This window comes from Tachysurus fulvidraco, chromosome 11 (assembly GCF_022655615.1).
Source record: "Tachysurus fulvidraco isolate hzauxx_2018 chromosome 11, HZAU_PFXX_2.0, whole genome shotgun sequence".
Classification (NCBI taxonomy): Eukaryota; Metazoa; Chordata; class Actinopteri; order Siluriformes; family Bagridae; genus Tachysurus; species Tachysurus fulvidraco.
Genome location: NC_062528.1, coordinates 7,945,017 through 8,017,105, shown reverse-complemented (window position 1 = coordinate 8,017,105; position 72,089 = coordinate 7,945,017). Strand labels below are relative to the sequence as shown.

General features: G+C 37.5%; 3 protein-coding genes and 1 long non-coding RNA gene across 11 annotated transcripts in view; all 4 read right to left on the bottom strand.

Moving 5' to 3' along the window:
- Nucleotides 1-4,638, bottom strand: part of ankk1 (ankyrin repeat and kinase domain containing 1) — a 7,392-nt gene extending 2,754 nt beyond the window's left edge. Inside the window, exons 1-8 of the mRNA XM_027174050.2 lie at nt 4,264-4,638; nt 3,731-4,010; nt 2,362-2,513; nt 2,200-2,249; nt 1,954-2,109; nt 751-872; nt 527-557; nt 1-446 (exon numbers count right to left, since the gene is read on the bottom strand). The exon at nt 1-446 is cut by the window's left edge and continues 2,754 nt beyond it. Coding sequence (XP_027029851.2) covers nt 1-446; nt 527-557; nt 751-872; nt 1,954-2,109; nt 2,200-2,249; nt 2,362-2,513; nt 3,731-4,010; nt 4,264-4,460 — 1,434 coding nt within the window. The 5' untranslated portion in view covers nt 4,461-4,638. The remainder of the gene's footprint in view (nt 447-526; nt 558-750; nt 873-1,953; nt 2,110-2,199; nt 2,250-2,361; nt 2,514-3,730; nt 4,011-4,263) is intronic.
- Nucleotides 4,639-5,422: 784 nt separating this feature from the next.
- On the bottom strand, nt 5,423-13,616 carry LOC125145926. The gene is made up of 4 exons (XR_007144406.1): nt 13,334-13,616; nt 12,382-12,445; nt 9,740-9,887; nt 5,423-5,922 (listed from the first exon to the last, which is right to left on the bottom strand). It is a non-coding gene; the product is annotated as an uncharacterized LOC125145926 (long non-coding RNA).
- Nucleotides 13,617-19,309: 5,693 nt separating this feature from the next.
- On the bottom strand, nt 19,310-37,531 carry ttc12 (tetratricopeptide repeat domain 12). 2 transcript variants are annotated; one of them, XM_047821021.1, is made up of 22 exons: nt 37,233-37,531; nt 36,840-37,003; nt 36,282-36,312; nt 36,017-36,094; nt 35,734-35,855; nt 35,550-35,609; nt 34,547-34,618; nt 34,374-34,434; nt 32,924-33,112; nt 31,937-32,006; nt 31,523-31,611; nt 30,480-30,648; nt 28,345-28,437; nt 27,265-27,328; nt 27,050-27,184; nt 26,712-26,804; nt 26,462-26,530; nt 25,282-25,383; nt 24,108-24,207; nt 23,679-23,904; nt 20,980-21,129; nt 19,310-19,921 (listed from the first exon to the last, which is right to left on the bottom strand). In XM_047821021.1, exons 1-21 carry the CDS (start codon nt 37,288-37,290, stop codon nt 21,006-21,008), a joined length of 2,169 nt encoding a protein of 722 aa, XP_047676977.1. In that variant the 5' UTR covers nt 37,291-37,531; the 3' UTR covers nt 19,310-19,921; nt 20,980-21,005. The 2 variants fall into 2 exon arrangements, with proteins under 2 accessions (XP_047676977.1, XP_027029839.2); XM_027174038.2 differs by lacking the exon at nt 19,310-19,921 and having other exon boundaries at nt 20,524-21,129; nt 37,233-37,530.
- Nucleotides 37,532-45,349: 7,818 nt separating this feature from the next.
- Nucleotides 45,350-71,781, bottom strand: si:dkey-103g5.4. Of its 7 annotated transcripts, none has more exons than XM_047820229.1 (32): nt 71,534-71,781; nt 71,134-71,357; nt 70,695-70,856; nt 69,632-69,817; nt 68,705-68,822; nt 68,508-68,621; nt 68,239-68,404; nt 67,988-68,150; nt 67,706-67,894; nt 67,401-67,575; nt 65,703-65,842; nt 64,724-65,031; nt 62,277-62,434; nt 59,663-59,890; nt 59,203-59,538; nt 58,477-58,851; nt 56,735-56,905; nt 55,142-55,299; nt 54,921-55,061; nt 54,688-54,835; nt 54,454-54,587; nt 50,696-50,821; nt 50,313-50,502; nt 50,150-50,224; nt 49,862-50,014; nt 49,730-49,786; nt 48,220-48,336; nt 47,948-48,099; nt 47,704-47,790; nt 46,487-46,600; nt 46,234-46,386; nt 45,350-46,085 (listed from the first exon to the last, which is right to left on the bottom strand). In XM_047820229.1, exons 1-32 carry the CDS (start codon nt 71,655-71,657, stop codon nt 45,933-45,935), a joined length of 5,295 nt encoding a protein of 1,764 aa, XP_047676185.1. In that variant the 5' UTR covers nt 71,658-71,781; the 3' UTR covers nt 45,350-45,932. The 7 variants fall into 7 exon arrangements, with proteins under 7 accessions (XP_047676185.1, XP_047676182.1, XP_047676184.1 ...); XM_047820226.1 differs by having other exon boundaries at nt 45,351-46,085; nt 46,487-46,633; nt 47,951-48,099; XM_047820228.1 differs by having other exon boundaries at nt 45,351-46,085; nt 46,487-46,633; nt 49,862-49,987.
- Between the last annotated feature and the right edge of the window lie 308 nt (nt 71,782-72,089).

The window sequence follows — 72,089 nt, the reverse complement described above, 5'->3', positions numbered from 1 at the left end:
AACATTTTCGTGACCATTTTGAGAAGCAAGGTGAATAGGTGTCCATCCTTCTTTGTCTTTCACGTCAGCCGTGGCTTTTGCATCCAGTAAGAGACGAACAGCCCGGTCGTCTCCGCTCTGTGACGCGAAATGCAGAGCTGTCCACAGGTCCTGTTCGGCGAGGTTGACATCGGCACCGCTTTCCACAAGCAGGCCGCAGATCTCGTGAAACTTCTTCAGCACCGCAACGAGAAGTGGCGTGTATCCGTTGGCACTCTTGCAGTTCACTGATGCCCCATTATTCAACACCAGCCTAACAATTTCAATGTTGCCGCTGGCGACAGCATAGTGAAGGAGTGAGTTGTCGTCTTTGAAGAGCATCGAGACATGCTCTTTCTTTAAGACGTTCTTGAAGGTTTCAAAGTCTTTGTTTTTCAAGTATGACACGATGTCTTTATCTGTCAGTACTGTAAGTTGGATACAAAAGAGTATTTTAATCCGTGAAGCAAATTTTAAATACATGATACATTTAATTTCAAAAACCAACCTGAATTTCCTTCTTGTGTTTCTTGTGAACCCTGGAAGAGCAAAAGTGAATATTTGTTTATAACAGAGAAAAACAGCGTTTGAAAAATAGTCCTATTAGATCTATAGTGTATTAGGTCTAGGCCACAAGGGAACTTGTGTGAAAGTGGCACTGATTTAAGTTTAAGCTGAGATTTCATTTTTCTGCTGACAGTGTGCTACAATACATAGCCAAACATCACTTACTCCTCTCTGCAAGGATGGCAGAAAGTGAAAAACTTTATGTGACCTCTTCTTTATCTCCCTGCCTGGAATCTTGTCTGGGAGTTTCAGGACATCGCTTAAAGCTTCAGTCATCCTCACGGCCTCTGAAGACAAAGCAGATAGCATCATGCTGGGTGGCACAGCTCAAAACAGCTCACCAAAAGCACAGTGCAGAAAACGCAGTCTGACGTTTTATTCCAACAGAGATCCACTGGGCTTAGTTTAACTTTCTTGAAAGTCAGGTCAAAATCCTGCATTGGTGACTTTACTTGCACCTGCACTGCTTGTTATTTTAACAACTCTCAGTCCGTCCTCATTACGATAAATATGTAGTTGGCCTTTGAATGAATTGTAACCTCTGAAGTAACCAAAATAAAGTAGTGCTGAGCAAATAGTTGAACTAATCACAGTTTTAAATCTTTTATACACAGATTTAATTACTTTCAGCTCATTATTATTAATTTTACTGAAATTAGTAGAATCACATTAAAATTTTTACCAAATAATGATTGCATTGTATTAAAGGTCTATTAAGATAGATTCATTTTTTTTAACTCTTTGACCAGAGGTGAAAAAATGGAATTTATTTATTTATTTATTTATTAATTTATTTATTTATTTATTTATTTATTTATTTATTTATTTATTTGTCATGTTACAGTTTAGATTGATGCTTAATGGCTTATATGAAAGCAAATACTCAAGACTTTGAGAAGTTCTATTTATCCTAAGTATTTCTGTTTTTACCTGGGGCAATATATTCATCGAAATCTTCTAACGAAACAAAACCCATTTTTTCACACGAATGTTCACATCTTCAACGTAAATGGTGATTCTCTCTGAAATCTGAAGGCGTTATCTTAAACCACTAAGATTCTGTGTAAGGTTATCACAAACGAGGTAAAACATCTCACACTGAAAGCAACAGTGTCCTGACTTATCCGTTTTCTACATATAGTATCATCCAGGCTACACGTACAAGTAACTAATCGAAATATTCAGATTGACCTTTAACACAACGGCTAAATCAATGTCATATTTCAATACTGAATCCTATCTCAGAAAAAAAGATGACACAACCACCCACAGAAATTGTTCATGCTCATGTTTGTGGGTTTTGGTTCGCTGACTACTTCAGCTACACCCTTCAGAACATATGTATAAAGAAACACAGCCGAGTGTTACCATAAAAAGCTGGTCGTTCACTTGAGTCTTGGTGCCAGCATTGTTGCATTAAGCTGATCATCTCCTCACACTCATGAGGCTTGTCATCTGGGACCTTGTCCACACTGGGCCTTTTGCCAGATGTCACTCTGATCAATATTTCAGTCATATTCATTCCTGCCTCAGAAGAATAGAAAATTGAGGCTCTGTTTAAACTCAAACACTTTATGAGCTGGACTATGAGCTGAAATTAGGATGCAGATGTACCACAGTACGGCCTCTTCTGGTTCAGAATCTCCCACATCACTACGGCGAAGCTGTTGTTAAGGAGGAACAGACAGTACTTAATCAGGCAAAGCAAATGCATAATCATTGTGTGATTGAATGTGATTAAAAATTATAAAGTCTGCATGCTGGTTGGATTTTCACCTGTAAACATCATATTTTGAAGTAGGAGGTTCAGGGTTCTGGCTGAAAGTCTCTGGTGGGATATAGTTAACGTTTCCTCTTGCTGCCACATGCTCGATGAACGCTGTCTTGTTAGAAAAGTCGGCCCATTTAATTATCCCAAAATCTGAAATCTTACAGAAGTAAATCAGTTGATATTAGCATATGCTTTGCTACTAAAGTCCATTCTTGTTTCTGTGAATTAGATTTATTAGAATTCTGCAAAAGACATTTTTGTAGAAATGAAGCATCGACATCATATGAAATATAAGCTACATTATACGAAATAAAAATGTTTTGTCTATTAATTAACAGCACATCTGTTATCCATTCATAGTGCTGTAATATAGTATGAAATGTGGAACATCCTCAAATCAAATTATTATTGACATTACAGTAGCTCGGTCATCCCCAGTCAATCCCCAGTCATCAATCTCTTTTTTCTCTGTCTAAGATGAATTATTTCAACTTGCAATATATACATGTACATCATATACAATCTCATGCAAACTTGTAAATAGTGTACAAATAGTGTACTCTTAATTCTTTCTATTTTAACCCTAGCTCTTAATTAATGTTAATAAATGTTTTCATAACTCTTATATTGAAATGTCTTTGCTGCCTTCTGAGAGTTGCTACACTACATTTTGTCGTATTGTACTGTATACAATGACATATCTTCATATCTTCAGAGAAAAAATGCAGCTTGTCGTGTTATAGTCACATACAGTAGTCGTCGATCCACGAGACTTTTAAACTTAAAGTTACAGCTTTACCTTTGACTAAAGGACTGTGTAGTCCTACTAAATAAACTTGTCCTGACAAAAAAAAACTTCACCATATCAATAATTACACTTAAATCGCTTTTTACCACAAGCTATCTTTGTCATGTCACACTCCACAGTGGCCTTTAGTGACTTATATGAAAGGAGATATTTAGGGCTTTAAGAATTTGTAGTTCTTTATAAGTACAGTATTTCTGTTTTTTACGTAGCCTACTAGGGGTAAAATTATTGTAGAAAAGTTTGATATCAAACCCATTTCTGCTCTCTGAGATACACCAAGTTCTTATACATAAGCATTTAAAATGTGAAGCCGTTCTCTTCAACCACTAAAATTCTTTGAAAGGTTACACCAAGAGAGGTGAAAATATAGCACACTGACTCATTTTATAATCAGACTTATGGCCATAAAATAATTCATTTGTTTAGACTGATTAAAAATGTCTGATAAGTCAATAAAAAAGTAAAGGTTCTTGTCAACCTTGCAGATGACGCTACTGTTCAAGGCATGCTGTTAATCAAGCTCCTGATTGGTGAATTCACCAGCACTACTGATTATGTTCAAGCACCTTAACGTGAAGGTGATCATCAAGGAGGATGTTGGATAGCTTCAGGTTCAGATGAAGGAGAGGTGGCTTCATGCTGTGCAGGAAGTTCATGCCCATGGTCACCTCATGAATCATCTGGAACTTTTTTGGCCACATAAGAGTATGAGTTGTGAGAAGATTATCCAGGGATCCTTTGCTCATGTACTCCATCACTGATGCAGACGAGTCTTTGCACAGCCCATAAATAGTCATCAAGTATTTAAATTTGATCTTTCCTATTTTGGCTGTATGCACCATGTTCCTAGGAGATACACAACACATGCTATAACCTGATCCACATAATAGAAAAGTAGGAGTGGTGACTTGTAAGACTGGATCTAAATACTGTAGAAATCCTTTCAACATTCAAATCCTCTCAACATTCAGAATTTTAAAATTGAATATAAAAATAATCTTAAGATAAATCCCAACATCCCGACATTGTAAATTCTATACAAATCAAACTCAAATGAATGAAATCAAATGGAAATCAATCAGTGACTGTGTAGCCATACCTGTAATCACTGGAGGAAATAAAAGCCTTAACGGCACACTTTTCTCGCCACAGCTTTAGCTTGACATTGTAAACATGGCCGAACTTTCCTTCAGAAACTTTCTCCCAGTCTGCTTCAAAATCTTCTTTTTTAAAATACATAAATCTCTCACCAATGCCGGAATCGTGATGCCGACTTTTCCGTGTAAGTTTTGCCATTTTGAATTTTTCTTAACAATCCAAATTCTGTAAATCTCAACCTGAGGTATATGTTCTCTTCAAGAAACTTTACCAACTACAAACTGGTCCAGGAGTCAGCAGGAGTTTTGTGTGCTGCTGATTTGCATAAGAATGTTACTTAACCGGTTTTGAAGTTGTTTATGAGACTGCGTCGATTTCCGCCATCTGACGACTTTGTGTGGAGGCAAATATGCATTTTGAAAAGAATGAAAGTTTGAGTAAACTATGGATATCTCGCTACTCCATTGTTGCCCATATGCAAAGTTTATACAATTCTACCAGCTAATCCCGAAAATATTCAGGAATTAGCTGAATCACAGGATTCTGCACATTTAATTAAAATTGTAACTTTAATTTCAAATTTTTAACTGTTTTGTGCGTAGTGTTGAAATTTAGGGGCAGATTTTTACGAAAATGGAAGATGTATTTTACCTCTAGATTTCTGATTACTGTTACAAATCCTCAGATTACACACAGCGTGTCTCTGGTATACTAACGTACTGGTATTTGCTAACTTTCTACATAAAATCCTAAATTATATAGTATATTTTGTGCAGACACAAATATATGTCTTTTTGCTATTGAAGATATTTTTACCTTACATAATTAGTCGAATCAGTAACAGTACATTAATGTACTGTAGGTTTTCCTATTGTCAAGAAGATTGCTATTCTTATATATTATATTAACAATACATGTTCTTTCGTTTTGTTAAATGTTACAATTTTTAAATGTTAAAGCGTTAAATATTTTAGACCTAATTGTGAATGACATTTGTGGATACAGTGGATGTTTTTTTTTTTCTTTCAGGTTAATTGATATTCAGAAGTGTTCAAAATTTACAATTTAATTTCAAAACATTGCAAACGTATTTTTACAGTAGATACATAATGCATGAAAGTGTTAACTACATAGACTTTTATTACTTTTTTTGTAATAATGAAGTATCTCATGCTCTTTTGGTTTCTGTCACTGCACATCCTGCTTTTTAAACTGAGAACATTGTGGACTGTAGTTCAGTATCTACATGATGTTTGTCTGTGTGTGGTGGGGTTTTAATATTTAATTTACACACCTCAGGCTCTTGGTTTCCATTTTATAAAACTCAACACAGCGTACTAAAGAGTATAACTGATTGGGAAAAGAAAATAAAAAATCTAATTTATAGTTTGAAGACTTCGGCAGGAAGGAGTTACCTTTAGTGTTGGGTTTGTGGTGAACTCGGGTTTTTATGCTGACCAATTCATTCCCCAGGAGCTTTTATTTACACTTTTATAAACTGTTATAGAAAAGACATTATTTACTGTATTTACATTATTTACTGATCAGTTTCACCCAAATGAAGATAGGTTCAATTCAGAGTCTGGGTCCTCTCAAGGTTTCTTCCTCATGTCATCATCTCAGGGAGTTTTCCTTGCCACCTTCACCTCTGGCTTGCTCACTAGGAACAGATGTTAGAGATATATAATAACTTAATACTAAACTTTTTTTTATTATTCTGTTTCAATGTTAATTGGTAAAAGTGCAATTCAAATTTTGTGCTAAAATGTGCTCTTTTGCAACCACATGCACACATTTGCAAAATTTTAAGCATGATTTAGGTTGGCTTGTTATATAAGTATAATAACATTGTTAACATTTATATCGTTGTAGCTACATACAAAAGATTCAGAATACACTGATGTTAACTGTGACGTGGTTGTTCGTATGAGAAGAGCTGATTCACTCTGGTTGCCTCTAGATTGACAACAGTCTCTAGACCTTACACAGAATTTTGGCTAACAACAACATCCAGCAATTCTGATGGTGCAAACATCTTGTTGATGAGAGAGAACAGTGCAGACTGGCTGGAAAGCAACATGAACTCAATTAACACCTCTTTACAACCGTTCGTGAGCAGAGCCTTGAGGCATAATATCATGAATCTGAGGCTACGGTAAGCTAGAGGCTCATAAACTGTACAGCTGAAGGTTAGAAAAAAGACCTGGTTCTCTTCAACTGGGAATATTACTGTGGTTCTTTCAATTTATACCATAGAGCTGTGAATTCCTGTATTTGCTCAGAAGGACTTTAGTGTATATAACAGCAGCTAAGACACATCATGCTCATTTTAATGTTATCCTTTTTTTTTAATAGTAACAACTCATTCAGGGTCTTGTAAGGTTGATGCTTTCAATAATCAAAATCTAATAACAAACCAATTTAACGTCTTTCTGAACTGTTAACAAGCATCGGTCAGTTCTGAAGCCACTTATTGAAACTCCTCATAGAATGATTTTTTTACATAAATCACTATTTCATTATAGAATAATAATATCACCTTTTCAATGTATTGCCTGTAGTAAATGTGTAATGTTACAAGAAAATATGCTACGGACCAAAATGCTGTGATTTGCTCCCCTAATTTTTTTCTCTATATCTTTATAAAGAAAAAAGAAGATATCATTCTCCCTTGCTCTGCCACTCCGTCTTCCTTCCTCTATGTTTCCAAACAAAATCATTCTGCAACTAGACACTTTTAATACAGTAAAAAAAATTTTAAAAGACTAAAATCAAGACCCATGAATAGACTTTCAGCTGAAACTTTAATTAGTTGGGAATGATTTGTTGAGAATGATCATTGTTTCATTTGCCCATAAAAATATGGTTACCGCTGAACGGCACATTATTTGCCCTCGGTCTGTTTGAATGTGTTTTTGAAAGCAATGTGAAAGCAATTTGGAGAATGTGCTGCACATATACAGTGTTTTACAAGTGGTGGAGTAGAAATAACAAAAAAGGTTTTTGGAAAAAAGTGGTCATTGAATACATTTTGTGTGAAAGCATTGAGAAAGGATTCACTGTCTGGTCTGCATAGACTTCACTGACTGGGTGAAGTGTTTAACAGTGTCACTGTTTTAAACAATACTGTATATCATCGCACGCAAAAAAAAAATTGTAACAAAAAAAAGATTAATTGTTGATATTGTAAAGTTTCCTGTAGAAAATTTATGAAAGGAGTGTCAGCAGTTCCAGGTTTTTTGCTAACCTGACAAGTGCTGATAGATTATTGCTGTGAAGTAAGAGGAATAAAATGCTAATCAAAGTCACATTTTTAGTTTCATTTATTCACTATGATGAATAAATAACGCCTTTTATATGTAGATTGTATGTAGATGTGTTTGTAACTCTTTATCAATATACTTTAGCTGCAAACTTCTTGATTTAGTTTTGCTGTGTTTCTGACTTTCCTTTCTGTCTCTGCACTGCTCAGGTTTCCAGATGGCTGAACTTCTTACACTTTCAATTACAGGAACCTATTAAACGGTTTATAAATAATCATCTCCGTCACAGTTTTCCTCTGCCACCTGAATGTGCCTTGCCTCTGGCTTGTAACCACTATGCTGGTGATTTACACACAGAGGTTTCCTAAAGGCGCTGCTTACTTGTTATAGTTTAATTGCAGTACCTGATGTTTTTCATCCAGACGCTGGAGCAGGAAAATGAATAATGACAATCCTTGAGCAATAAAATACACCTAAAGCAAATGCTGTATGCATGTCTATGTGTGTATGCTTTGTTGAATATAATGGGATTTCCAGAGAAACATTTACATCATATCATCTGAATGTGTATTCTGCATGTGTTGTACATCTATAATGCCAAAACATGATGAAAGCAAATTGCTATTAATAAAAACTAATCTACTGCTAAAACGCCTTTATATATCTTAATTAAAATGATTATAGATGCAAAGGAGCTAATCATAGATCAACATTTAATGAATGTTGCCACTTAATCAAAAGATGAGTGGCTCAGAACAGATCTTAATCAGATGGAAAGATGATGACCTGAAACCTGTAATATTTCTACTGTTGCTTTGTTTAACCAAAATGTACAATCAGATGAATCTATTTGGAACAGGTTTGTCTGGCCTGAACATATTTAACATTTTCACACTGTGAGCTGAAGAAAGCCACAGCTAATCAGCCAGACACAGCGTGAACCTGAGAATCTGCAGAAGTCTACAGAAACAGTTTTGCCAGTTTTGCATATTTACTATTGTGGTTTGATTTACAGGTTCGATTGGTGCCCAAGTAAATCTATTTATAACCTGTAAGCTTGATAGCCAAAGTGTGATTAAAGCACGTCTCAGAGTAAATACATTTGACAGGGCTTGGATGCATTTCATCTCAAGGTAAGTCGGCATCTCTGCCACTGTTTAAAGTCACACACAGGTAGTGTTATGACCTTTACTCAAGATGTCTGCTAATCATCCAAAAACATACTGAGAAGACAATAACCTGATACTACGCCCAGATTTATGACTCACTGCCATCTAATAAGTTTCATTTGTTTGTAAGAAGGAAGCAAGCCACTTATAGAATATGATCTTTAATAAACAAATCTTAATGATGGTTGCATGCTGTGTTTGTGGAGCCAAAATGGAGCCAAAAGAAGCAAAACTTCCTGTTTTTCTGCACATTGTTGCTGATACTGAAAGCAGACACCCAATAATTATGCTGAAACCATGACACAGCATTTCAAGGCTGTGCCAAATATTGGCATTTTCTATTATATACAGTGTTGTAACACGCTCCAGTATACACTGTTTATACTCTGACAATTGTTCTGATGATACAAAACCTTTGTTCTCTTTTTGTGCTTTCTGAGTTTGTCCTTGTTTGTTTACCGAGTTGTCACCTAGCCTATTGTGCTCTGTTTCATTGTGATCTGTGTCTAATCTCTTGACCCTGGATTTCTCTTACGTTTTGGATTGTTTGCTGAATTTTCATTAAAACCACCTCAGCTGCACTCACATCTGTCTCTGTCTCCTTATTATAAAACAGATCATTTCTGCAATATTTTCCAAAGGTTTCTTAAAACCAAGGTCAAAAATATTGTTATAGGCCCAATTTTTATTTTACTAGAAATCAGCACCTTTTAATTCAGCTCCCAAACTGCTTCATCATTATGAAAATATCTTTCTTAATTAAATACACATTTAGCATAAAAGCTTCTCTCCTCAAAGCCCTTTCAAAATGCTGTATGCCTGAGGAAAATGGATTACTCAAAGCTTAAAAAAAAGATTTTTCATTTGATGGAGTAGAAAGCTAGAAAAAGGTCAACTTGATGAATCCGAGAAGAGAAAGAGGTGCAGTAAAACATGATCGAGTAATGATGGGAAGAAATCATTGGGTGAGAATTATTAAGAGGTGCTCATGAGGGCTGAATGATCTTGAGGCTCTCTCAGCGAGAGCGAGGCAGCTGATACTCACCCTCGCACACTCAGAGCAGATCCCCCTCAGATCACGGTGTAGGTAGGCAGCGGCATAGTTAATCATCTGGAAGAGACTGATGGTGAAGCTGGCTCTTTTTGACAGGGCCCTGGAAAGCAGGCGGATGCCTTATAGATCTACAGGTAACCTGGCAAATGGCATGGAGGACAAAGAGTGGGAGAAAAGAGCAACATCAGTTATACAGTATTCTGAATGTTTTCAGTGCATTTCACTCAATTTGTTTCTTGTTAGTTCCTTAATTAAAAATCTGTCTGAAAGAAATTACCTTTACTTTTCTGGTTGGTTGCTGTTTTATAATGGGGATTTTGGGGAGATTTGGCAGGTGACCAAATTGAGAAGAAACAAAATTTAAAAAAGTTTACAAATAGTACAGGCTGTACTTTCAAACCAATTATTAAAGACATCAGTCTATAGTATAAAATGTGTAAATACCCACAGTTAACATTTGGCTAGACAAAGGAATTGTACATAACATTTTCCAAAAGAGTTCCAGCAATGCAAACCTTAAAATTTCTGAACTACTCCAGAACCTGACTTCTTCCTAGAGTGGATAACTCACCCAACTCCTCTCTGTAGCATGTCAACAAATAGGACTTTATGATAGATTGGCCGGATGGAAACCAGTCCTCATTAAAAGTCACATAAGCAGATCCTGGTATGATTGTTATGATTCAGCAAAATAGTTTATTAAAATAGAGTGACATCATTATGAAAACTTGTTCGTGACAGCTCAAGGCCTCACTTGGAATGAGGAAATGCCTCATTCAGCATACCAGAAAAACACAGATTTCACTATAGGACAGTATGTAAACCCATTCATATGTAGGGTTGGGAACCGAGCGTGGAATTTTTAAGGTTCGGTTCCAAACGCGGTTCCACTTTAAATAGCCACGTCTTACCTCATGAATATTAATTGTTTACACTGTTTACAGTCACGCAACCAAATTAACGCAGTTTACCACAGAAATCAGTCACTCGCGCTGCTGTGCTGAGGGACACTTTGTGTTAAACATGTCTAAAAAAAAGTCTAAAGTGTGGATTCATTTCCAAAGCTACAACAATGAAGCAAATCTACCCCGTCTGAGAGGGTTTTCTCCACAGCTGGAGATACAATAAGCCAGGAAAGGTCTCGTCTTCTCCCAGAGAAAGCAGACATGTTGATTTTTCTTCAGAAAAATTGCTAACTGTTTTGCTAAGTTGTAATTCTGGATGTTAATTTTGATGTTGGATTTATTTACATTTAAATTGATATGAATTGCAATTCTCTGTTTCAAATATATAAAGAGTGATTAATAAACACAAATGGAATTGTTCAAGTATTGTGCATTATTTTTCACATTCCTTTTATTATGGAATCGGAACCAGAACCGGGAATCGTAAGGCAGAACTGGAACCGGAATCGGAACCGGAAAATTTCTTTTGATACACAACCCTATTCATATGTAAACCCAGTTATGAACCTAATTCATGAGCTTGCTCCCTATCCAACCTGACAAACCTTGAGAGAATTATCCCAATGCAGTGCATTGTTCCGTGTGTCTAAATTCCAGTGCAGAAAGTAGACATGGTGTACTGGCCAAAACCCCAAGGATACAGATATTTGTAACTCACTGTGTGGCTTACAATAAGGTAATAAATAAATAAATGCACTACATTGAATAAGGTGTTAAACTGTAAACCTTTACAGCTTTCAACATTCCGATTCATGGAATGGAACATTACTCAGAAGGCACTGTTTTCCTGTGATAAGGCCCACATCAGATTGCAGACTGACTATTTAACCATAAGCAGGAGTCTGGTTTACACTTTGTACCCATAAAAAAGTGAGATATGAATGCCATATTCTAGGACTATTACATACATTAGGCTGAATTTGATAGGCAGGCTATAAAACCTTCCTGAAGCAGTGGTATACCTTACTGAACAGCATCTGGTCTAATCTTATGTTGGGTGAGAAACAAGCAAGACTTAATCTCCAGATTCACTTGGGTGTCATTTGTTATCTGAAGACAACATACAGGGCAATGAGGGCAAGGACGAGATCTGCTGGTTTGATACGTCTCTAGAGGTTCATCTGAATTCCCACTGTGTCGTACCAAAGCTGTTGGAGACACTTGTCCAGGATCCAGAAGATGCTCTTTTATATTAATAGGGCTGTTCATGACTTCCCTGTTTAATTCGGACCACAGGGTTTTAACAGGATCAAATTCATATCAAATTCAACAGCACTTGTAAAAGACTGATTTGGTCCCTGCAGTCATTTCTGTATTGGTTTCAATGTTTGGAGTCATTATCCTCAATGAATGGGCCGCACTGCGAGTAGAATCTAAAGTGCCCTGTAGACTTTGTGGCACCTCCGTAAATAATAAATTATTTGTACATAAACAACAGAATAAACTTTTATATTTGTTCTAAAAAAGCATCTCAGAAATACTGTGCTAAAACTGACATCTCTATGGAATATTCTAACATAAAGGCAAACAAATTTTCATTCTTGAAAAAAAATGAAAGAAAAAGGATTTCATTTGCTTTCAGTCCCAAAGAACTCCCGAAAAAAAACTTAAAGTATTTAATGCTTCTCTATATTTACCATTTTTATTAAGCATGCCAATAATACTTACCATCCTGCTATGGGAAATGTGCACCTTCTTTCAGGCAAATTTTCAACTGCTCCAGTCTATTATTCTTATTTGAGAACAGACAAACCAATAAGGCATTATTAGTAAAAAAAAAAAAAAATCTTATTGGAAAAGAAAAATGATTGTCTTTTTTTTTATCTATTTATTTATTACCCTTTAAATGAATGTTAAAAACTTCTAAACTTCTGAAGTTGACTTTGAATTAGATTTTAAACTGAAGCACAATTTAATGACAAATTAGTTTTAAACCTAATGTACACTGTGATGCATGATTTGTAGTTTCTCTAGAGACAAAACTCATTCAAGGAGTTTGAAAATGCTAGAATTAATTATAGGAATAAACGAACGAGAAGAATGAGAGCGGATTAAAATTTTGCTCTTCATTTGAGTTTAATCAGCTGTGAAATGTGTACAAAACATACTGACTTCTTGCTATTTTGCTAGTGTAAAAATAATTTGCTTTAATAAAGATTAAGAAAACAAATCAGATCATCTGGTGAAAAATTGTGTAAATAGGAATTACATTACAGATTAATTTTTTTGTCTAAAACTAACATGACTAATCTATTCTGTACATATGTTAACTAAGTGTTCTTAAGTGAGCTATTTCAAAGTCAACAGTGTATAATGTAGCTGGCTTCCTAACTTAGCTAAATGCTATAGAAGGTTTGATTATCTTGCTTGGCTCCTTAGCTAGCTACAGTCTGTTAGCTCATTATACTGTAATTCAACTTTCTAGCATAGGTAGTTATCTAGCAAAAATGCCCCTTACACATCATACACATTCTGAGTGTTACCTAGAGGTTCTAGCAACACAATTTTAACCCAACATGCAATGACTACCAAATAGCAAAAATGACATGTTAAGCTTATTTTAATGTTGTTTATCTAACATCAACAATCTGGCTAGCTAGTTTAGCTTAAACAGGCTTACCTGTTCATGATTCCACATGATCTCCAAAATTGTTGGCTGGCATAATTTGCAGATGCTTTTCACACTTCGTTCACTTTATTTCCTTCAAAGCATTTAAAGCTGAGGATTCCTGACAAACTGGGCAAACTGTTTTCACAATTTCAAGCATAGAGTAGACTTTCATCAGCTTAATTTATTCATTCATTCATTCATTTTCTATTACATCCGAACTTCATTCATATCCGAACTAACCTCATCTCAGGCATCATCGGGCATCAAGACAGGATACACCCTGGACGGAGTGCCAACCCATCGCAGGGCACACACACACTCTCATTCACTCAGACGCTACGGACAATTTTCCAGAGATGCCAATCAATCTACCATGCATGTCTTTGGACCGGGGGAAGAAACAGGAGTACCCGGAGGAAACCCCCGAGACACAGGGAGAACATGCAAACTCCGCACACACAAGGCGAAGGCGGGAATCGAACCCCCAACCCTGGAGGTGTGAGGCAAACGTGCTAACCACTAAGCCACCATGCCCCCCAGCTTAATTTAGAATAATTTAAATAATTTGCACATATTGTCTTTTCATTGACTAAGTCCTCTGAGGTTAGATCATTTTTTTCTATGTAACTGTGATCAAAATAAATTTAACAAAGATAAAGTGATTTAATTATAAAAAATAGTATTTTAATATAAAAAATAGTATACATACAATGTATTGTACTCATGTGTTACTGTATTCGAGTTGGTTACTTTTCAGCCTTTTCACCTCAGGTGTAGGGTGACATGTGGATGTACCTTATAGCTAAAAGGTACAGCTAAGAAGTCTAATGAGGATGTTGTAAATCTTTATATGATGCCGCCTGTGAAAAAATGGTTTCAATTACTGGATTTTGTGTTGCATAATATGCTGATAGTGGGACTCTTGAAGCAGCAGTGATGATGGATGACAATGCAACGTCGAGCAAAGTTACCTGATTAATTGTCTGTCTAACCACAGCGATAGAAGGGGGCCTGACGAAAACTGTTAATGGCAGCTGATGAAATAGGTGTTTTAGCTTGTCCTTAGTTAGTTTTCAGTAGTTCAGCTTCAAAAGAATGTTCACCAACGCAGAGTTTCTAATTTGGCTGAATCTTTCTGCTTTCCTGTTAAACTTGAGGATCAGGTAGATTCTGAGCTTGCTCCTCTTGCTAGCCAGATTTCTGTGATTCTGATTAGCTGCTCACTGTGATAAAAGACATTGTCCTCTCTATTTTTACCCAGAGGATGAAAACCTGTCAAGCCATTTTTTTTATTCCGAGTGAAGACATAGATGTAGAAGTGGGTGTCATCAGTCCTAAGGCCAAAATCAATGAGTGTTCTTTAAAAGTCACAGACAGATGGAAATGGCACATGGCCAATTGAGCTTGATAGGAAAGATTTTGCAGTTGCGGTCTGGGTAGGAGACAGAGGCTGGCTGACAGAACTCTGAGTGACAGCTTGACCTTCAAACACTAGTGATATTTGAAGTTATGCATCTCCAGCAGTGTGGGCTGCAAGAGGGTTTGTGGGTGATGTATGCAACTGTTAAAGGGTGTCTGACAAATCTATGCAATGCCTATTTCGGAAGGCATGATCAGCAAACTCGGGGTCAATCTCATCAAATCCTTACACCATGCACTGTTGCCTCACTTCTGCTTTAAGAAGATACGTACAGAACTCTTCCAGCGCTCCTATCTTTCAGGGATAATCTATCATCGGTCTCATATCGTACGGGACTCAGAAAATCACTCTGGACACCTTATATCCAAGGCATCCACTTTTTTGAACTTTTACCTTCTGGCCGGCACTACAGAGCCCCAAATATCAGCACAACCTGGTACAAGAACAGTTTCTTCTCCAGGCAATCTACCTCATGAACAGTTACAGTAAATGTTCCCACCATTATGCAATAACGTGCAATAGCCTTACATTTAATTGTCACCATCTCCATCCCATCTCATTTTATTCTATTCCACTCTATAATCTATAGCACAGCTGTACATACAATTTACATATTTAGAATTTTTTACATATGTGTATTTTTTTGGTAATCTCATCTTGCTAAACTAAAACATATTCCTTGTATGCGCAAGCATACTTGGCAATAAAGCGCTTTATGATTCTGATTCTGATTCTGATATCCATGAGGACATAACGTGCTATCTTCAGTGATCAAGCTTAAGAAAAGAGTTGCTGTCAGTCGATGAAATGTTTTCAGGGCATAAAAGGAGATTGTTTTCAGACTGAGTGGAATTTTCAACTTTGATTAAAACTAAGAGTCTTCCTGTGAAGTTATTTACAAGGAGTCTTTGAAACTTAAATCCTCCTCCATCTTTTACTAGAGCAGAATCCTTGATGAGTAAGCTAACTGAGAAGGGAGTGGACAGCTGCTCCCACTTGTCTATCGCCACTCGATGTGTTACGACTTGTCAGTTTACTTTTACTTTCATCTCCTGCAGACATGATTCACTTTGACAGGTCCAGAGACCATAGTGAGGTTAGAAACAGTCTTGTTAGGTGTCTATATTTGCTTTTCTTTGCTAAAGGAAGTGTACTCGTCTGACTTGGAAGCCACTCACGTTTCCATACGATGACCCCACATGAAAAGACTAAATATACATGAGACTGGGGATGGTACCAGTTAGAAACCATAAAGATGGCTTTATTCTGCAATTGATACAAACAGTTTTGCTATGACGGTTTAGGACTACAAATGCTATGATAGCTTTAGGACTGCAAATCGCAACAGTTTTGTACTAAATTCTTTTACAGTTACCAGCTGATAAGATAAAGAAGACATAATAGACTTTTAAAATGATATTGAATTTTCTGGTTATATAAATGCACTTGAACATATAGTACAAAGTTAAGGAAGGGAAAATATTTTATAATCCCACTATCTGCTGCCACTAGTGTTGTAAATGTAACGGAGTACAAATACTTTGTTACTGTACTTAGGTAGAACTTTCACGTACTGTATCTGTACTTTACTTCGCTGTTTAAATTTTTGTCAACTTTCACTTTTACTCCACTACATTTCCTAGATAAAATGTATACTTTTACTCCGTTATATTTCCACTAAGCATCTTTGTTATTCTTACTACAAACTAAAATCAGAAGAAATGTGTGCGACTGCAATAAGGGAGGTTTGGCGAATCACTGCTCCTAGATTGCATTACGCACGTCCGCATGCACGCTCTACGGAGAAGCACAGGTACGCGCAGTGTGCACGCGCAGTCAGAGCTGGAGGCATTTATCTATGTTAATCTGCGGAAAACCGCAAAGACGGCAACCAAAAGCAGTGACATTTCACTATTCTTATTACCAGAGTTGTAGCACAAACAAAATATTAATGCAAACAATCCATTGAATACTAAATAAAAATAACATTTATTGATTTGGTCTTTGTCTTGTGAATATTTTTTTATTAATGACTGCATTCATTGGACACACAGTTTGTAGAGAATGCACACATAAATGAACTGATTTGATTCAAGACTGGCATCATTACATCATGCATAACATTTTGGTGTCCACTTTTGCCATTTTAAATAATACCATAACTTTTGGCTTACTATGTAGTCATATAATATATAATATAAAACTCTTCTTGTTTTAAATTCTCACCGAGGGCTAAAACCCCCTAAAAATGAAACCCTAGAACCTCCCCTGCTCTTACGCCTACCGAAAATCACTGAAATTTTACTTTTTACTTTTACTTCAAATACTTAAGTACATTAAATATCAGAAAATTACTTTTGATACTTAAGTACGGTAAATATGAGATACTTTAAGACTTTTACTTGAGTAATATTCTAAAAGGTAACTTTCACTTCTACCAAAGTCTTTTTCTAGTACGATACGTGTACTTTTACTCAAGTATTGCTTTCTAGTACTTTATACAGTACAACACTGGCTGTCACCCAGAAGAAGATGTGTTCCCTTTTGGGTCTGGTTCCTTTCAATGTTTTTTCCTTATATTGCTGCAGGAAGTTTTTCTCACTTCTGGATTGCTCATTTGGGATAAACTGATGCATTTATAAACTGAGAATTTATATCCTGAATTCTATAAAGTATTCTGTAACTCTGCTTTGTGACAATGTCAAAAAAGTTAACTAACTTAAATTGAACTAAATTGAATTGAATGCAGTCCTTGGGGAGGGACGATGGAAACATGGAGCTTTTCATTCAGAAAATTTGAAAACTCTTATTATACTTGTGTAATACAGATGAGATATTTTTCCTGATGTATCCTGAACTGTTTCCTGGCTGGACAAATCCAACCTTAACCGTGTGTTAATCTCTGAGATGAGCATTCGAACGGGTCACTAAGCTTTGAGCCGGTATACTTTTCTGCGCAAACTGACTGCTTTCTAATTCTTCTCAAGGCTTTCCGGGAACCAGTTCAACTACAGAGGCACTACACTTGGTGCATAACCCAGGTCTGTTTGACAGAATTGTCAAATACGTTATCGTGGGGCTGCCCTGTTCTACAAAGGTCCTTTACATTATTGAAACAGACTCGGTAGGCTTCAGGGGGTTAGAAGTTCCCAGCACATTCAAAAGTCCCATTTCATTTGTACTTGTTTCTTGTCTTGCTATTCTGTCACAATCCTCAAGGATATCACTTATTGCTGGAACATAGCCTGATACCATACGGATGATATTTAAGGATAAAAGAGCAATAGGCTCCATGACTTTTTGAATCTGTGTGGAGAGTGAAGTAGGGCAGCAGTCATTCCCCTGGTTGGATGAGCAGCTGCTGCCATGATACTGTTTATAACATATGCAGATTCAGTGTTACAATTAGGCTCCTTTTCATCAGAGATCAACAGGAGATGCGCTCCTCAGGCAAGCAGCAGAGCTAAGGTCTTATGCTTACTCACAGTGAACGAACCAGGATGCAACGAGTCCCTGACCTCTTTCGCAAATTACAGTCTAAGCAGTACCATTCAATTTATAGTTTATATTAGTTACGTAGGGCCTTCGGTGTGTTGCACGGAACAAATCTGTCCCAGGAGAAGTGATTACAAATACATTCAGATGAAGAAGGTTCTCACAGGAGCATGGACTGTTGTTGTTTTAGTCTTGTGACATCATAGCAGATTTGAAAGTTGTGCTTTTGGTTTGCAAGGACTCTTTAGTTCTTATATCTACTGTTTGATGGAAGAATAATATAACAAATCTTTGCTTTTCTAAACACAGTTATAATAACCGCAGTCAATCTATTATTCTCTTGAATGACTAATAACATCCTGAAAGCTAGGCCTTCCTCTTGGCTTATTTATACTCTGATTAAGTTACTCAAATGTGAACAAAACAAATCGGATAAGGAAAGGAATTCATCACTTTAATCGTGTGACTTCTAAGTATTTTTATTTTACATCTTTGTCAAAGCTTGCATGAGGTTGCAATGATAAGATTATTTTATGTCCAAACAATTCATTATGAAATAGATTCATTGCCTGCCAGTTTTTCCAGAGGTCTACTCATGAGCTCTTCAATTCCCAAACTGATTGAGCCTGAGGCTTGGTTAAATTTTACTACAGGCAAGGAGTTCCAAACAGTAACGCATTAATTTTCATGAATCATCTTGTCATGTCATATCATTTAAAACCGAGGAATCAATACTTTACTGCATAGGAAATTGAGAATTCAAATGAAAAATAAAGTCCTGTACAAACCCAAAAGAACATAACACTAATGTCAGGTTTATAAACTAGGTTGTGCCCTGAATAGTGATTCCTTACAAGAATGTCTTAGTGAGTGCCAAATAATATCAGATTAAATATTTCTTACCTAACTCTCCAGTGTTGTTTATTTGTTTTCAGGATGCATATGAATTTCCATACAGTGCAGATTTTCCAATTCTTCAGAACAAACATACTAGGTGATTTATTATTGAAATCCATAGAGAAAAAGTTACACTTTGAATAGTAGGAAAATAAAACTTGAATTGTCTGGGGTTCATGTAATCTGGCACACCAGTGTCAGTGTTGTTTAATTAAAATAAATACCGGAAGAACTGAATAATAAAGATAGTCCTGTGTAAATTTTTCACTTTATGTTCAGGAAGATTGTTGATTTTCCGGGAACTAATCCAACAAATTTGTACTACAAATTTGTGTACTACAAATTTGTCAGCAATGGCATGAACAATTACCTGCCTGGACACTAGAGGACATTCTGGAAGGTTTTTGTTTATCTGTTATCTTGTTTATTTATTTTGTGTTTCTGTGTTCCTAGTGTTTGTAGCCTTTGCTATTTTTCCTAATAAACTGCATTTTAATGTTATGCCTGCTTTTGGCTCTTAATCTGGTCCAGTGAAACCCCCCCGTTTCCTGACAGAAGGACTCAGCCAGACATAGACCCAGCAGGATAACCATAAACCTGGCATTTAACATTTGTGGAGCAATGTTTGATTACTCTTTCTAGCCTTTCGGGATTGTTTTTTCCTGGATTTCTTGGTTTCTTTGGTGGGCTTCGCTCCTCACTTGTTCCTGTGGGGGACAGCGCTTTACTTCCTGTTTTCCCGTGGAGGATGCGGCCTTACATCTTGCCTATTGAGAATGTGACCAGCCTGCTCTGTTTTTTTGTATTCCTCTGTGCCCTGCGATATTGTTCCACACCTATTCTGCTTCACTTCCCGTTTTCCTGTGGAGGACGCCATTTCACATTTTGCCCGAAGGGGGATGTTGTAGGCCTGTATTCTTTTGCTTCGGTGGTGGAGGTGGCTCGGTACCTTTCGGGAGGGAGGGAGGGAGGGAAAAAAACACCCTGCGCCAAAGCACTTCTGCTCGGCTGTGGACATCCCTTGGCCCTTCTGCTCAGCTGTGGACGTCGCTCAGCCCCTCTGCTTGGATGTGGACGCTCCCCCCACCTGCCTCGCCGTGTTCCTCTCTCACCCCACCTGCCTCGCCTGTTTCCTCGCTTTCCCCACTTGCTTCGCCCTGTTCCTCATTCCTGTTCCTCCACAATCATTGCCACACTGGACTTTCAAACATGGTTCTGAGTTGGTTCTTGAGGAGGGAAGACTTTCAGGAATGGCTTGGACTATTCCCTGCCTAGACACTAAGGGGACATTCTGGCAGGTTTTTGGTTATCTGTGCCATGTGTCTTTGTGTATGTTTTGCGCGTCACTGTCAGCAATGCAGGGATAAAAACAGACCCAAATGCAGGATAGCGTAAAAAATAAACAGGATTTATTAACTAAAAACACAGAACAGGAGCACAGACTAGAAACAAGACAACATAAGAAGACATAAGACGACAAGGATTTCACGCTGCTAAAGGCAACACGTTTGTTTATGTTCGGACACGTGAACACCGAACATAAACAAAAGCACGTGGCCAAAGTCCAGGCTGTATCCTGTCAATCACGTGTGATTGCCCCTCCCTATCCTTAATCTGGTCCCACCTATGCACACCTGTCCCTCATGTCTTCATAATTACATTCCCAATTTAATCCTGTGGACTTGCGTCTGGTTTCTGGAGTCCTTGTCTTCGTTTATTGTTGTTTTTGTTTTTGTAGTAATTCTGTCTCTGTTTCTGTTTTGGTTTCCATGATTTGTTTAGTGCCTGTTTTGTGATCTAAATTTTTTTTGTGTGTGTTTTGTGTTCCTAGTGTTTGCAGCCGTTGTTATTTTTCCTAATAAACCAACTTTATATGTTATCCCTACTTTGGCTCTTAATCTGCTCCTGTGAAGACACCCCCGTTTCCTGGCACAATTTCATACAAGAGTGAAGGATCTCCAGACCATTGAGTTCCCTGAGCCTCTCTGTGTGCCTGAAAAGAAGAGCAAAGCACAGAGTGAATGGGGTTGTCTGTCATATCAGCTTATTTTTTTTATTTATTTATATCTTTTTATGGCCAGTGTCCTAAACAGAGTGCTCTCTTAGCCTGATACCAGTATGTGGCCATTGAGAGACTGGTCCCATGCTACATCTTAGTCTCTGAGACCCAGATTATCATGACCTACATGGAAATATGCATTCTGTCCCCACACTTGCAATCTGTGAAAGAGGCATCGTTAATTACATCAGCAAGGTATTGAAAAGTCAAATAACTAAAAACTTTAAATATCTAAACAGATTCTACTCCTGTTTAGCTGCCCCTTTAGGAGATATAAATGCAGCAGCTGCAAGACCGATTTTACAGTAAATTAGAGCATGAAGAAGCTGAGTGCATTTCAATATGCTTCCTCACGAACAACTAATCTTGATTCTGCATCTGATTCATAAAATGTCACGTTTTGTTACTGACCCACTGAAGGGGAATTTACCCCATTAAACACTGATACATTAAATTAAATAGGCTAAACATTTTTCAATTTTAACTTTCTTAAATTCCATGGATCTGCATTTCACGCATTTTAATCATTGCATGTTTTTTTTCCACCATTGATTGTTTGAGTTCTATGTAATCACACGTGAAAGACTTGTGAAGGTGCATGAAGTTACACAATTGAACACGTGACACGTTGACATGTGAAGACCACATCAGGTTCCACTCCAATCAGCAAGAATAGCAGTCAGAGTATGAATAACCCTGAAACATAAATAGGTGATGTTTTTCCAATCTTAAGCTGTCCAGTTTTGTCCAGTTCTTCACATATTAGTTCTATTCAGGGCTGATACAAGTGGAACCACTCATGTCTTCTGCTGTTCTGCTGGCAATTTTCCACCTCTAGCCTCCCTCGTTAACAAAAGGTCCCCCCCCCCCCCCCACACACACACACACAGAACTTCCCTTCAGTAGACCTTTTCTGATTTTTACATCACTCTGATTTAAACTGTGTCTTGAGTCTGTTGTGCATGAAAATCAACCAGCCTGTCTGGTAACAACAACAATGCCATGGTCAAAGTCACAGAAATCAGATTTTTATCCAAATTCTGAAGTCTGATGTAAACATTAATGGTAGCTCTTGCTCTGTATCTACATAATTGTTTCATTTGACTATACAACTGGATTGTTGTCTCAATAAGCAGGATTACCTGTGTTCTGATTAAAGTGTAATTTATATCATTTTGCAGACCCCCTTTAAACAGAGCAACCTATGTTTATCTCATTTGTACAACTGAGTATTAAGGGCCTTGCTCAAGGGTCCAGCATTGGAAGCTTGTTGGTTCTAGGATTCAAGCTCACAACCTACTTTTATCAGAAAACAAGACGAATAATGCCACTTTTCCACCAAGGCAGTCTGAGTGCTGGTTCAGAGCTAGAGCCTAATTTAAAATCAGTTCTTTCTTTTTCGACACCCAAAGCAGCGGCTCTGAACCAGGAAAAGTGGTTTTTAAGTAGCACCAAAACATTGCTGGTCTAGACTTAAGAACTGCTTGCGTCAGGGGTTGGGGGCGGGGTTACTGTGGGGTTAATGTGACCAACAAGACAAAAGAGAATGTCGTTAACGCCATTTTTAAACCATTTTAAATCAGGATTCACCGCGTTTGGATGCCAATGTAAGTTCGCAAGCCATGAGCATTAACAGTCAAGCAACATCCGCCATTGTTGATGTTGTGTTTGTCGCTGTTGCACTAACGTTGCTGTACAGTGACGTAAGACTTGACTCTGTGATGTCTCTCTAGCCCATGGAAAGGCAAACCGGTTCTTAGAAGGCTCGCTAGCAGAACCAAATTCAAACCAGCACCAACACTAGCTCTGACCCAGCACCCGGTTCTTTCTGGTGGAAAGGTGGCATAAGTTCTCAACTCCCAATAAAATGATGATTTTATTCCACTCATAGCCTGAGAAAGCAACACCTAAGTCTCTCTCCTTTGCACTCTGCAGTTCTGCTGGGGACATAATATACATATCTTATATCTTATACATTACCAAATTGAATAATAAGCTACTCGGCATAATATGATTCAGAGACAGTAAGGAGATGCTCCCTAATTTGGGGATACTGATAATACTGTCTGTCTTTAAACTCCACCTCCTGAAAAAAATGTAGTCTCTTATTTGTTTCTAAGGTACGTCAGTTTCTCCGGAATAAAAGGTAATTTTGAAATGTAAATTAAGTTTATAGCCGAAGGAGGCTGAAGTTATGATAAAAGGAAAGAACCCAAATATTTTTACCGCCCGTGTCAACGTTGTGCATTATTAATACCTGCATGACTATGGATAAGGAGTGAACTCTGCAAATAATGAGGGTTACAACTGAAAAATAATTTACTTAGCAATTTAAGTAGTGTTGCCTTGCATTTTATTGGTCACCCACAATAAAGCAGGGATGCTAAGCTAGAGTCATGCAGAAAGTGTGTTGGCCCTAACTGGCATATGATCAGCCCTAATTGGCATATGAAAAGTCTGACAGAAAAGGAAGTTCTGCATACCTGGGCTCAACTCTGCACAGTTTTCCCAGTGTGATGGCAGCGTTCTTCTGAACGTCAACTCGCTTAGATTTTCCAGCTGCATGCCGCAGCAGGAGCATCACGCAATCTGTGCCCAAGAGACTGGTTGCGGCTCCCTGCACCGCCAGACAGTGTCCAAGACATAGAGCGGCATTCCCTACCAGTAACTCATCACTGCTGCCCAGGAGCTTCCTCATGGTCACCAGCCCTGAATAAACAGTCACGGTTATAATGCACACAAAGTTACTATATGTTCTCTAAACTTTGCTATACTTTTTCAGCATATATTTTTGTCTTCAAATAATTACAGTATTATCTTTATTTTACTTTACTTAGCTCCACCTTTGGGCTCATTTTTGTTTAATAGTTGTACCCTACTCCAATATCATTTCTATCTCCTTCAGTACTTACTCTTGTCAAGCTTCAGTAGTTCTTCACAGGCCTTCTGGCTGGAGGCAGTGCACACTGCCATAGCTTTAATTGAGTATCTCGAGCTTGTCTGCCCTTCAACCTGATAGAATGAAAAGAAGCACTTTCATCTTTTCGGGAAACTTCACCACATTTCACATTCATGGTGGTGTCCCATTGTGGCACAAAACAAGAATAGTTAATGCTGTCTAAAGTTGGCTTGTGATTATTTCATATGCACAACTGTCAAAGGTGAGAGTTAATTCTGCACCTGAGAGTCAAGTTAACACCTTTCAAAAGTCTGCTTAGAGCTGTTGATTAAGATATTAGTTAGCTGAGATTAGGAGATGCTACCATTGCCTTAATAGTATGATGGTATGAGGGCTTAAAGACAGTCCCTTTTGCAAAAAATAACACCAGGGCCTTGTGAAGTTGATTTTATTGTCTTGAACTTTCGGGGCCACCATTACCTTGAGATTAAGATGCTTCTGTAACTTCATTTTAGGATGACACCAGTACATTGATATTACAATGCACCAGTCCTTTAATCTTAATATGCCACCTCAATATTGCCTTGGGATCAATATGCTTTAAATGATTATAATGATGCTACCTGTGCCTTGAAATGATGATGCCATCAGTGCTTTTAGATTAGGTTGACATCAAGTGCCATAATCTTATAATATCACCTGGGCATTGAGATAAGTATACTGCATTTGCCTTGTACCTGCTGTTCCAAATATTTCCAGATTCAGGTTAGCTATTTTGCACGTTTCAATGTGCCCTAATGTTGCATTATGCACAGAGTATTCTGATTCTATGCAACTTACAGATCCTGGAAAGTAGGCAAATCTATTAATAGATGCTATATGCAATATTGGAATATGCTATATATAAACGTGATGTTACTGGCAGCTACAAGACCAAAATGTAATACAGTATGTAATTAGTAGAAGTGACATTCATCTTTTGGACATATTTTGGACATTTTGTACAGGGTACAGAATATCAGCGTTTTAAGTGCAATTATTCATATCATATGTATAGTCATAATAAACACAATTCTGTAACTGAGCTTTTAAGATTTGAGATTCTTTCATAACTGTCACATAACATATTGGCCTACAATGTTTTTTTTTTTTTTTTGAAAATGATGCTTCAAGTGAATTCCTGATACCTTGAGAATCTTGAGCAGTTTCTTTACTACACCTTGCTTCATAACTTCTTCAGTGGCAGCAGCTGATTTTGGTAGAATCACACTTAGCAATCCAGCTGCTCTCTAATACGTGAAAGAAGGCAAAGAAAGAATGACATGTGATAGAGAATTCCTAATTAAAAACAAGCACCATCATTCTCAAATAGTTAAGACTGTTCCACAGAAGCCTAGCATCCTTCTTGCAGGAGGATAACAGAATTCTAGTCACAGTGCTGATTTATAATCTGAGCACTGAAAGGTTGCTACTGCAGGTAAACAATCGACTCCATTATTCAACATATGGGCAAGCATGGGTTGTGTTGTTTCACCATAATTGTACATTGTGGAACAGTTGCAGGGATGTGATCTGCAAAGAAAGCAAAACCATGGAGGTTGCATGTGGAGACTGATTTCCATACATATCCACCAGAAACAAGATTTGTCCCTGAGCTTAAGCCTAGAGTTGCTACAGGCATTATAATTAATGCATGCTGACAGGATTGCCTTAAATTATCATGCTAAACAAATAGAAAACAGCAATATATTAATAAAACTCATCTTTTTCATCATGGACAGCAACATCTGAAATATACCCATTAAAATATATGAACAAAATAAACACTGCCGTTTTTTGTAATGCTTCAAAATGACAGTAGAGTTCAATTGTCTAGAATGTATATAAGGCATTGAAAGGGCATATGTGCAATATTACTATAATATTAGTGTAAGCGTTGGCTGGGGTCAGCACACATGAAGACAAGGTTACATTTTCAATCATGCCTCTGTCCAAGAGGAAACAAAATTCTTGGAACAGACCACTGACTTTATTGCTAAGAGAAGGTTTCAACATAGCAGCTGAAATTTATATCCCTGCAATAAGGTCATAATCATATAGGCACTTTTTCAGTTGTATGGTGTCAATTCAGTGACTGTATATAAAATAATGAGAGTAATGAAGTGCAGAATCTAAACAGGGAGAGTGACCTTAGTAGAGCTGGGGAAGAGCAAGAAACCGTAATTGAAAAAAAATGTGCAAAACAACAGACGACCTGAAAACAAAGAAGCCGCCGTGACACAAACAAATACACAGCTAAGAATGAGCAGTGGTGTGAGAGCTGGGGAGTCTGCCTCTGAGAAGCCTGGGGGGAAATGCATATCCTACCGTGATGATGCCACCATCAGGATCACTGAGCAGAGCCACACATCTTTTACATCCCACAACAGCATATTCCTGTGTGACAAACAGACCATCATACCTTTTTTTTTTAACTCAAAATGCACTTTTCTGGACTTGATTAAGGTAAAGTGATATTAAAGAGAAAAAAAAGCACAAACAGTACATTCTGGATTTACAGTTTATATTCTTTAATTACATTGCTCCGTTTATCAAAAAAGTTCAACCAGCCGTTTACTTGAATGACTGAAGCTTGATTAGAGGCTACGTTGATCATCAGACCGAGGAGAGGATAGAGAATACGTCTGTATTCACAGCTAGCACACTGCCCCTGAAGGAAAAAAAACAGCATTATTTCATCTTGACTTTGCTAGAAATGAAATGTGTGTCCTGTGAAGATGTGCAAACATCAAAAAGCATTTGAATGTTTTGCAGCTCATACATTGTAATATGAAAATGAGCTTAAACTCAGCTAAAATGAGCTAAAATCAAAATTCAAGCTGGGAAAACATTATACATTATTCAGTGATGTTCAAGGACAAACTAAGCTTCATCATATGAGATGATCAAATATACCATGGCAGAGAACGAGCTCTTCCAAAACTCTTCACGGCTCGCCAGCTTGTTAATAATGACTTCATCCACAGACATGGCCCCGATCACAGAAATTAAGCACGGCAGAAAGCCTTGGCTGGATGCCGCGACATTATCCTACAGATGAAATAAATGCTCAGTATATACGATTAATTTAAAGAGTAATGACTAAAAAAAAAACAGAAGAGATTTATCACCAGCAAATGCTCGAAAGGAGGTGCAAAAACCTTTGTAAAGCTCTCTCGAGACTGGATCCGAAATCTGCAAACAAAAAACACACAACAAAATATTTACGCTATATTTCCGATAACTCTAGAGTGCCTTTATGTTATGCAAATTGAGCCTCAGGCTTGGAATATAAAGAATGTATTTTCCCACTGTGATCACTGATCCAAGTCGAGCCTGTAAATCCTGAATTACTGATTAGTGTGCCTTGTTACTGCAGGGAGAAAAATGAGGCCCTGTTGCTGAGATAATAGCAAGTCTTCTGAGTCTTTGCAGCGATTAATTTATCATGGATATTTTCACACATTTGCTTGTAAAAGTGGCTCATGATGTATTTCAATTAACTGATGTCTTGAGTCTTGATGTCTTGGCCTGCATGGAATTAACAGTGCAATTACTGTATTCCTGGTGGTCACTGCCATCTAGCACACTATCAACAACAATCTTGTCGTTAAATGTGTTTGCTGGGCTTGTAGAGAAGGGCAGGCTAAACTGTGGCACTGAAAGAAAATTTACTGCACCATGTCACATACCGTATCCAATGCTTGAAATTTCTCGAGGTGGCAATCCTTATCTAAAAGCTCACAGAGGCACTCAATCATTTGTCCTTCACAGTGTGACACCAGATGACCTAAAGCTCTGGATCTGGCCATGAGTATGGAATTTGCCTGTGACAACTAATCATGGCAAAAGACAGCTAAAACCACAAGTTTGATCAATCCACCACTACTCTGATGAGACGTCAAATGCATTATGGGGGGAAAAAAAAACCTTTCAGAGAGCTGACTGGTGAAATGCTGAGCTCTGATAGATTGTGTTGTTTCATACTGGTTCATTTGGAATTCTCAAAAGACCTTAGCTAATCATTTGACTGCATTTGAATAGGTCTTGGTTTAAACGGCTTCACTATGAATCATGGGTGCATAATGGATTCCATGAAGGATTTCATGAAGAAGCGGCTCCTCTCTTGCCATCAGGTTGATAGATTCTAGTGAGATGCACAGAGGGCAAGTGGCTGTGGGGTGGAAGTAAATATATCGATGGGGCATTACTTATTTTCTCCAGCCAAGTTCTCCAGAATACCGAGGGCCATGGTTCTTGATTTGCCGCCTTTGCATACGCTGTCCATCAAGATCTCTGCCATTCTTCAGGAAAAAGAGGGAAAGAAATACTTTTGAATACTCTGATCTGATTGGCCTAAAAATATATATTTGTTTTCTACAACAGTAAGGGACAGACAGTAGTGTTCGAATCACAGGGTTTTTTTTTGCACTTATTAATGCACTTTTTCAAATACATTATCATTGCTATATTTATAACATTCACAGACATTATGTTCAACGATAAATGGTAAAAAGTTTAAAGTTTATATAAGACACTTCAAGATGCATTATTGAAAAATAATAAACCTTGGGGCATCACACCACAGGAGTAGTCTATTATTATAATATATACTATCTATTATGACTGCTATAACTAAATACTACACGTGGACAAAATTGTTGGTACCCTTCGGTCAATGAAAGAAAAACTCACAATGGTCACAGAAAAAACTTTAATCTGAGAAAAGTAATAATAAATAAAAAATATCTATGCATGTTAACCAATGAAAGTCAGACTTTGCTTTTCAACCATGCTTCAACTGAATTATTTTTAAAAAATTAACTCCTGGAACAGGCTTAGACAAAAACGATGGTACCCCTAGAAAAGACTGAAAGTAATGTGATTCAAGGTGACCAAAGGGTACCAACAATTTTGTCCACGTGTGTACTACACAACAGCTAGTTCCGGTTCATTTTTCTGATTGGCGGAGTGATATTCCAACAGTTCTTATATTTACTATAACCGCAGTGAGATGTTTCAGCATCTGTATCACTCCAGTCATCTAAGTTCACGACATACGTTTCCACTGCCCAGTTTACCAGTTGCCCAGTCAAAACTGTTAATACTGTTAAACTGTTAGTGAAGTTAGTGACATCATCAGCAGACATGGTAAATGATATAGTTGCAACTCATTTAAGGAGACTTATATGGCAGATGCTTCTTGTAATCCAGTCCAATAAGAGTATAAAAATAGAGGGATATAAAGGTGATATTGCTTTATGATATACAGTACTGTGCAAAAGTTTTAGGCAGGTGTGAAAAAATGCTGTAAACAAAGAATGCTTTCAGAAATAGAAATAATGAGTGTTTATTTCTGTCAATTTACAAAAGGCAAAGTGAGCAAAAAAAAGAAACATCTAAATTGCATGAAGTGATGGCACGGCCCCCACAGAGCCCTGATCTCAACATCATCGAGTGTATCTGGGATTACATGAAGAGACAGAAGGATGTGAGAAAGCCGACATCCACAGAAGATACAGTATGTGGTTAGTTCTCCAAGATTTTTGGAACAACCTACCAGCCGAGTTCCTTCAAAAACTGTGTACCTAGAAGCATTGCTGCTGTTTTGAAGGCAAAGGGCGGTCACACCAAATATCGATTTGATGTAGATTTCTCTTTTGTTCATTCACTGCATTTTGTTCATTTATGAAAATAAATTCAATTCAATTCAAGTTTATTTGTATAGCGCTTTTTACAATAGACATTGTCTCAAAGCAGCTTTACAGAACATAAACATAGAGCAGAAGGAAGACATAATTAATGATAAAGGAAATAACGAATAATAAAAGAAATAAGAATTTACAGAATAAAAATTCTAGGTTATTATTAGATGTATATATACATCTGTTTACAAATGTTTAACACTTCCATTTTTGAAAGCATTCTTTGTTTACAGCATTTTTTCACACCTGCCTAAAACTTTTGCACAGTACTGTAAATGCTGATATTTAATAAACAAACATTACACAACATTGAGCAGAACTACAGTAGTGTTAGTGACATCATCAGTAGACATGGCAAATGATACGTCTTCAGGAATACGTATATTTTCTCACACAAAATATAAAAACTCTTCAGATGAAGTCGAAAAATCAAGAAGGGACAGCCATTTTTCAGGAAGGAGCTTCGTACATATTAAACCAGACAGGCTAATATTTAGGATAACCACTTGATTGCGAGTGCAAGATTGCTTTTATATTATAGACCTATAAACAATTAATTACTATCGAGCAAGTGACTTTTCAGACACAATGCGAATAGAATGTAACTGAATAATGTTATATAAGAACAGGAAACCGTTTACCTGATCAAATTGAGGTTTTCAATTACCAAGCGTCTTCCGTGCTGGGTCTGACAGTACATGTAGACTAGAGTAAAACATTCCTGCTGGATTGCTAATGAAGCTGAGGTTAACAACAGGACAAGCTGTTCTCTTGTGCTGAGACACTGCAGTAACAGCTGTTGATTTTCCTCTGTAAGTGACAAGATTGTTAGACAAGAGTCAGTGATCTGAGAACATTTCTATCCAGAACAGAAATGTTTTAGCGCAAAACAACATTTCTGGCACAAAAAAAGAAACTCTTTTAGAGCTCTTTTCATGTACAACATTATAAACCAGACTGTGAGAGACAACCAGTTGTAGGCGAGCAAACAAGTGAATGCTTCAGCACAAGTTTATTATTCGCGTAGAGAATGCCAATGAATGTTCCCCATTTGAAAAGCTAGGATAATAAAGTGAAGAAATATGTCTTTAGAAGTGTTATCTATCCAGGCAGCTGAAGTCTCATCATCAGTGCCTGCTCTTACGCTTCCCACTCTATTGCACTCAATATAAGCAGTAGTGATTTAAGCCCTGTGATTCTGCTTTGAACTAAATGTCAAGCTGTGGCACTTGGTTGGGCTTCCCCAAGTGCACAACTGGGTGCAGTCTCCTTGAAATGAAAGAACCAAGGCTGCTAATCAATAAAACTAAATGACTGAGCATGTGCATAGTGACACAGCGGTAATTCACTAATTCTGTATGGCCTATAGGTCACATGTATTAAAAAAAAAAGCTATGCGCTACGCCCGATGGGGCTGCAAAGTGATGGAAGGAACTGATACTAAACAGAAAGGAAACTTAATGCAAATATTAAAAAAAAAAAATTGTTTCAGCTGAGATAAATAATGACTTGTGTAATTTGTATTTTGTGACAAACCAACACTTCTCTCACTTTTTATCCCTTTCTTCAAATCTCTTTGTTTACATCTTGGACAAATTGTGGTGAAAATTCCGATTTGCTCCCTCTACAACAATGTCTGCCAAATGAACAACTGAAAAGGAAAATGTTAAAAACTACTATTTACCATTTCCACTGCAAACCTTTGTCCATAATCTGAGGACAGCGACACACAGATCCATGCTGTGCAGCTCTTTAGAAGTCTGCATAAGACAGCTGAAGAGAGGCAGAGATGGATAAAACGAGGGGATTATAAAGCACTTATCCGAGCTTAACATTTGCTGCATATCATGTTGTTGAATTACAGCAAAACCTTTTATAAAACATTAAAAAAAAAAGGTTGTTTACGTTTACTTAGTTAGAAATTAGTTCCCAACACACCAGCTGATAAAGAGTGCTGGCTAAGAGATCTAAAGCTGTAATAAATTAAGGGCTGGTTTGCACAATATGCAGTGCGATATGCATATGGGAAAATACTTTCTCTAGGAATTAGAAAGAAAACTTTTCCAAATGATCAGAAGCCTTTTTTTGAAAAACTTACCTCTGTATATCCTTATTGCCAGTGATGACACTAAAGCCATTGTTTAATCGGAATAAAGTCTGCCCAGTATCTAAAAAGGATAAAAATGGTGTCATTATGATCAAAACAAATGCAGCGAAAGTTACGTATCAATGCAGAGCCACCCTGGCAAGCTTCAGAAACAAAATCCCTTATAGTCAAGGGCAAAAGAGACAAAGACGGAGAGAGAAATAAACAAAAACTCATTAGGAGTCAGGGACAGTTCTCTTATCTGGCCAAAAGCAGTATACCTTCTGCAGAAAGAAATTAGCTCACAAAGGCCCCGCTCAGGTATCTTTCTTGTCCAGAGTGCTGGGATCTTTTCATTTTAGAAAGCTTTCACGGCTGCGTGGTTTGTAGGAATGAATTTGGGACATGGCCTTCATTCTGCTTGCACTGATAACAAGCATCCCAGAAAATAGTTTTGAAACACCTCTCTAGCATTAAAGAATTCACAACTCTTGATTTAATTTAGACACTTTTTTTTTACAAATGTTATAAACCTAGCCCTTTGCTGTGTGAAAAAAGAAAAATTTGTAATATGAAATGATTTCTTTTTAAGCCACATTACTGAAATCAAATCTGCACTACAGAGGAGAACTAGATGGAGTTGTTTAGATGCGGACATGCCGATAAAGGAGAACATAAAGAATATATCTGGCTACCTCCTTTTACTTCATTTTTGGCTTAGCCGTGTTATTAAAGAGATCAGAGGCTGCCCTCTGTAACCAATGACATAGATAAATCTTATCACAAAGTGTTAATGAAGCGAATAGGGAAATCATTGTGACATCTACATCTATACTCCTCTCCCTATTGACCACAAAGCAGAACAAATATTGTCTTGGCTGGTGAGACAATGTCAAATCTGTGTACAACTCTGTACAAATAAAGATGAAGCATCTGCTGTGTGAGAGATAGGTTGTGAAATAAACTAAAGAGGATGACCTCAGCATGTTGTGCACTCACTGTCTTTAACGGCTTGTGTAAGAAGCTCCAATCCACCACAGTAATATAGGTTGTGCTCACTGGGCCTGTCCAGCTTTGTCAGCAAGTCAAGAATGGCCCCGGCTTCTTTTTTTCCATCACTCAACTCCCTGAGTGCTGTTTCTTCCTGAAGGGCCTTTTTCTCTTCCGAATCCACATGTGTCAGATAATCTATAGTAGAAGCAGGAACAGATGACCGTCATTCATGTCGCTCATGAAGTAATACTCCTTATTAGGGTTTGTGTTAAAAGAATAATGGCATCATGTTGGCACCTGTATACATGTGATTATCAATAACAAGAATTTCCACACCATTCCTTTCTGTGAAAAGTAAACCTTTAGAATCGATGTCTAATAACAGTTGTTGAAGTGTGTCAATAAAGCATTACACTCTGCAATAAAGATCTATGGATCAGGCAGAGGTCATAGAAAGTACAATAAAAAGTTAATGTCCCAACAAGCTTTTTAGGCTGTCAGAGTCAATCAAAATTAAATTTATACCTTCAGCTTGCTTGCTTTGTTTTAGTATGTCATAAACAGAAAAGGCAACGATAAACACTCGGCCTAACGTGCATAAATCTTGCTGGTCTTTCCTGCTCCAGCTCTGTTCGTTGGCCAAATTTATCAGTTCATGCCTTCAAAAAATAAACAAAATACATGCCGTGTTCAACTCCCTTCCTGTACCTGAGACAATTCAGGGTCGAATCACATTCTCACTGCAATTAAATTCTGCTAGGAGTGTTTTAGAACCAGGACAAGAACGGTCTCGGAGCAGGTGAATTTGGGGGGGGGAACATGCGGATTCAAATCAGTTAAATGCTGCGTGTGTAAATGCTGTTAGATGTTTATACTTGAGTTTTCAGTAAACATGTTTTTAAGGGAAATACGTACAACATACATACAATAATGGTACAATTCTTACACCTTCTCTAATCCATCCTGCCTATATTCAACACATTTCCTTCTAGACTTCCTTTTTATCGATTTAAATAAAACTGGCCTGAAGATCTCCTACGCTAATGACTGTTCTGTTGAATTATTATGAAAATGATACAGTATATCTGTAGTGTTTTAGCCTGACCTACAAAAAGCGGTGTACCCTACTCATTGCAAATTACAGTTGATCCTTTCAAATGTCAAGTGGCAATATTCTAAGTATGCATGAATAACACTGATAGTGAAGCTGTTACAGACAAATTTCCATGTAATTATTTCCCAAACTGTGTACAGTCAAGTAAAGAAAATAAAGTGGGAGTCAGGGGTGGATGTTGGAAGAGACAGACAGATAAGGAAGAGCATGAGCACACTATATGTTGTCATGGCAGCACAACATGGTGGCTTAACTAAAACAAAGAAAAGGTAGATGTAGGAAACTTAAATGTCACAGTATATAATTACACATCCACTACTTGACGGGACGTCTAAAACGTACCTTTCACAAGGGTTTCACGTTCCGGCACAATATCCAATATCTTTTTATAACACAGCCTAGACTGAATGAAATATAGGGATAATATAGAGAGATTATTCATCAGAAAGAAAGAAAAAAGTCAACACTATAAACATGTAATGAAGTAAAGATTCCAAGTAGAAAGCTGTTCTTACCTCTGTAAAATTTTTCAGTCCTAGATGTGCTCTGCCCATGTGGACATATGCCTTAATACACTTATCACTGCACTGTGTTAGAAAATAGAATAGAAGCACTTTTTAGATACCCGATCGATTAAAAAATTCATTTATTTGCAAAAGCGCCATATAAAAATACCAGCGGTATCTATTCATCGCATTTGTAGCTATTCTTAGCAATTGAATTGAAATGCGAGTTCATCGCATTTGTAGCAATTCTATGAGTACTAGAATTTCATTTACATTTTAAAACACATTTATAATGGAGGTCTATGTGCAAGGCTGTGTTATGTTCCATCAGTACATATTGAAATTTATACATTTACATATTTATCAAATGTATAAACATCAGTACATATTGAAATTTTTACATTTACATATTTATCAAATGTAACTAAGTTATGAAGGTCTGATTCTGAGACAAACATGAAAGAAAGTCATACCAATGCTGTACCAATGTAGTTTTTACCAGAACTGTTAAACAAATGTTTGCTAATTGTTTGAAAATTCTATAAGGTTTTGTGGCCTCCATTACACATTCTTTCTTAGGAAAATATTATCTGTAATTTAAACATAATTTATCAGAGCAAAGGCATCAATCAACAGTCAAAAATCAACACGGGTTAACCACTACGTGGAAAGTCTATCAGTGTTTTTTGTTTTTTTTTATCAGAAAGGCTTCCAGGTTTACATTAATTTCTAACTTAATTCGAAAAACTATTTGTGACTTTTTTTTTTTTCAAATAATGCATTAACACTACGATCATTTACGATCAAACATTTACTTTTAATACTTTAAGATCTGGTGCATTCAGGCCATTTTTTCTTAGCTCATAAAAACAAGGCACAACTTCAACCCAGTGACCTAAAGCTGTGCAACCGTCCAAACAGGACAGGATAATAGGAGGAGTCGCTGAGCTGACACTATGATGAATGAGAGGGCACCTCTGGCACACCTTTGCTCACAGCCACCTTAGCTTACCTTCAGGGCCCATTCACAGTCACTTATAGCCTCCTTATACTTCTTCAGCTTGATCAGGGCCTGTAAGATGAGGATCCACAAAAAAATAAAAGTTAGCAATATACCATTACTGCGCTTTTAATCATACGATACACGCAATTCAGTGTACCACATAATGCTTTACATAAAGAATGGCACTGAGTACCTGAGCTCTGTTTGTATAAAGGGCTGGCATATCACGAAGCTTTTCTAGACCTTCTGTGTACATTTTGCAAGCCAATTCATAGTCTTCCATGGCAAATGCTTTGTTTCCTTTTTCCTTAAAGTCTGGGGATTAGATAGAATGAAAAAAGGTGATGACAATGTACAGAAATGCAGTTGTATAGCACTGGTATGAAGTCAAAATTTTAATTTCTCACGCAAATACACTCAAGTACATACTGTATGTATGCACGCCAACACACACACGCGCGCACACACACACACACCATTTGCTTCCTTCTCTTTCACTTGTCTCCTCTTTCTTCTCTTCTCTGCATCCTTTTCTAAAGCTTTCATAAAATTCTCTAAAAAGTCACAGACATAAAAATGAACAAACAAGTCAACGAATATTTTTATACAACAGCCTGTATAGTCTGTCTGTTTCTCTAATTATAATTATTCATCCTCTGGGAACAATATTAAGCAATCATGGCATGCAAGCTGATTAAAAAAGCAGGTGAAACAGTCACACAGACCGCACAATAAACCTACCTGGACTTTCACTGGGCATATGAGTTGCATTCTACAAAATAAAAAGACTGTTCAGATACCACAGACAACTGTTCTGTACTAATATAAGACTCTGAGTATGTGTTTTTTAACCTTCCATATTATGTTAATAAATTATAGTATTACATATGTGCAATATCTGCACTATGGCACTTTATGACAGCATACAGTACATGGTTTACAATCATTTTTGCATTATGTCCAAGTAGGGCAGGGGTGTGGAAGCCTAGTGGTTAAGGTGTCAAACTACTGACCAGAAGGTCATGAGTTCAAATCCCAGCTGCAACAAGCTGCCACTGCTGGGCCACTGTGAAAGGCCCTTAACCCTCAATTGCTCAGTTGTATAAATTTAAGTAAAATGTAAGTCACTCTGAATAAGGTTGTCTGCTAAATGCCAGAAATATAAATGTAAGTAAGCGTGTACAACAGTAGCATAAAGCATTTTATTGTATATAGAAGTTTAAATGACACTTAAAAGAATGATCTTCTGCAGTTTATATTTGCTTGCATGTATGATTAGGTAAAGATTGGTTTATTTACCCATTGTTTACCAACACACACGGGACTGGTATTAATAACTGTCCTGTTGATACGATTTTTGCTCGTTTTTTCTTCTTCCAGAGAGGCAACCAGGCAATCTGCCTGTTCCACAGCTTTCTCCTGAGTGACCACATCACCTGAGTTCAGCTCCTTCACCAGCTCACCTGAACAAATGATACACTCAAAAACAACTCACGTTTTTTTGGTCTATTTTCATAACAAGCATGAACATCTACAATAAGCCTAAAGGTTAGCATCTATGTTAGCTTGCTTACAAAGTTATCTATCTATCGTGTTGTCTCAGATGCAAAGAAAGAAAGAAAGAAAGAAAGAAAGAAAGAAAGAAAGAAAGAAAGAAAGAAAGAAAGAAAGAAAGAAAGAAAGAACACGCACTTATACGGTCCACGTTCGTCAAGAACTTTTCCAAGTCCTCACTTTCACACGAGTTCATACTTTTAATTTAGCTATCAGTCAACAATACAGTGAAGCTGCGCGTCCTCGCAGAAGACTTGTAACCATAGCAACGACGGAAATGACGTCTTCCGCAACATACAAGCGTTCGGTAGTTGAGAGTGACAGGCACGCATTCGGGTCTTTTCTCACGCTCTCCCGCCACACATCCTTTTCTCACGCAGAAAAACTTTTTGACTATTTATCATAATATTTAATAAGCCGCCGCAGCGCCCAAAATGTATCAGTCCGCACCGCTGTCTCTATGGAACCGGGCAGGAATCAAGCGCGTCTCAGTTCATAGTCGAGCCTGACACTTATCAGCCAATCAAAAAAAGAGGCTACACAATAGCCAATCAGAAAATAGCACTGGCTGGGTAAGATTTAACGCAACAAAGGATAAAGGAGTCCAAAAAGAAACAAACACTTACAATAAACAAGACCATAATCTCTCTCTCTCTCTCTCTCTCTCTCTCTCTCTCTCACACACACACACACACACACACACACACACACACACACACACACACACACACACACACACACACACACACACACACAAATTAATAAATGGAAATTAAACAAATACCTTGTATTTGGTTAAACTGCGGTAGGTGATCCTTACCAAACACAACAACTCCCCCATTATTGTTTCCTATTTATTTATTATTTCATTTATTTTTATTTAGTTATTTATTTTTTTCTTGGGGGGGGGGGGGTGCCTGACTTCAAAACTTGAGAGCCCTGCGTATTACTTATTAAAAAATACACATTTATGAAATAATTAAAATGTTTAATCAAGTCAATAAAGTCCATAAAACAATTAAAACAATACATCACTCATGCTTTTTTTTTCTTTTTTTAAAGCAAATAGCATTGTAAATATGATGTTTTTGAAAAAGATTTGTAGTATGTGCCATTAGTGGTCTAATGGTTAGAGAGTCTGACTCGTAACCCAAAGTTTGTGGGTTCGAGTCTCGGGCCGGCCACGACTGAAGTGCCCTTGAGCAAGGCACCAAACCCCCCAACTGCTCCCCAGGCGCAACAGCATAAATGGCTGCCCACTGCTCTGGGTGTGTGTTCACGGTGTGTGTGTTCACTGCTGTGTGTGTGCACTTTGGATGGGTTAAATGCAGAGAACAAATTCTGAGTATGGGTCACCATACTTAGCCGTATGTCATGTCACTTACTGTAAAGAATATCATCAACCCTAAGGTAGTTCAAAGCACTTATCACACCCAGCACTACACCACAATCCTTTTGATCCTCTAGCACAGTTGGACTGATCCCACCATCTCTCAGGGTACAAGGAACATAGGTATCAAGACTTCACTCTGTTCTGGCCCATGGTGGAATAAACCTACCCTAGATGTGCAACAGCTCAGTCACTGGCTGTCTTTCACTAATGTCTAAAGACTTACCTCTATCTGAAGTGTGCAGATTGGCCATTAAAAGGATAAAAGGATTCTCATAATTTTAGGTATGGTGACTCTTTCATATCCTGATATTTTAATATCATCTTTAAATAATGTAGGCACTGATGAGAGCATTGTGTACGTTATTCTAGGAGCTGTAAAATTCCATCTTAATCAGCAGTAGCTTGCTGGGCAACAAACTGTGGTCAACACTGACACTTTCGATCGCTCTAGTTGGTATTAAGCATAAACGTCGGGATATAATGGCTCGACACACCCATTTATCGTCGTGGAAGTTGAGAGGAGATTCAGAAATGCGTGCTGACACTGATGAAAGAAGAAAAAAACAAACATACATAATGAAAGGAGGAAAAAGAAAAAAGTTCTGTTGAAATGATTTTATTCATTGTTGCATGATTAGATGATTTTCCTCATCAGAACTTGTTTCTGAGTTATAAGAGAGAACATTTGGTAGCATTATGTGGTGGGCTAGTACTACAGTATGTTTCAAGCACTATGTTTCAAGATGAGGAGATGATGTTTAACATGATGGAGAAAGATATAATAGAAACTTTGCAGACATTATCTAAGCATTTTCCATTGAGTGAAGGACAGTTTGTTCCAGTGAGTCAGATATACTGTAGGTAGATAGATAGATTAAAAAACAAACTTTTAGAAAACGCATATTATGGTATTAGTTTTGTGTATCACAGCATTAATTTTGCACGTAATATGCTTCACAAGCACAACATGGCCTTCACTCAGTGAATATGCTTAGATAAAAGTGTGCATAGTTTCAAACCATTATATAACCCTCCATTATGTTGAAATTCTATGCATAGTATAGTGTAGGCATCCATTTGTGACCAATATTGCATCATTTGTCTTGGGAATGACAAATACAAATCCTGCACATTGGCCAGAGGGATTTTGAGCCATTCCTCTTGCATTGCTCATACTAGAGTAAAGAAAAACTTTCTTCGCTCCTCCAAAACACCCCAAAGTGGTATAATAATAATAATATTCAGATCTGACTGTGCAAGGAGATATTCATTAAACCACTCTGTCACCATTCTCTTTGTGTATTAATGCATTATTATCCTGGTACACTGCATCATGTACACTGATTGAACCATTTGGTGCCCATGGACCTCCAGAATGTTTTGGTTATCTTTGGCAGTGACACACCAAACTGGGAAACATGGTGCCATGAGTGCCATGACATTTTAGCCCAAACCAATGAGTGCCATGACATTTTAGCCCAAACCATCACTGATCCAAGCATGTGTTTCATTCTGGGCATGCAACAGTGGACTCATCAAATTGCAATACATGTTTCACATTGTCCACAGCCCAAGCTTTTTGCTGCTAGAAACTGACGTTTGAAGTGACACAAGCAGATTTTTGGCAAAAACACAAGAGTTAAATGTACACATTGAATTCATTGAGTTGGTCTGTTGTGGTTTTATGTTTTTGTAAATAAAACAGGTTAGTACCAGGACATCCCTTTCAGGCAGCTTCCTTTTTCCAGTTACTCCTTTTGGATGTGGGTTGTTGTTTATGGTGGAATGCCAATGTTACCCTCGATACAGTGGTTCTCGATACACCACAAGTCTTGCTCTCCTGGTCACAGATGTGCCAGCAAGATGTTCACCAACAAATTTGTTTCACTATTGAACTCTGATATTTCTAGCATCATGTTGTGTGGATAGCAATATTTTATGTACAGTTGTGTAAGACTGACCAGAGAGAGAGAGAGAGAGAGAGAGAGAGAGAGAGAGAGAGAGAGAGAGAGAGAGAGAGTTATAATTCATCACTAGGAATTCTGATCCAAAATACTGAGTGAATTGATCCATGTGCATTGATTTTATCCAATACACGGATGTTCTAATTTATGCCGATACAATCACACAGACAGAGTTCGTTTTAGTTTTGTGGAATTGAACAATAGCACAACAAACTCATTTTTAACTGTTTGATGTTTCAAAAAAACTGGGAAACTCAATGTCATAGAATGTCTTAATCATCATTTTCGGGAAAAGAAAAAGAAAACAAAATCCAGTTAAAGGCTTGCTCAGATATCAGAACTTACAGTAAGTGTTTTGTAGGGATTGATGTGACAAATAGAATCACATCATATTTATCAAAGACGTTCTTCCAGGACATGATTGAAATCATGCCACAAATTGCCAGAAATATCCCAGCATTGCATTAAAAAACTGCTACAAGTAATAAACTGAAAAGGGACCATTTTCCCATTTTAAACAAGTTTACCATTTTAGACTTAGAGTACAACATTTTAACATTCACAGTTTGTATATTGCATATAAAATGTGTTGAGATCAAGTAATATGCAGGAGGGTAATATAGTCCAGTGCTGACCATGATAAATGATAGCATTCTACCATAAAGAATAAACATGTAACATGGTGGAAGTCCAGAGCTTATGGAAAGCAAAATCTCAAATAAATTGTTTTGTTTAGTAAGCTACTAATATTTCAGAAAAAACTAGGCAAAAGTGCTCGTATGCATGTCAGTAGCTTTTTGTGAATTATGTATTTACAGTATGGGCTTGTGGAGCCCTGATCTCAGAAACATGATCAATAACAATACAGGGATGAATGATGAAGAGATTTATTTGATTCATTATGTTGTACCTTTGGGGAAACTGACTGACTTGTTCAATAAAATAAATAAATAAATAAATAAATAAATAAATAAATAAATAAATAAATAAATAAATAAATAAATAAATAGGTTTTTTTTTCCCAGCAGGATAAAGGCCACCGAAACACACTGAAAACATCATTAAAACTTCCTAAGAGTAGAAAGCTGACAGGATTTACAGAATTTAACCAGCTGCCTCAGACCTCTGACATCTTCGGCACACATGGCAGGTAATAGCACCTTTAAAAGTTCCTCATAATGCTATTAAACAATTTAGTATGTCACTGCTCTAGTGGTGCATTTAAAATGAGGAGTGCCTGTAAAAATAACTAGAGAGGTAACAAGTGTTATGAAAAAATTGTCATGTTGGCATGACAAAGCCAGTCTGAAAGTTTTAAACTGAATCATATGCCTGAAGATAGCATGCCAGACAAAGAGAAAGACAGACATTGCTAGAAAGATACATGACAATCAGTATCATTGATAGATAGATAGATAGATAGATAGATAGATAGATAGATAGATAGATAGATAGATAGATAGATAGATAGATAGATAGAATACTATACTATACTATACTATACTATACTATAGAATATATAGTATTTATATATTTCACTCTTGACTATTTGTAGACCTTTCATGCATCTACGTGTTGTGAGCTTTGGATCCCTGAAGGCTGTGCTCTGTCATTGAATAATGCCAGACCTAGTTGAATAAATAATTGATCTTTTGGAGAAGCAGCTGATGGTACACTTGACAGTCATCAAGTCAAAAGCATTTTCGATAACAGGCATGTCAAATGCCCATCACCATAATCACAGAGGTATAATGTGTCCAGTGTGACATTGAACACACGAAGAAATTTTAAAATGCACTCACATCGTTCTGCAGACGCTGTTTGGCTTTTAGAGCGGCTGAAAAAATTGTTATTGCCGAAAATTGAGTCATCGGTGACTTTGCCAGTGTACTTATCAGTGTCCTAACTCAATATATTAATTCACATCCTAGGGAGCTGATCCGCCCTCCTTTCACAAACCGACCTGTGACCACGCTCCTTTCTTCCACATGCTCCTTTCTTATTTAGAGCAGCTACAGAACATTAAATATCTTACAAAAGTTGGTCCACCAAGGTTCTTACAGTTGAAACTGCAAGACAAATCATATATATACTGTTTATATGAATGCACGCGCTTACACCATTATTGTTAAGCCTGAGCATAGTTGGACCCTTGAGCATCACCCTTAATCCCTTCTACTGCAGGGGCACTGTATCATGAATGACCTTGTGCTCTGACCCCATTTTCCTAACAAGCTGGGATACAGTATGTGAAGAAAAGAACTGTACACTGTTACATTTGCAAACCCTAACAAATTTTATTTATTAAAGAAGAGTACAATTATACATTTCAGTTAATTAGTTATATTTCTCACAGAAAATTTCTCATAGAAAATTTCCCAAAAATAAAAAGTTCTTTTTTTATTCTACACAACCCTTTATATCTTTCAAGGTAAATGGTGATATAAAAGCAGCTTCAATTCAGTTTATCCGAACAAAGGTAAAAACTTCTCACCGTGAAACCCAACAGTGTCACGAATAATTTCATATCAGACCTGCGGTGATAAAATAAATAATTTGTTTATACTGAAATTTTCTATTATGCCGGCAAACTGCAACACCATTCTTGTACTGGTAAAAAGGGTTAATACTATGGAACGTCTATAAAAAAAATCTCAATCTTATCAGTACTGATATTATTCCTGGAATAACTTATGGTTCCCTCACCAGGCTTTCTTTTTTCTCTTCATGGGAATAAGACAAAAATATAGCTTATCATGTTTTTTAGAAACTTTAAAGCAAATCATCCTGAAGACTCTCTTAGTTAAAATTCAAAGGAATAACTTTTCATCTTTTTACACCACCTCTTTTTATCACCAACAAAAGAAAATGAGAAATGTCTCATCACAGACAACTTCACCGTCTTAAGAAATACACACGTTAAAAAATGTTATATGCCATATAGGTCCCAATATATGAATGTTACTATAGAAACATTCATATATTAAACAAGTGCATTCATATAAACCTCTGATTTGTTTGGCAGCTCTTTGTTTAGCCTTCAGAGCGTTCATTATAGGAAGTTAATTATTGTTTGTTGAGCAATAAGAACAGAATTAAAGTTATCTATCACAGGATATCCTAATTTGAACCCTTAAAGTACCTTTGCCCACTTTTTCATCAGCACCATACTTTCTGTCTCATATGTTTGGTAAAATGTAGGTGAATAATCATCATTAGTTTGCTACTGTATTAGTGTGCTATCATCATTATTTTTGTTTTCTAATGTACTAATGCTTCTAATGACTTAGGAGGGCTTTTCGTACTTGAACTAGTTCCACCCTACTGTATGTCATTGTAAACTCTTGTTTACAGGGCTAACAATTAATTCACAAGTGTTCACAATTACACACTGTACATAATTTCACAATGTACATTCATAAACCCTTGATTAACCTTCTTATTTATATTTTTGCACCAATACAGTGCACGAGTGCTTTAAATTACTGCTTGTCTCCAGCTTTGACATCAGTGAGAAATTTTTTATTGAGATGTTTTTTTAATTACAAGTCGGCCATTCTGCACCCAAGCAGCAAGCATTGTTATTTTTCAGCTTTTTTCCACCTCAGAGGGATTTCCATTCAAGGAAGAGATGACAACTATATGTGGTCTTTGTGGACAACAATCTCCTAATCAATACACAATTGTCGGACTGTATATGGCTATAGATTTATAATCGCACTCTCTAGTGTAACCCAAATAAGAATGAGGTTCCCTTTTGAGTCTGGTTCCTCTCAATGTTTCTTCCTTTTCCATCTAAGGAAGTTGCCACAGTTACCTCAGGTCACCTCAGACTTGCTAATTAGAGATAAATACAAACACATTTAAATATATATAATATTAATCTTGAATTTTTGTCCAATATTAATCTTTGTATAATGTTAAACTTTGTTTTTTATGTTCTGTAAAGCTGCTTTGAGACAATGTCCATAGTTGCAGTTTCTGGCAATAACTGTAAAAAAAAAAAAAAAAACAAGAAAAACTCAAATGAATGTATTTTCTGTCAACATTTGACATCTTTTTTTACTTTTCTCTCAACCTTTTCTCTATGACTGTACAAATCATGTGTTATGACGCACATGCTGTTCAATTTCCGACTGAGTGTCTGTTGCTACGCATCTAGTTATAACGTTGTAATACGGCATCTTATCACACTGTACATGTTTGTACAGTGTATGCAATGAACTGGAGGAAATTCTCGGAAAATAACTTACAGTACATTTTATGAAACCGAAGAGAAATTAGGATCTTATAATATTCATTCATTTAAAACATAAAAACATTACTGGACCAGGGTGGATTATTTTCTTTCCTGTATAGTCATTTGAAGCTCCACATATCCCGGGAGCAAGAATCTATTTTCTCCACCTTGGAGAACCATAACCATGTGAGCCTTGAAAAATTCAGTCATAAAACCTGTCCACAGTGGCAGTTAGAACCATAAATATAGACAGGTTTATTGAAAAAATGGTAAATCAAGCTTTCCAGGTCTGCCCTAAGAAAACTTTGTCGCATCAACAAGTCTCCACAGAGCTGAAACACTCTCCCCGGTCATCTTAACACTTCTACTTCACTTGTGAATAGCACTCTTTTGGTCTAGCTACCAATATATATTACATATATAACATAATTATATATATATATATATATATATATATATATATATATATATATATATATATATATATATATATATATATTCTATCTATCAATCAATCACACTCTCTCTCTCTCATAAACACTAAAGCACTTTTCATATATCTACATGTACTGTATCAGTCTTTCCACCATTCTCTTCTTCTGTGTCTGTCTGTCTGTCTGTCTGTCTGTCTGTCTGTCTGTCTGTCTGTCTGTCTGTCTGTCCATAGCTTTCTCACACACTCCATCTATATCTGAAGCATACTTTCATCTGTCACACGTTCCCCGAATCTGTCTTTCTGTTATTAACATTGGTGAAAATAAAGAGAAGAGCTATAAATAAAGAGAAGCATAGAGAGATATACAGTATATATTTTTCCAGTAATAACCTCATGTCAAAGTGGATCTTGGTTTATGAAATATTGAAAGAATTCCTCACTTTTTTCAATGAAGAACATTTACTGATATTTAGTTTAATAACACAGTGCTCAATACAGGACCTTACCTTTTAGTATATATATATATATATATATATTATAATGTGCACTGATTCACATTACATTCACATCCTAATTAATTGTTTGTTAGCATTTAAATTATTCCACTTTGTGTAAAGTTTTTAACATGTATTCCTTGTGCTTCTTTTTTGAAGTTGCCCAAATCTCCTCAGTCCAAAACACAGCCATCATCTAGGCTGCCATCTGTCTCCCATGGAGCGTCCTACAATAGTTTGGATGTGATAGTTGGTTCTGTCACATTCACTGAAAGGTAGCAGTGCTCGTATTTCAAGCCTGATTCATCACTTTACTCTGGTGCAGTGTCCTGGCCTTCTGCTCCATGTTTAATTGGCAGTTCCCCATCGTTTGGGCTGACCTCCAGGTTCTTATCTCTCAGCAGGCATTCAACTTTCCTGAACACTGAACTTTCTTTGTGCTTCTCTAGCAGCCTGGCCACCTCCTGTCAAAAATATGCGCAATATTAATCATTCTGTAAATTCAGATCCTGCAACCTTGTGACACTTCACCTAACAGGTGACTCTCCCCACATCCAGCATAGTGCCTTACATCCAGACAAACGAAGCAGGGGTTACAATTAATTGGCTTACATTCAGGTTTCCAGACACTGTTCCTGGGTCTCGAGCCAGCACTCTGTTGAGAACGAGGCTATTAAGGGCTGAGTCAGTGCTTTGCTTTGTTCCTTCAGCTGCATCAAGCTCCAATCTGGCATTGAACAACTCACTTAGACACACTTGAAGGACCTGGAGCATTAAAAAAAAAGCAGCAGGAGAAGCGCAGTCAACACCCAGAAATGCTATGAAACGTAATGGTCCGTGTGTATGGGCTTGGCTTGTACAGTACCTTAAAGAAAGCCCTTTGGAAATCAGCAGTTGTGTCAACGTTGAGTTGGCCGATAGATATGTGAGCAGCACAGTGCAGAAGCAGCAGAGAGAAACCTCCGACAGACTGCAGCCTCTGCTGGCGCACGTACAGAGTGTTATCCATCTCCTACAGACACAGTCAATGCTTTGGAAACCATTCAGACGTTCATTTTTTATAATCTATTGACACACGTCAACACAGTGAGAAGTGGCTGCGGTGCTGCGGCTTCAGCATCAGCATGTCTGCGTTCTTATTGATTACAAAATAAATGCGAGGTTGCTTGAGCAGTGCAATTACATTTACATTAACAATAAATCTTACCTTCTCTGCCTCATATTTTGCTTTCCTTTAATGAAGACAAGGCAGAGTTGAGACCATAAAAAGAATGTCATTTTTCACACCTTTTATTAAACTAAATGAAGTAAAATATAGTTATATTAAGTATATTTTTAGCCCATAGTGTATTTTCAGCTTAACACTTCTCACATTCCCCTATATCTGACTATACATCAGCACTTTTCTAGTGATTTGTACTTACAAAAATAAGTTAATCTGAATCTAATTCAATTCAATATATATAAATGTAATTGTATTATATTTGATACAAAAATATTTTTATAAATTTATATTTGACTTATATTTAAATGTATTTGTATCTATCCCTAATGAGCAAGCCTGAGGTGATTGTGGCAAGGAAAAACTGCCTGGGATGTTATTAGCAAGAAAACTTGAGAGGAACCAGACTCAAAAGAGAACCCATCCTCATGTGGGTGACACCTGAGAGTTTGATTATAAATCATTATAAACACTCTCGCCTCCATGTCGGAGCCTTCAGATGTTTAACAATGTGGATACAGCATATATAGAATGTTACAAAAGTTATTCATTGGAACTTCATAGATAATATTATGGCACTTAAAAGTTGGCGCTACTGATAAGAATATTGAAGGATCGGATCCTAGAACCGTCAAGCCTGCCCAGATTGTGCTGTATAATGCTAAAAATTCCAAATGCATCAAAGCACCTAAAGTAAAATAAATTATATTATGTTAATTGAAACTTAAAGCAGCAGTTTGTTTTTTTTTGTTGTTGTTGTATTTTTTTTAACAAAACAGGCAGTTTTCCTCTGGTGTCATCCTTCATTTTCAAGACAGTTGTTTAATATTACCACATGAATACTTTACTTCTATAAATACCTGGTAATAAAAGGAATTGCGGAAAGCATTGCAGTGGTAGTTATTTGTAGGAAGACTTGAGGCAAGGTGTAATTTCACCGCTGGTGCCTGGAAAGTACAAAATCAAGCATAACTAATCAGAGTAAATTTCCAATACAGCAACCATTTCATTATGTCATTGTTCAGTGGGTGTAAAATATTAGCCACAATAAATCAAAATGAAGGAGTGTGTGTGTAAAAGAGACAATAATAGAGAGAGTCAAACCACTCGGTGTTTGTGTAATAGTTGGAGAAGAAGCTGGCCGTGCTGATATATGAGAAACTCCCGGGGATTAAGAGTGTCTTCAGCAACTTTGACAAGCTCTCCCTCACAATCATACTGCGCATCCAAGAAATCGATAAAGGGGCACCATGAACCTGCAGCACAAAGACACCCTTCCATTCACAATTACTAGACAAACTACAATTAACACTATATACTACAGCAAATGTTTTGTAATTCTTTAAACAAGTAGCCAAAAAGGGTTTAAGGGTGACCTGTGTGCTCGCCACTGAGAAGGCCTGCTCTTTTTGCTTGGTCACTGAGCCGCTGTTCCACAGCTTGCACAAGCCGGAAGAGTGGAGAGAGTTCCAGCAAACTCTCCCAGTCCTCACCTGAATGATTTATTAAACCACATGGCGGTAATAATAATGAATAATCTTTTGTCAAGTCCAGTGCTTTATGATCATTCAGGACCAAGAACAACACAGAACTGCATGTGACTATAAAGATCTAAATAAGATTACACAGAAATGCATGAAAATACAAACAGAAATGCATGAAACTACACAGAAAAAAATACTGTACATTTACACAGATCTATAAGAGACTACATGGATGTATATAAAACAACACGGTTCTTGTATTGAATAAAGTGCAAAAAGTTACAATATAATAGTACATGTTGTAAACATGAAAATAGCATACTAGCAATTTAAGAATGCAATTTACAAAAAAAATACTAAAGGATAGGAATGGTGTTCAGTTGAGTATCAGTGTATGTGTTTGTTTGCATGTATGGATGTGTGTGGGTTAGTGTATGTTTAGTCTCTGGGTATTCAACTCTGGGTGAGTTTAAATTCCAGGTCCACCAAGCTGCCTTAATAAAATGAGATAAAAATGCGAGTTGCTCTGAATAGGAAGTCTGCCAAATGCCAGAAATGTAACTTTTAAATGTATTGAAGAGTCTGATTGCTTGGGGGAAAAAACTGTTACACAGTCTGGCCGTGAGGATCAGAATGCTTCAGGAGGGTGAAGAGTTAGTTTGAGTGGTGTGTGGGGTCATCCACAATGCTGGTGGCTTTCTGGATACAGTGTGGTGCGTAAATTTAGAGCGATGCCAATGAATATCTCTGTTGCAGATCTTTTTTTTTTTTTTTTCCTTTTTTTTTGCAATCCGAGAAAAAGCAATGATGATGCTGGGCTTTCTTGGATATGGTGCCGGTGTTCAGGGACCAGGTGAGCTTCTCTGCTAGTGCTCTTGACGATCTCCACAGAGGAGCAACCGTTGTTCATTGGACAGAAGTCACTCCATGCTCTCCTGAAGTGTTGTCTGCAGCATGTATTTATGCAGCCTAATTGCTGATGAGACCCACCAAGACTTTATCATCTATGAACTTGAGGATCTGATTCAAGCTGTGCATTGCTTTACAGATGTGAATCAGTAAACAGCAGTGGGCTGAGCACACAGCCTTGGAGGTTCAGTGTGGGTTTGTTGTAGATGGTGTTTCAGACTAAATGGGTTCTCACAGTCAGGAAGTCCAGGATCCAGCTGCAGCTGGAGGTGTTTAGGCCCAGCATGTTCAGCTTTCCAATTAAGGGCTGAGGAATGACTGTGTTGAATGCTAAACTGAAGTTACTCTTTATCGAACTCTTGAAACGTCTTGAGACTTAATTACTATCTGAATATCCTAATGCTTCAAATATGCAAGAATACTTTTAGTTTCAGGTTATGAAATGTTTCCATGCTTATCTTTCTTTTCAAAGCTTTCCTACAAAATGTCTTACCTGACAGTTTGGGGACTATCATGTGCACAGGAAGTGTCTCCTTGAGATTTTGGGCATCTGATTGGGCACAAAGATGAGATGGTTAGTTTAAGTGCTGTCACTAGCAATGTGACAGTGAAAATCTTGCCTTACCCTGGATTTGAGCAGGGCTTACATCCTGTTCTGTGTGTGTAGGTGATGTTCTGGACAATACAGGCTTTAAGCCATTCAGCTCGCCCACAGATGAAGCCTTTACATGAAACTGCTGCAAAGCAGAAACTGCTGCAAAGCAAAACCTACTGGCATCTGTGCTTACAAAATCAAATTAATATCACAATAGGCAGACAGAATACAACAGCATACTGAGCAAACATGAGCAAAATACAAAAAAATGCTGTTCTGACCAGGAAGAATAACTCAATCATACATTTTAATTAATACCTTTAGCTACAGGGACTGACACAGTCCATGCTCTTGAGCTTGTGTCCCTGTCAAAAGCCTGCTTCATTGGCAGGTCTGCAAATAAAACAGTAAAAACTACTAAAGAAAGCAGAACACACTCATTTCCATTTCTATGTCAACAAAATGAATGAGTGTGTTGTACCTGAGCTCTGATGGCCCTGGGTGCCGATGAAGAGACTGGAAAGTTTGCCATCCTCAAGCAGCTGAATGAGGTGCTTCAGCTGAGGGAGAATTTTGTGCTGAGTCAGCACCATCGCTTTCAGAGGGTTTTTTCTGCTTCGGGCCTGAACCATACCATAATCCCTATATGAGAATGATCCTGATAAAATGGCCTATTGAGAGGGAGAAAAACATGCTTAAAGAATTTTTGTGTTTAATACTACTAGTGCAGTTCCTAAAGGTACCTCCAGCTCATCCATATAATATGCTGATGTGTGAAATCCTCTTAAAGTGCATTCAGCCTGGACCCAGCTCAATAAAAGACCAGTGTGCCATGTTTAACGTCCTGGCCTAAGTGTGTGTTACCTCAGCAGTATCAGCACGGAGCTGGCTGAGCTCACAGGCCCAGTGCACTGAAGATAGAGCAACATCGAGCTCGGCATGTCTCTGCTTTAATTGCTCCCACAGCTCCTTTTGCCTTGTCTTTTCATCCTATAGTAGGAAAACATAATTGCAGTAAGTATGCAAATGGATTTGTAAAACCTTTGCTCACTGCACTGACACGCTTTACGATTAATTAGCAATGTTGAGAGGGCTGGGATAAACTTTTAAATAAACTTGCTACGATGTAGAACTAGTTTCATAGACGCAACGCACATACACTAGACACAATGAGATGAAAGTTACTCTCATTTTCCTTTTTGCTTAGAAATCATATAGGGACTATTTATGATTATTGCTTTTAAGGTAACATAATGTAATTCAAGGTAAGGTACGGTAAGCATAGCCGCTGCTTAGAAAGCAAGATGGACATTTAAACATAGCACTCTGAAAGGAATTTAAATTTAAAGAATAAGTAAACAGATTAAAATGTATATATTGCAAATAGTGAAAATCATTAGAGACATAATGCACATTGTGTAAAGTGACAAAGTGACTGTAGTGCCTATAGCAGCTTTGTTCTTGTTTAACCTAACAGGAGAGTTAAAATGAGAGTTAAAGATAAATAACAGACAATTAAAATAATTTCCTTTAAAACTAGTGTTGTATTCCCCTTTGCTTTGACACTTATCGTACTCCGTCCATGACCTCATACAGTATAGGTAGTCTAAAATGGTCTCTATGACATCACATTGGTCCCCTTATCTCCATATTGTCAGTTCAGCGACATCTGAGAAGTAAGTATTTGTACATTTGACTATTTCACCAAAGTTCATAGTGTTTTGTACTCACACGTAGCAGTTGGGGGTGCTGGGAAACAGTGTAATTAATTTAATTCATGAATTCATGACTGCGTAATTTTGTGAGTTATTGAACTTTCCCAACATCAGTGTAGAAAGGTGAACTGTTTGTTCCACCAGTCCCTTAGAGATGGATGATAGACAAGGATCAATGCTCAAATTGCTTGTGACTGGAACATCTTTGGCTAGCATTTACAAGCACCATGCAACATGATGCTGATTGCATCATAAGCTTACAGGCTATGTGATCATCAAACTCAGCTGCTGATTCTTCTACAAAGAAATCCATGAGCTTGCGACAGAAACAGGAAGCACCGTAGGCTCATCGAAAACGGGAAGAGATTGACGGAAGAGGCGTCATCATCAGGCACGAGACAAATAGGTGATCTGTTAGTGTACTGCAGCGAAATGAACAATACAATTCAGAGGAGCTTAGTATAGCTGTCTCACATACAGACAGACAGACCCTGGTGTACTCTCAGTAGCTGCTTCTGTTTCTCTAAACATGAATAATGAGCCAACCCTGGAGGAGAGTTCTGACAACCCGCCATCTGACTGTTTTGAAGATCAGAAGAGTAGCTCAGCAGAAGTAAATGTTCTGAAAGCTGATTTTAAGGCTGTGTTACTGAAACTGAAGCTGGGATCTCCCACAGATGATTGAATGCCTAACCCAGTTCTTGGAATAGTTGCTCAAGCTAGTGAGTAAGAATCCCACAAAGAATTGACTTTATTAAGCTCTTACGCACCCTTTAAAGGCAGGGTCTCCGATTTTTGAAAGCCAATGTCGACATTTGAAATCACCAAAACAAACACACCCCTAGCCCAAATGAGTCCCACCCCTGTATTTATAGCTCAGCCCACACATACATATAATGGAAAGAAATGTGTCTTTATCATAGGTGAAGGGAAAAACAATACGATTGCAGATAAACAAACAAGCAAAAATGACACACAAGCATAATCATGCAAAGGACGGCATATATTAGTTCTGTGAAACAAAGCAAAACCAACGTTACACACCTATTGAGAAGGAAAAAAAGCGCCTCTGCGTCTTAAGTAAAGTTGAATTTCCCGAGTCAATAACTCCTGAGCTAAACGCTGTTACTAGCAAAACGTGGTTGTAGCTGCCTCTCTACATTACTACGATGGAATAGAGGTGTTATTTGTGTAGTAACAGCGTTTAGCTCAGGAGTTATTGACTCGGGAAACTCCAATCTGTGAATATGCGGCCAACTTCCCGCTCCTTCAGTTCTCTCCAGCGCTGGAAAGCTGATCCTATATTAACACGTCCTACTTCTTACCTTATCGTAAGTCTTTCTTCGCTTTCTTTCTTTTTTTTATCCTCCATGTCAATATTAAAACCGCTTTCTGCTAATGTCACACATGCGCACTGAACACTCTCTCCACCGCATATTGACAGTCCCCGCCCCTTTCTGCTCATTGGCTACACGTTTGTTTTGATTTTTGTTTATTATTCGGCCCGAATCAGTTTTCTGAAGCATTTCTCAAAAATCGGATACCCTACCTTTTAAGTACAGTACACTGGCTGCAGAGGCAGATGGTAGAAGGACTAAGGTTGTATGCACAGACATTAATGGTCTCACTAGTTATACAGACTGATAAAACCATGTGTGTTGATCTGTGCAGCATGCAGCCAAATATCAGTGAGCTGAGACAGTTAGTGTTTGATGCTATGTGAGATGCACTGCTGAATTTATATTAATGCTCATTGTAATTAGTGTTATTGTTTCCAGAGTAAAAGTTCATTCATAAGAAGTCCATTGTATATGTCAAAAGAACATAACATTTTATGGCAAGTGTTAATTATAGAACAAAACATCTGATCATTCCTATGTGTTTTGTGAGTCCAGCCTATCAGTGCTAAGTTGTCTCCAACAGGAGAGTCTTCAGGACAAATAAAATTTATGCTTTCTGGGTTCTTTGTAATAAGCCAAGCTGCAATTTTTAGTCTTATATCATCAAGAGGAAAAAAAACTTTGGTGAGGGAACAACGATTTATAATCTAAGAGATAACAGGAACTAACTTGTCTTGGAGGTGTTCCTTTAAACATAACTATTATAGGTATTTATTTCCAATAAAAAAAATCTTTTACACTCTTACACTACCATAGAATAAATAATTTTTACAGAAAATGGATGGTTGTATGCTTTGTGTAGGCACTGAATCCAAGTGGAAAGTCAATTGTTATAATATAATGATGTGGAACACTAGGCATTAATTCCTTCTCTTGTACTGCGAACAATGTTTTTATATTTTTTTTATCTAAAAGTACTTCTTTTGGTATTAACCTAAAGTTTCACCCAGCAAAGTGTTGTCTGTGCCGTGTGGGCAGATCGGTGCAGAATGTCTCTGAATGTATCAAGATAAACAGTGACCCCAGAGAAACACTAGGAGCTAAGTGCACATATAATATATGGGGGTTTTTTTGTTGTTGTTGTTGTTTGTTTTTTACTTAAATCATATTTTATAAAGGATATCAATTAAGAAAGTTGAGAGTGGTGAAATGCTTGGATTATTGATTAGAAAACAGTGTCTGTGTTGGGAATCTTCATCAGTCACTCCAGGATTTCACAGTTTTTGTAAAATTGCTACCACAGGATTCTTCTTTTAAACTAAGCCCAGCGAAGACACATATGTAGCTACTTTCCATTATATCTGAGCTCAAGTTAAACATACATGAACCCTAGAGGCCGAATGCAAATCATACAACGGATCTTGGCCCAAAATTTTGTGAAATCTACGGTCATATCAATAAATGTCTAGCTCCTATGAACACTGCAGAGTTTGCTTGATTTTGTAAAATTGCTAAATCGATTTATTGTAAAAGGTATAAGCAAAAGAGATTTAGCACTGAAACTGACCGGTTGCTCATCACCCAGATTTGTGGACCGATCTTGCTCGCACTGCTGCCTTGCCATTAACACACTGACTCTGTTCAACACTGCAGTCAGTTCAGTGTGCCATTGACGCTGCTGCTTCCACTCTTCTTCATCACCTTTGCAAACACACACACAAAGACACCTAATCTGTGGGATTCATTCTCTGCTGTCAACCCATCAGTACCACAGGTTCTCGATAAAGCGTATACATGTCACCTCCAGTAAGAGTCAGCAGGATGTGTCCGGGCAGCAGGAGAGAGAGCTCTGACTTCACAGCATTTCTTCTCTGAGCCTCTTTATTGACTGCATCCTGAAGCTCTGCTGCTGCCTCCTTTATTTGCTTCTCTGTGTCTGTCCAGACAAACTAACACACACACATACCAAGATTAAGGACTTTCCGCTCACATTTAGCACCATCTCTTATCTGTCAAGCTTGCTGTGAGCCTCACATTATCTGACTCCTCCTGTAAGCATGTATAAAGGAAGTCTCGCTGAGCTCTGTCTAAATTTGCCACTAGTTCCTCCTCCTTTACTCGCTGCTGTCTCCAGAACTGGGCTCTCATGCTGCACTCCTTCTGTAAGGCCTCTGCCTGCACCAAACACATACATGCTCATACTTGCAGCAATCACAGTTTTAGAAACATTTATATATTTAACTAAATTTACTCACCAGCACACTGTCTGGGGTCTCTCTTATGCTCAGGAACTGGGACACAGTCACTGGGACTACAGTCTTCTTCCACACGTCTAGCCGAGCTCCGACCACCGGAGCTACAACTCCCGTTACAGGGTCTACAGTCTGTGCCCCAAAGCGGATAGGAACCAGCCCTGGACACATTTGTGTTAATGATCACTCTCAGGTCACAGGTCAGATCACTCTCTATAGACCAAAGTAAAACATGCCACTCTGATATTAGCTATGCTTCCTGGCTGCAAGATTACAAGATTGCATGAAGCCAGTTGACCTCATATTCCTCAAAATGCTGCTCATGGAAAACACTACATGCCCACTTCTGCATGCATGAGCTCAGAACTGGTTTTCTAAAAAGAAAACCAGTTGGGTATGTGTGGGTATGGGTGTGTTGGGTCTAAATTGTGTTCTTACACATGTTTATACAGGTGTTCAGACAATTAGAAAGGATAATTGGTCTTTGCAGCTCCCATTTTTTTTCCATATCTTACTTAATTAGTGATCCTACTCTGCTAGGTAAGAATTGAACAGGCTTTGCTTGCTAGGTAACTTGCATGCCTAAATGATATTGCTCTAACAAACCCTTGTAGCTCACCTAAACATTTATGGGGTTTTTACACCTTGTCACTTCATGTGTTTTCTCTGATCCGATAGCTATCTGATTTGTTAAAACTGATCCATTTTACATTAGGCCACATAAATGCGTCTTGGCGAATCGGATATCAATCCGATCTTTTTAGTCCTGCCCAAAATGCAAATATATTTTACTCATTTCCGGGGTAATTGAAATGGAACACGCTTTGGTGAATGCAGTTGCTACAAAAAACAGCATTTACTGTTTGCTGCATTTTCACTGACGGCAGCATTGGAGCCAGCATTGGTGGGAAAACATTTGTTTCTGGTGCGATGCACGACTCGTGTGTCACCTGCGAGTGATGTACTTCCGTTTGGGAGGAGTACCGTGCTGACGCATGTGGATTGAACAACCACATTTACTGTATTTACACCTGTCTAGTTTCATCTGAATTGCGTCCCAGACCACCTCCTGAAGTGGTTTGAAAGATCGGATTTATATCCGTCTCGAAACCGTTTTGGAGCGCATTTAGACCTGGTCTTACACCTTTAGCTATCCGATCACAGAAAACGCATGAAAGTGACCAGGTGTAAAAAAAAAACCCTAATATCAAGAAGCTACCTACAATAGGTTCTTTCTGAAAGGTTGCATGTATTGGACATATTTAGCTAGCTAACTTTGTTCAGCTAAAAATGGGTTTATGGAATCTGGCACTGCAGCTCCAAGGCATCTGTGATGTAAAAGTAACATCTTAAATGTCATGTACTGTAATCTTAAAAATTCCCACAAAAAAGACATTGCAATCATCAACAGACTTCTAGAAGTATGTATACTGCATGGCAACCCATTGCAGGCTAGCACTCCCTGTCTTTTCTAGTAATAATCTATAACAATAAGTCAATAACATTTTAATTAATGCCAGTATGATTACTAATAAAAAATTCCTAATAGATTCTTCAGTTGGAAATAGTTCTTCAAATGGGAAAACTATGTCTGACCCTTGCCATCTGCATCTTCCATGGTTCCAGCAAGTGGCACCATACACCCTGACATCCAATCCAGCTGTTCTCCGAGAACAGGGACGGACAAGCCAGAACCCCCAGGATCCGGATATTCCAAGCCTGGCAGAGCAGGCAGGGATAGTTCACTGCCAGGAAGATTGATCTCACCTAGAAGAATTTGAAGAAGATAGATAGATAGATAGATAGATAGATAGATAGATAGATAGATAGATAGATAGATAGATAGATAGATAGATAGATAGATAGATAGATAGATAGATAGATAGATAGATAGATAGATAGATAGGTGCAGTGAATAATCCTGATTATAGAGAACAGAACAGAATTGCTAATGTATTTTGGGTATTTGTCATTAAAGCCTGTCATTGTTAGTGTGGTCTAGTGTTGTTGTAATTTTTTACTTTAGAGCTTTTCTGCATAACTTTTATATATATATTTTTAAATAAAATCAGTAACCTTAGTTATTAGCAATATTTCACTGGCAATGCTGATTGTGCTTTCTAAGAAGATTGTGCTTTTTAAGAAGATAGATAGATAGATAGATAGATAGATAGATAGATAGATAGATAGATAGATAGGTGCAGTGAATAATCCTGATTATAGAGAACAGAACAGAACAGGGGGGGGGATACAGTAGAAGCCTTTATTATCTCCACATATACATTACAGAATTCTTTCCTCCACATACCCCAACTGAGGAGGTTGGGGTCAGAGTGCAGGGGCAGCTATGATACAGCACCTTTGGAGCAGGGAGGGTTGAGGGCCTTGCTCAAGGGCCCAACAATGGCAGCCTGGCTGTGCTGGGCCTTGAACCAAGATCCTCTGATCAACAACCACTCAGAGCCTTAACCAGTTGAGCCACCACTATCCCCACATACTGTACAGTATCTAGTTACATCGGCACATGGGGTGGAATACACACAATTTACCACACTACCCTATAAATCATTCTACAAAGCACGATATTACGTGGTGTGTATTTATGTGATGTGACATATTTACAGTTATATGTTGAATTTCGGGACAAAAAATAATGTGCATCAACAAAATCATTTAAAATGTAACTAAGTGACATAAAATGTTACCTCCTGGTTTTAAAAAAAAAAATTCTATCAGTCAAAAAGCAACCAGTATGGTCATGCTAGTTAGAAAGCACAATCAGCATTCCCAGTGAAATATTGCTAATAACCAAGGTTACTGATTTTATTTCAAATATTGTTATGCAGAAAAGCTCTAAAGCAAAAAATTTCAACCACACTAGATCACACTAACAATGACATGCTTTAATGACAAATACACAAAATACATTAGCGATGCCAAGCATGCTGGTATAAGTGTTTATGGGTTTTGTGAAATAACAAAAAAACACAGCACATGGCTAAGAGCCTCTAACCAGCTCAGGTTGGTTAACTCCCTGATAAACTATAGAGTACATGAAGATTGGCTAGCTAGATTTTGTCATAATGTACTGTCCAAATAATGTTTCCTAATGCCAGAATAAACACATTTATTGATTATTTTTACAGGTCTCGATAATAGCAAAATACATATATACAAGTATATATATATATAAGTTTGATATGATCAAGCTAAACAATAACTCTGTCTTTCAGTATATTCATAGTAGGTTATTTAGCTTTGCTACTGTAAGTTTATACCTTACTTAATGCGCATAAAAAAGCATATTCATATCTAAGCAAACAAGTGCACTCACTCACCTAGACTGCCTCCGTCTTCAGCCACCCACCAGGCCCACTCCTGCTGAGCCTCCAGACAACTAAGCAGCTGAAGCATGCAGTGCTGACTGTTCCTCCAAGCTTGCTCCAAATCTGCGGCAGCTGCCTTCACCCTGCTAATCTCATTTTGGATCTCTTGACCCCGAGATTTCCACTCTTCACAGGAGGCCCGTATCAGCTCCACTACCCGCACCCGTGCAAAAAGAACTTGGCTGTCCAGTAGAGACTGAAAACCCCCTGCATGTGGTACAACTTTCCCTCCTCGAATGCTGCCTCCACCAGTGCGTGCCAGCCTGCCACTCAAGGGCTCAATGAAGGATTCACCCAGCATGAGACCTCCTACTGGAAGCACAGCACCTGAAAAACAGTTTTAAATGCCAGGTAGTCCTTCAACCTCATATTAACAGACCTACAAATGTTTGTTGAACAGCACAATTCAAAATAAGTCTTTGTTTATTTGAAGGTTTACCAGGAGATGAGAGAGATTTTGAATATCAGAGATATGGTTTTATAATTAATTTTCAGTTGCTTTCATTTGGGGAATAACTTATAGTCTGCGGACAGTCTGGGGACCACCATTGGTTCATTAAGCATTGCAAAAAAAAAAAAAAGTATGTTATTATATTTTATTAAATCTGAAAGCTTCTAGTAAATGTTAAAAACGGTATATTTTAATATGGAGAAGAAATTAGCTACACAAGTACTGACCTGTATGTGAGTCCATACTAACACCTGTGATGAGCACCACATTGCCTGTGCGAGGATCCAGCATCGGACAACCAATTTGAATGGGCTGCTGGAGTCGAGTCACAGGGCACACATGAACTCCACCTACTGGGTACACCATCCCTGTATGGGGGTGAATGGTGACTGCCAGGATCGGGACAAGTACACCAGTTTCATAGTCATACATGGGTCCCCCAAATACAAGCTTATGGCCTGTTTGGAGGCTTCTCAACTTGGATGGTCCTAGCAGCTCTGAGTGGTGAGATAAAGGGTAGGGAATGAACGGAATCACAGGTGTCTCCCATTTTCCAACCTCACCTAAGACCAAGGATCAGATGTTAGAGTCACATGCAGATGCTGAATAGTGCAGTACTATAAACTGGCATTATCATGGCTTAATAGAATGAAAGAATGATGCATTAAAGCATGATCCTCATCTCACCCATACAAGCATCAGCTGTGTAGACAAGGGCGGAGCTGGAAGGGTCAAATCCTACATTCCCCGCCATGGGGATCACCCGGCCAGTATGAGGATGCAGGATGAAGTCAGAGGGCACAAACATGCTGTGGCCACTAGCAAGAAGCATGTAGGCATTCGAGATTGGATGGATGAGGCCTGTGCATGGATCCACATGCACAGTATCACATGCCCGGATAGACCCATCAGGCGCTGTATTGGTGTAAAGATTATTCATTCCAGAAAACTGTGACAAATGACTGTATGAGCAGTACTGAGTTCTACTTTGCTCTACTACTTTCAATAACCACTAGGTGGGGTAGTTCCTTTACCAGACACTCCACACAAATAGTATGTAAAACTGCATTCTGAAAACCATAATTAAATCCATCAGCCAATCAGACTGCTCTCCAGAATGCAGTTTTACATACGATTTGTATTAGCCAATAGTCACAAATTACATTAGCCTATCAGTTTATCAGTTTTTCAGCCTATCTACAATGATCAGACATAAGTTTAAAACCACCTGCCTAATATTGTGTAGGTTCTTCTTTTGCTACCAAAACAGCTCGACCCATCGAGGTATGGACTCCTCAACACCATATCTTAACATCAACATCCATTGGGCCTCAATGGATTGGACTCTGTTCACTTGCTGTCTAATATATCCATCCCCATGAAAGGTGCCATTGTAACAAGATAATCAATTTTATTCACTTCATCTGTCAGTGGTTTCAATATTATGGCTGATCAGTGTTTATATTCTTTATATTTCATCCTCTTATTTTGGAACCAGGCATAACTATGAACAATATTGATATATATGATATATGTGATATAACAATATTTTGCATTAATAAATTAAAAAGGTTGTCATAAAAAATTGATTTGTAGATACTGATTAACATACAGTAAGTGCACATAAAGAACAATGCAGAATTTAATACAAAAATTGCTATTCTCAAGCTTGCTGCATCTTGACATCATTTGGGATAATCAGTGATTGGCTAGAAAATTAATCTATGTTTTAGGTAAAAAAAAATATATATATATATATATATATATATATATATATATATATATATATATATATATATATATATATATATATAGGAACAGATTTTTCAAATCTGTGTCAATAACAATGCAACAATTGAATCATGGACACAGTTTGAAAGATGACACGTTTTTTTTAATTGGATGATGCAAAATGTTTGACAGCCTCCACACACTACAGTCTCACAGCTATAGATGTATACGGAGCCTCTAGAAAGTTTTCAGGCCCTGAAAAAATAATTTCTCTATTTTATGTATTACAACATTGAAGCATAGCAGAATTAGATTGAACTGAAGACAAATAATTTTCAAAATTAAATGAAATAAAATATTTTGATTTCCTCAGAATTATTTGCGATATAAAAAACGTATAAGCTTAATCAAATTTCTTGTAATTATTTTAATTCGTTTAAAAGTATTTATGCCATTGTTGTCCTTTAATAAATATTATTCAACACATTAAATAAATATTTGACTCGTCTACTATGTGTCTTTTTTTAGCTCGGCACATTCTGATTGTGTCATGTTCTTCCATTTCTTTAAGCACATTTTCTCCAAATCATAAACTGAATGGAGAATGTTGGTAAACAGCAAATTTCAGGTCATGCCACAGATTTTAAATTGAGTTTTGACTCAGCCAGTCGAGCACACAAACCATTATTTTCAAGCCATTCCTTTGTAGTTTTTGCCCTGTGATTTGGCTCATTGTCCTGTAGGAGCATGTATTTTCAGCCTAAATGCAAATGGCTGGCTGACTGGAACAGGTCCTGCTGAATAGTTTGCTTTGTCAGTTTTGCATGTGATAGTAACAAGCTTTCCAGATACTTCTGCTATTAAACAGCCCTATAGCATGACTTTACTACATCACATGATTGGTGTTACCTGGATGTTGGACTGAATATGGTTTGCATGGAAGATTATTCTTTGTTTGGCTCAACTTTAGTCTTATTAGACCTCAAAAGTACTTAAGTGAACTTCTAAAAATGGCCACTTGGTTCTTCTGATGGCCAAACTTGCAAAGATCTGCACAGGTTTTCCTGTATCAACCATTGCACTCTGTAACTTCTGCTCTGTTGTGACATTTAGTCCCATCTATTACTCAGTTTGTTCTGATCCTATTGTCTGCCTTGTTTTTTATCCACTTTGTTATAACAGATTGGACATTGTACTTGTACAAATAATTTTTTTTTCCAAGCTAACTTTCTTTCCAAGCTTCTTCATGATGACCCCAAGACTGATCTAATCTGATCTACTCTTTCAGCTGTAAAACCTCCTAAAGTCAATGATATTTATTGTGCATGCATGCAATTAAAATTCAGGTGGATTTAAAATAGACAGAGATATACAGTACATTAAGCTGTCTATAACAATGTCATGGAATAAAACTGATCACAGAAGTGTCCAGAGTGCATATCCAAAAAGTATATAGTAAAAGAAATAACTCTTTCTGGTCAATAAATTTGCAGGAGAATTTCCAGTAGTTTTCTATGTAGGGCAAGGACCTTGGACATATCACATGTTTTGGAAAAGTGCAATAACTCACCAATAATGTCATCCCTAGCGAGGATTGAGCCAGAACTGGGGCACAGAAGACGTGCTCCAGTCGCCTGTTTGAGCACGACCCAGCAACCCTGCCTCTCCGCCTCCACTGAGACCAGCTCTGCCATCTTGTCAGCCAGCACAGTTACTCTGTCCATAACACTACAAACCACAACTTATTTAAATCACAATGGCAGGAGATGAGGAGATGTAGTTTCATGAACATTAGTATGTATGATAATAATAATTACAACAACAACAACAACAACAACAATAATAATAATAATAATAATAATAATAATAATAATAATAATAATAATAATAATAGTTTTCTATAAAAACATGTCAATTTTCATTACCACTGAATATAGGTGAGAAATACCTATTTTTAAAAAGCATCATTTTTATTCTTTATGTTTATTATAAAGCACTTATAATAGGTGAACGGTTTATTTATGGTCATATGTTATTGGTGTAATAGCTTTAAGTCATAGAATTGTCAAATAAAATATTTCAATTGTATGTTTTTGATTTGTGTATGGTTTGAAATCTAAAATGTTTTGGACAAATGAACCACTCAGAGACAAAGATTGAAAAAGTTTGTGTAAGTGAAAGTTCTTCAGGAAATCTGTCTATAATCATGCCATTTCTGAAGTATCATGCTTATTTTTTTCTTCTTTCAACATCATACATTTGTTTGTATCGGTGCTTGCCTATGTATAAATTTAATCTATGCTTATGTACAAATCTTGAAACGAATCCTGGCTTGTCTCATCTAATGTTTCCTCATCTCTTTTCCATTAGTCATACCAAAATGATCCCAGTGGATCAATATCAAGGTTGTTATGGAATGAAAAATCCATCAGACTCATCAATAAAGGGAGTAAAGGTGCTCCAATACTCCTATTTTAGTTCCTGTTTTGCAACCAGTCTGTTTTCTATTTAAATATTGAAGGAAAAGATATTTTTAGTTTCATTCGGGACACACAGGGTTGGTTATTCAGACCTTTGGCAGCCTCTGAGAAGAGATTGTACTCGTGTCTGTTGAGCACTTCACAAGTTCAAAGTTCCTGCTTTCTGAAATGCACATAAAGCATTTTGCTCCTTGTCAAGTTTTTTTAAATTCAGTTTCCGGGATATTTCTTACTGCTTAAGAGTTTGATCTTTACTCGACTGTCTCTACAAACTCTAACTGAAAGATAGATAGTGTGTTATTTAATAGTGATATATTCAGACCATATAACTTACATTACATTTAGCTAAATGAAATGTAAGGAAAATTTAAGGAATGGTACTAAGGACTGAACTGTAGTAGGAAGCGCTGTGTCACTGGAGTTTAGAAAAGTGGAATAATCAGTTATGACTGATCCTGGATGCTGTTGAATGATACTGGTGATTCTGTTCTGGCACCTACTGTAGGTGGTGGAATAAACTTCCTCTAAATGTCTGAACAGTTGAATCATTGTCTTTTATGTCTAAAGATCTATCTCTTAATAATAAAAAAAAATCTTAAAGATAGTGATCCAGTATCAATGTCTTCGAAAGTCACTTTGGAAAATAGACTGTAATAGGCAAATGCTGTAAATGTAAATTTAGTTAATTAAGGTATTATAATTAAAGGATGGAGAAGAGGTCCGCCATAACCTCTAAATATAAATATGATTCAAAAGAAATTTCTAAAAACTTTCATTATAAAATAAAAGGTCCACTTGAACCTGTAAATCTCTTTGTTAAAAAAAAAAACTTCTTTGAGAGCTTTTGCAGAAGCTTTTTTGTTTGTTTGTTTGTTTGTTTTTTTTTACATCAAACTATTTTGTCCTTTAATTCACCAACACCTAATTTTCATTTCAATTGTCTCCAGATTCTAGTCTTTCCAGATTGGTTAGTCTGCTCACTGATATCTTTTATTACTAAGTGCATGTGTCAACTTCCATTTCTCTTGCTGTTTTGTCCTCATTTTACAAATTCAGGATTGATCATGTTTAAATGATGTGATCATCATTAAGTTTGTATCCGAATAAATACGTATAAATAAATCTGATTGAAAATTTTCAAAGTACTGTTTATATGGAGCCTAGACATTGCAACCTGATTCAAAAATGTATTTAAATGTGCATTACATATATGCAAGCAACAAAGACCGTCTGTCATCATTTATACAGCTCTTTTTTACTATTTACGAAATTATTTCAAATCGACCACCACTTTCTGTGTGATCCAATTTGGATCCAGTTGGATCGACTGAGGTGTGTATGTGAAGGCTTTTCAGTCAGATTACTAACATATTACAGTATTTGGTGGCACGTAACATACTGATTGACGTCATATCTACCTCAGACAAATACCCTGAGGTATTTGTCTAAGGTTTGGCATTTGTACAGCATAGACAAATTAAAAATTAAAAAATGAAGCCTGATGAGGCCAGTATATGGATGTGCATTGGAAACATACCATTGCTGGACATGTTTGTTCCAGAGAAAGGCCTTGTTGTCTGAAACCAGCATCAGCAACCGAAAGCATTCCCTGAGCATTGGTGAGAAAGCCTTGTGCATGGCATGCTGAGACCGTGACTCATTCTGCAGTATCTGAATCTGGCTTTCCAGTAGGTGGGAAATCTGGGTGCCCAGACATTTCCTGCGGACAATCTCTTGCTCCACTTGCCGCTCTAAACACTCCAGCTTGCCCCCTAGCACCATAGTCCCTCGGTCAGTCTGGAGCCCAGGTATCTTTTCCAGCACTCCTTGATAAAGCTGCTTCACCTATGGGCATACAAAGAACAATATATGGACATGTGGAGATTTTTTTTATTAATGGCGCTTATAAATAAGGTGTCAAATTGACTGGCTCATTGAGGAGGGGTGTGCTATGACTTTTATAAGCAATCAGAATTCCCGGTACGGAAGCTCAAATGGGCTTTTTTTCCCATAGACTTCCATTATAAATTTTGGAGGTTTATACTGTAACTCAGCAAGTTTTCGAGTGATTTACACCAAACTCGACCAGCTCCTTTAGGACCTTACTCCGGACAAAGTTTTATTTCAGTAGCAACTTTTGTCCAAAAGTATTGGCACCCCCACCGGGTCACGTGTAGCCCCGCCCCCAAAATAAGCTAAATCAAAAAGTTAGTACAACATGGACATGTCATATATCAAAACACTCAGCAGGATGAGGGGAACTTGCCACGTGCAAGCACCATTCACATTTTCTTCAGGAAATGTACATTCTAGTTATTATTATTACTCATCTTACTGGGGAGTTTTTTGGTGGTTATACTGCTCCACTCAAAAGCATAGTGATCCAGTCAACATTAAAAAAGAGAAAATGTTTACTGTGGTCTAATTGTGGTATCTGCAACCTCACTGCAACCTCATTTAATATGTTTTAATAAACTATTTTCAGAGGAAGTTTGGAACAAACACAGGAAATGTACCTCTTCTCTGAGCTGCCCAAGCTGGCTGGTAACAGACACGCTGTGTTTAAGCAAGATTTCATAAAAGGTGCTGGAACTGAAAGCCTCCAGGTTCACCTGCTCCTCATAGTCCCAGAACTCGTCTAATGTTTTAGGTACAGCTATGAGCAATAATAGAACAGTGAGTAAGTCTCTTTAGCTGAAGTTGCTAACAGCTGTTTACATCAGTATATAATTAACCCATCTATGGTGTATTATTGCAAGGAACACAATAAAATGTATAATACAAAAGTCAATCAAAGACCCAGATTGGGAAACACTGTTATGGAATCATAGTTGCTTTAAAGCAGCAAGACTGCTCAATTAAAACAAGTAGAGATCAGATGTATTCTACTCTTTCATGGCTCATTTTAAACCAAAGAATAACAGTTACATTAAATATTAATCCATATCATAATATATACTGTAATACATTGACAATGAAAATGCCTATTTCTCTGTTTAATCAAATAGTGTACTGTAATTCTGTGCACAATCATAAGAACAGAAAGACAAATAAAGGTCATATAATGACTCCCCACCCAAAAACTAATTTTATTAAGAAAACTGTCCTGTATAGAGCTATTGTCATCTGGAATAACATTCCCATTGAAGTTCGTCAGCTTCGTAATAAGCTGTCATTTAAAAGTAGTCTATGGTGTTATGTGTTGATGTAGGTTTTTATATGTCTTGATTAAGGTAATTATAAATCATATTGTATTTATGTCTAGTCCTGTTATGAATTAAAACCAGATTTTATGTATGTATGCGTATGTGTATATATATATACACATACACATATATATATATGTGTGTGTGTGTGTGTGTGTGTGTGTGTGTGTGTGTGTGTGTGTATTTATCAATTGTGATGAATGAAATGTTGTTATTTTTTTGAGTGGACCCCAGGAAGACTAGCTGATTGCGTAGACTTTCAGCTAATGGGATCCATATAAATAAACAAATAAACAAAATAAATAGTTCCATTATTAATGGCTTATTAATAATCTTAGTAACTATTAATAACTGGTTAAATGGAGAAGCTGACAATATCATGCAGATGTTTATGTGCATGTCAGGGATAACATGCTAAAAACAAGGGAAAGTTTCAAGTTTGTCGACGCAGATGGATATTTACAGTTATTTGATTCTCTTCTGGTAGGACTTGTATTAATGACTTGTTTTACTTACATATGCTTAATTAGTAAATATGAACAAACAAACCTATCTGAACATTGCCAAGTGAACCGATGTAGTAAACGCAGCTGTTGCTGTAAAGACGGTCCTTATTTTCAGACCGCTAAAATAAAACACCTGATTATGTGCATTTATAAGAATAAAAATAGACCTAAAATGTTTGAGGTGGAGCTTTGAATGCAAGAACCAACCAAAAGTGAATAAAAGAGTAAATATTGCATGCTCTTGTTGATTGTAAACGAAAAAAGTGGCAACAGGAACAGTCTACATAAATGATTGCCAATTCTGTAACTTCTTACATCATACAGCAAACTGAATTTTGTTTTGTAAGCGCACATGAAACGTAATAGTTGAAATATGTGCCAGTTTTCAGTGTAGATTGTTATGCAATATGGCAGCATGAATAACCATGCTATCCAAAACAGTTTGGAAATGTAGTACTAGAGAATTGTTTGTTTACAGCAAACTCTTCTTTTAAAGAGATACCTCTCAAAATTGGATCCTCATTCATCCCAACCAGGAGGTTCCGGTGTGCCTTTTTCAGTGCTATGACCCTGGAACCTTTTGATGAATAGTCATCCATGTTGTACTTCAGCTGTAAATCCCGGTACCTGGCCTGAACAGGCAGCTTTTCTGGCCAGCCATGTTCCCTTAACAAGATCTGTGTATTTGAAAAGGAAGTCAGCAGTTCTTAACCATTAATATATATATTGGTATAGTAACCATAATATTGGTATAGTATTAGTTCTTTTTGATATTTTTATAGCATTTTTATATAGCACAAGACTGACCAGTACTACAAGACACAAGCAAAGAACGACTGTAGCTCCAGCCAAGAGACCTCCAATCACCCACCAATCCGGTCGCAGCAGGAGCTGCCGTTGGAGGTTTATACCCATTCGTATCATATGATGTGGATCAGTAGGAAAGAATGGTCCAAGGTCATAGCAATCTCCTCCAGCAGGCAAAACCTTTACATACTGGAGAAGGACCTAATTGTTGGCATCTTATGGATAGTATGGTCAAGGTCATATTTTGGTTGCAAATCAAGGTAGGTTAAAAATAGGCAATACCAGATGCTTATGTTGATTGCTGCTCAGTTTAAGGACGTACACACCAGGCTCGCTGAAGCTAACAGAAAAGAGGGTGTTTGCAGATCGTGCCATCGCTAGCTCTTGTTCCAACACTCTAAAGACTCCCCAGTCGTAAGCAGCATTTGTGTTGAATAAGTTCTCACTTTCAAAAACAAGGAAAACCTTTGAAAAAGTTCAAGTAAGTATATGAGCAACTGTCTAAATGGGTCAGACAAGATTTTGTTACTCACAGGTCATACTGTGGATAATGGTGCCTGGTCACAGTGAATAAAAGAATATCTTCCAGATGCAAGCAAGCTATCGGGTTCATCACTTGAGTGGCTTCTCTATTCCTGGCTCCTTTTGAAGCAGAACCCATGGACCAATATAATTCCATATCCGTGTAGGTATGGTTTCCTGGTAAATTAATTGATTTTGAAACCACTTGTCATGGTTACTCATTCTAATTATACCAGGTTAATAAATGTAAAAACTACCTTTTATCTAAGTACCACCTTACCCATGCTGTTGCTGTTCATGATCTCAACAAAACTGTCACTCACTTCACTACCTTCCAAGATCAACATCCGGACTTCTGTTGGAATAGTGCGGAGGAACCCATAGAAGCCACTTTCTGTTGCACGACAAACAGTGAAAAGTGTAACATGGCTGGTTGTAAATTCTTTCAACATCCTGGCCTTGACTATAGTTACTCACCCCTCGTCTGTATTGTGTACACAGGCCTGGAGAAGCCGTGATGCTGCTCACACCGCAGCCTTCCTCTGGACTCCCAATGTTTGAGGACAGATAAAAGCGCGCTTCCTGATGCACTCACCTGCATCCGTCAGAGATACAAAGATCAAAGTGAAACTCTACTCTTGTTTGCGTTAACAAGATAAACGGGGCCCATGGTATACATACTGTACCATACCATACACTGTCAAAGATACAGTCTGAGTATGTACTGTGGATAATACCCTCGAATGTCGATAATAGATAGATCTAACTTAACTGATAATGAGCCATGAACACATTTTGACTTTGGTTTTGGATTTCATAGATTTCATAGATCAGCTCTGAAGCTTGCAAGCTAAACACAGACCATGTTTGTTTGCAAGACGGTGCAAAAAAGTACAATGAATAAGACTTCTAGTTTTTTGGGGGTTTTTTTTTACATTCTGGGACCAGAGCCAACTAGAACCAAATGAGTTTCATAGGCAGGTACCAAACAATGCGTGCAAGATTAAAACTAGTCATGTGCACATCTCTGGTTGAGAATTCTGAACTTAAGATAATGTTTATAGATAGAGTCAGAATTGATAGCACTATGCAGACAGTGCTGGTTTTTTTTCCTTTTTGTCCAGTTTTTTTTTCCAGAAAGTATAGCATTCATTTTATTTGCTTTTAATATCCAATATAGGCTACTTACACTTCTGGTTCAAACCTAGTGAGATACATACTCGGATATTGATGCATTAAACAGGTACAAATATAGATATTGACAATATGCTACACTCATTTTGTGATGGCAAGGCTAAAGTTCATATGAGATAGATATACAATGTACAAGATCCAGTGTAATCATGAATTTAAGCGATCTAGTATTGAAATGTAGGATCGTTGGGTTGGACCAGTAGCTTCTACCTGTCTATTTGCCTCAGTGTAAAGCAGTGTAAGGACAGCAGAACTGCACACCAGCTGCAACACAGGTCTCATCCTATCTCCACACCGTCCTGAGCACTCATTTCTTCCCGAGTCAGTCAGACTTTTGCAGACACACAGACTCAGGGAAGCATCATAGCCTTCATACAGTTGTGGAGATGCACACACCTGTGGAAGTGGAACGTGCAGGATTTGACAGAATGACTCCGGGGGTTGCCATTCAACTACGCACTTCACATGATTGTTACAGCTTACAACTGAATGCAGGTTATGCAAACGTTCCGAGTGGATATGTAAAAAGAGATTCATGGAAAAGTGTGTTTTGTTTCCTTCATGGTTTGTTGACCCTTGGGTTCAGAACAGAAGTTCGGAATTGATAAAAAAAAAAAAAAATCAATAAGTACAAATTTTCAGTCATTTTTAGCATTTTGAATTTAACATCTGGCAACAAAAATCTTACTAAAGTTAGTTTTTTTCCCCATACTTAGATGTAAGTAATTCTTATAGATTTTTTTTTTTACAGAAGTCATTGCTTGCTGTTGCTAGTAAAAATGTTCATGTTGTATTACAGCATCGAAACAAACACTTGGTTATTACAACCATCTTGAGAGATTTTACAGCTAGGCAAACCAATATTCTTATCCACTCTTTAGTTGCATACAGTACAGCTATGCATTGAACAGTAATTCATTCCAGATCTGCTGCAGTATAAGATTTAGCATGTCCCAAGTTTTTACAGTATTGTCACAAGCTCATGCAATATAATCAGCAAAATAAATGAATATCAGTATAACAAACGAGCACTAGAAAATGAGTTCATCTGCCTGGTTGAACAAAACATTAATTTGAGAGCTCATTAGCATATGTTATGGTTATGACATTCCAGAAGCACAGAGTATCTGAATTCTAAAATAGACAGTGGTTTGAGCAATGCTGTAATCTCCAGTGTAGTAGATCATAAGCTTTGAGCTGTTAATAATGTATGCTAATGTCCACAGATGTATGCATGTATTTTACAAGACATTAAGTGGCTTCTTGTACCAACCTCATGAGTACAAATGTGTTTCCACTGCCTGTGATCCAGACACTTGCCATACTGATCCCGTGTTTGTCCATCTTTGCAGATTTCATATATCTTTAGCTCACAGACATCTCCTCTTTGTGTAGCACGGTACCCCAAGGTACACTGACACTGCCCATCGCTGGCCTGAATGAATGAAACATAAATCATATGTTGAAAACTTTTTTTCTTTTGTAAATGCTTGAGTAACAGTAATTTGTGTATTATTGGTTTTCTTGTGATGGAATCTGAGGAGAGTGAAGGTTTAATATTGAGGGCGAGACAGACAGAATGTGTAACCTAACCGCCCTCAGGCTGAAACATGAGCGGCTCTTCCAGCTGAAAACTACAGATTGCATCACTGGATACTGCTGAAATGTTTCAGATATACTGTACTGAAAAATAAACAGGTATATGTGATCACCTGGAAGACTTGACCCTCTGCTAGGCATACACATTTATCCTGGCCAGGTAGAGGCTGTTGTGCTCTGGATCCACAGGGCAGACAGGAAGCCAGGCCCTCTGTGGGACCATAGTGATGTGGAGGGCATCTGATACAGCCGCTGATGTCCCTAGCCCAAAAACTTGGTGCAAACATTCCTCTGGGACATGGCACTGCAAATTCACTGCCTTCTGGACAGTAGTGACCTTTTTGGCAAAGCACAAAAACATGTACCATTTTCATTCCTTTAGGGCAGTAGTTGTATCCTTCACAGAAGTTCAAAATGACAATGCGAAGCAAACGATAGGGTACAATATACTTTTGGTCTCAAAAGGTATTCCTATATTCCCATGCCTCATGGCAAAAACACTATGCACCTTACCTGGCTGACAAGGGAGCTGGCGCTGACGGATTTGTGTTGCATTTAACCCAAAAGTAATCCTTAGTAGGCTACAGAACCACCAGAGAAGGACCAGCCAGTAACAGTCCCTAGCTTCGTGCATCATCTCGCAATGTTGAGTACCATAGTCTGAGACAGTTCTCAGGGAAATAGGAAGCACTTTCTCTCCCAGGCTGAATGATTCATGAGGAGTTAGGTGACACACATGTCAGTGGGCAAAGAATGAGGCTACCTAATACAACCAGGTCATATTGCAGCCTTTTTGAAAACGATTACTGATTTAAGCTGTGCTTTACCTATCTCTCAGCACCTGTTTGTGTTTGTGAAAGCTGTAACCTTTAATAATACATTTTTAATGAAACTAGTAAATTGCCTAATAAATGATTTGAATGGGAAATGATGCTTTTTTCCAATAACAGGAATGATTGACTTTTTGAAGGTTTACAAGTCAATCGTGCCCAGCAGATATATTTGCAAAGCTCCTGTGTATTCTGGGTTAAAGTTGATTCCTCTGGCAGTTTCAATATCCCCCAACATA

Excerpts from the sequence above, each read along its gene's own strand:
- si:dkey-103g5.4 (XM_047820225.1), bottom strand. The coding sequence starts at position 71,657 with ATGATGCACGAAGCTAGGGACTGTTACTGGCTGGTCCTTCTCTGGTGG. Across the intron at positions 68,823-69,631 it reads ACACTGAGGCAAATAGACAG|GTGAGTGCATCAGGAAGCGC; the intron begins GTAGAAGCTACT and ends TGACGGATGCAG. Across the intron at positions 62,435-64,723 it reads AACAAACATGTCCAGCAATG|TGTTATGGACAGAGTAACTG; the intron begins GTATGTTTCCAA and ends TGTGGTTTGTAG.
- ttc12 (XM_047821021.1), bottom strand. The coding sequence starts at position 37,290 with ATGAACTCGTGTGAAAGTGAGGACTTGGAAAAGTTCTTGACGAACGTG. Across the intron at positions 34,619-35,549 it reads ACTGTGAATGGGCCCTGAAG|TGCAGTGATAAGTGTATTAA; the intron begins GTAAGCTAAGGT and ends TTTCTAACACAG. Across the intron at positions 28,438-30,479 it reads GAAAACCTCAATTTGATCAG|AATGGCAGAGATCTTGATGG; the intron begins GTAAACGGTTTC and ends TTTTTCCTGAAG.